The 72089-nt window shown below is 39.6% G+C and overlaps 1 protein-coding gene across 1 annotated transcript; it reads right to left on the bottom strand.

The window, feature by feature from the left end:
* Positions 1–23312: 23312 nt before the first annotated feature.
* On the bottom strand, positions 23313–56156 carry LOC148042145 (mitochondrial pyruvate carrier 4-like). Its single transcript, XM_087685658.1, has 5 exons — positions 55979–56156; positions 24399–24497; positions 24187–24239; positions 23711–23784; positions 23313–23584 (listed from the first exon to the last, which is right to left on the bottom strand). Exons 1-5 carry the CDS (start codon positions 56031–56033, stop codon positions 23548–23550), a joined length of 318 nt encoding a protein of 105 aa, XP_087541784.1. The 5' UTR covers positions 56034–56156; the 3' UTR covers positions 23313–23547.
* Positions 56157–72089: the final 15933 nt, after the last annotated feature.

Raw genomic sequence — 72089 nt, 5'->3', positions numbered from 1 at the left:
TGTGTCCATATCTGTCGCAGTGATGGCAGCCCTTATCTCTGTTTAACCAATCATTTGACTACCATGAACTAGATCCACCACCTCTGCCATGGGGTGATCTCTCCCTGCCTCTAAAGCCGCCAGATCCACGTTGGCCCTATGTATTTGTGCCATGCCAAGCATTCTACCGATGTTGCCCACCATAAGTGTTTCGAGTGTCTCCTCAACCTCGAAAAGAGCAACTGTCTCTACCGCCTCTACCACATTGGCTAGAGTAAAGAATAGTGTCTCTGCTTTGAGACATACTAGAACTTGTATTCAGCCCAAGCTTAACTTGCTCGTGCAACAGTAAAGCAATTAGCTCATCCCAATCAGGGAATTCAGCTCTCGCAGAAATAGATGTATCAAATGCTTTATACTATTTTCCAAGTCCATTCAATGTCACTGCAATCATATCATCCTCAGACACACTGAAGATCCAATGGTGGCAAGCTGATCCACTATGTTCTTGATCTCTGTAGTGTAGGCCTGAATGCTTCTGTCATTCCTAGACACGTTATTGAATTGTTGTTTTAGTTTAATCTTTCTTGCATGTGTTACATTTCCATAATTCTTCATTAGTATGTCCCATGCATCCTTTGGGAAACTGCATCCAATAATCTGTATAACCATAGCATCTCATATACATAAGGAAAACCAATGTAACACCTTGCATGCTCTCTCAATCCATAGCTTATGAGCCCTTTTCTGGATTCCTTTCATGATTTCAGGTTCAGCCTCATCACCTGTGCATAAGTCTCAATAACCTCTACCAACCAAAAAATTCTTCATATGGAACTTCCATAAAGCAAAATTTTTGTTGTCCAGCTTTTCTCCCACAATTTGAGTGATATTGTCAGTGCCTTGAGCATTTGCTATAGTTGCAACTTAGGTATTCAGTAATGTATACAACATGTAAGTATCTGACTCCTTTTCCTATAGTTCAAGACCAATTTCCTGCAATTCAGGACAGTTTTCCTAACAACCTACTTGCTGTAAACCATATTCCAACAATGAAAAAACACATTCAACTGAGCATAAACCAAGCTCAAATCAATTCAAAACATTCTATGGTAGTGGCAAAACATCCCAGCAACAAACTATATCCATACAAGTATCAATGTTTGTATTGTATGCAAGTAGCAGTACCAAATATAGCCAGCCCACTGCTATAACTAGCAGTATTTTCTATGTTAAAACAAGAGTATTCAGACCTCAAAACAGCCCCGAAACATCTCATTTAGTTGCCACTCTATGCAAGAGTTCATACATGTCTAACCGGTCAGAGTATATTGCATGTATGTCAAATGAAGATGATAGGTATCCTTCTAGCAGACAGTAACCAATCAATACCGTGGTATAACCAATAACAAATCAGTCCAAAATTTGGACTTTCAACACTCACAATATCCCAAAAAGCATCTACCACTCAAGTGATATGATCCAAGCATTTGTTAGTAGCAAATAAGCATCACAGATACTTCAACCCTGTAGGTATATTGTTTCCAAATTCAGGACATCAACCAGTTCACTGTTTCTAGCCTGCAAATAAGCTCTAAAAATGAGCATTTAAGACTCCAATATCATGCTCAAATGTATGATAATAAGGGCATATACATTGTTAGGATGAAAGCCATCAATGCCGCGGAATCACACGTTGTTTACTACAGTAAACAGCTAGTCTGCACAAGTCTATGCTGAATATCTCAAAATCTGTGAGGAATTTGAAAAAACTTTCTTTTGCAAAGTTGTAGACCTCGTCAAAATGGTCAAGAGTCATGGGCCTTTTCTCAAAAACCATTTTTGTAGCAAGATATAGCTTCTGCAAAAAAAATGGGTTGCATGCACAGTCTCCTTTGATGGTGTTTTCTTCAAATCTGATGTCTTGATGTCAAATGGCCACTGCCAAGCCTTCAGGCTTCATGCGTTCATGCTTTGATACCATGTCGGAAGAGAGGGAGAGAGACAGAGTGGAGCAGAAGATGAGCCTCAGCTCATTGTTGTTCTTCCATTATTCTTCCATAATACTAAAAACTGAAAGAGACTTACACACATAGGTATGGCTAACCAAGACTAACTGTGGTTAAGTCACTGACTACATCGACTTATTGAATGTCACACACGTGTACAGCTGTATCCAGCTAATTTTGGTCACACACATAAAGATAGACTAACTGAAGAGTAACAGGAGCTTGATATTCTAACAATTGGCACACATGTGGAGGATGAAGACATGGTTGCAGTGACATTAAATGGCTTGGGATCTAAATATAATTCATTTGATACTTCCATATCTGTGCAGGCATAAATGCCAGATTTCAATGAGCTGGTTGCATTGCTTATTCATGACGAAGTTAAACTTGGCTTAGCTACATGCTCTAGCAACTCCTAAAGCAAGGATCTTGTCTTTTATTTGCATCAATGTGGATGTGGCAACTGTGGTAGAGGTTATGGTTCTGACAAAGGAAGCCAACAAAATGTATCTTATGGAAATAATAACTAGTAGGGTTCAAATGTAAGAGGATGTGGAAATTTCAAAGGCAGGGGGAGATCTAGCCCTAGAGATAGAGGCTCATGGCAACAACAATGTCCATCTGAATGGAAAGTACGGTCATATTGCCAAGGACTACTAGAAGAAGTAGGGCAATCAAAAGGGCAAGCAGCATGGACATTATGCATCGTCCAGTCAGGCAGATGATGCTTATGGGGATAGGCTATTTGCCATGACATATGTGAAAGACAGTGCTGCTAAGAAGTCTACTTAGGATGATGTTTGGTATATTGATTCGAGGGCATCGAATCATGGCCCCTCATGGTGACTAGTTTATTAACATGATTCCTGAGAGGAATGGCTATGTATGCACAAGGCATGACACGCAGCATAGCATTGAACATAAAGGAAAAGTGCCTCCGGTAATCCATGATGGCAAGAAGAAGAACTTACATGATGTATTGCATGTCCCATCAATTACTAAAAATATGTTGTATGTGGCCAGATGCCTAAACAGAATTTGTAGGTTAGGTTTAATAAGCATGGTTGCTTCATTGAGGAGTTTGGTAATGGCTGCAAATTGATTGCTCGTGGTCATAGGAATGGCAGGATGTTTCCTCTTTGATGCCACTTTGCCACAGTTGAAATCAGTCATGTTTGCCCATGGCTCTAGCACAGTTAGAGATTTAGAAATATGGCATAAGAGATTAGGACATGTTAATCTTTAGCGGCTACAAATGATGCAAAAGAAACAGCTTATTACAAGTCTACCCAAGTTTTCCTACACATATATTGGTCATGTCTACAATGCTCATCAATTTGGTAAATAGTCAAGGTTACCATTTGTCTAGCATATAAGAAATAGTAAGCAACCATTGCAATTGGTTCACTCTGATGTGTGGGGGCCATCCCATAATGGATCTATGGGAGGCTCTAAGTATTATGTGACATTCATTGATGACTTCAGTCCTATACTTGGGTTTATATACTGAAAACAAAGGATGATGTGTTTGTTATTTTTCAGCAATTTAAGCAGCAGGTTGAAAAAGAATTTGATTGCTACATCTCTTGTTTGAGATCTAACATTGGTGGGGAGTATGTGTCAAATGAATTTGACAGTTTTTTGGCTGAAAATGGCATACGTAGGTAGACTACATGCAACTACACTCCAAAAAAAATGGGGTAGTTGAACAAAAAGTCTTAATGGAAGTTGCTCGTGCAATGATGAATGAGAAGAAAATACCACTCTATTATTAGGCTGAGGCTATTGTGATAGCCATGTATATCTTGAACAAGACTCCCACTACATGTATTCATGATATGACACCATTTGAGAAGTTGCATGGCTACAAGCCTGATATCAGTCACATGAAAGTATTTGGCTGTCTTGCTTATGTGCACATCCTTGATGAGAAGAGGAAGAAGTTGGATCCTTGATGAGAAGAGAAAGAAGTTGGATCCAAAAGCACATGAGTGTGTCTTTATTGGTTATTCGTTGGAGAAGAAGGCATATAAAATCTATGATCCCTCTACTTGGGAGAAACTAGTGAGTAGAGATGTTACCTTTGATGAGATGGCATCTTGGTATGCATCACCTACTATAGTGCCATCGGATATGCCTTCTACACATGTTTCTACATTTGATTTGCAGCAGTGTACTGCATTGATAGGCCCCAGGTTTACAATTGTATCTCCATGGACAGGGAGATTGCAAAGCTCTGGCTCACCATCCACTGGCACCACTATGTCAGTGAGGGGGAGATATGATGTGGTGGATAGCAAAGGGAAAGAGCAAGCTTCTGATGATACATCTGGTGTAATGACACCTAGCACGATGACTTCACGCTATGACTCGGTTGGCTATCTAGACAATGAGCTTGGTATTATAACTATTTATATGCATGGCACTAGGCATAATAGGTATATTCTACCTCATGAGAGAGGGGAATCGAGTAGTGCACCATAGCTTAGACACTCACAGAGATTCAGGTACCCTGTGGATAGGTTGACTTACATTGGTTACCCTGCAAAGCATTATGCTTACATGAAAAAAGTGACGGAGGTCAAAGAACCTGCTACATATGTTGAAGCAGTGATGGATAAAAATTGGTGCACATCTATGGATGAGGATATATCTGCCTTGGCTAAAAATAGAACATGGGATCTTTTACCACTGCTAGAAGGAAAGAAGACCATTGGCTACAAATGGGTCTACAAGATTAATGCAAGTTGAATGGCAATGTAGAGAGGTACAAATCCAAGCTAGTCATTGAAGGATTACTTAGCAGTATGGGTTAGACTATGAGGAAACATTCAGCCCTGTTGCCAAGATGGCAACCATACGAACAGTGATCACATTGGTTGCTAGTAAAGGCTGGAAATTGCAGCCGATGGATGTTAAGAATGTGTTTCTCAATGGTGATTTAGCAGAGGATGTTTATATGGATTAGCCTGAAGGGTATGTATACCATGATTTTCAACATTATGTATGTAAGCTGAAAAAAGCATTCTACGGGCTGAAGCAGGCTCTAAGAGCCCACAATGCAAGGATCAGTAATTTCTTGCAGAGGTTAGGATTCATTGTTGGTAGGGCTGATCATAATCTGTTTACGAAAAAGATAGACAAAGGTTTGCTAGTATTGGTTATCTATGTTGATGATTTTATAATCACATGTGATAATGACTTGGGGATACAACATGTTATGCGGATACTGAAATCTAAATTTGATATGAAAGACTTAGGTGAACTAAAGTATTTCTTGGGTATTGAGGTGATCAAGGCTAAAAATGGTTTATGGTTGATGCAGAAACACTATGCCATGGAAATGCTAAAGAAATATGGCATGGCTGAATGGAAACCACTGGATATACCTCTTGATCAGAATGTCAAGTTGGGCATTAGCATTGAAGCCAAAATTGATGATGTGACTATGTACATGCAGATGTACATGCAAATGGTTGGAAGTCTGATTTACTTGACCATCACCACGCCTGACTTGAGTTATGATGTTGGGCTCATAAGTTAGTTCATGCAAAAGCCCAAAAAGTCACATTTGGATGTTGTTAGGCACATTATGAGATGTGTAAAGTCCATCGTAGATTATGGGATATTTTATGTGAAAGCTAAGCCCTTGACACTGGTTAGATACACAGATGCAGATTGGGCAGGATGCTCATATGACCATAGATCTACAAGTGGTTATGCCTTTGGATTTGAAAGTGGAATGATCAACTAGAGCAGAAATAAGCAACCTACGCTTGCATTGTTTAACATTGAGATAGAGTACAAGGGTGCTACATTGGCAACATGTGAGATTGCATGGTTTCTCACACTTATAGCTAATTTGGACATACAAGTGGATCCTCCAGTGACCTTGTTATGCGACAATCTCAGTAGTGTACTACTAGCAACAAATCCAGTTTATCATGCCATGACTAAACACATTGAGGTACACTACCATTTTATCATAGAGATGATTATTACAGGTAAAGTAGATCTTATGCATGTGAAGATTGATGAGAACAGGTTGCAGATATATTTACTAAGTCTATGGATAAAGATAAGTTCAATGTTTTTCAATAGCTACTTGGTGTGCAAAGGTTGTCTTGAGCTTGAGGGGGAGTGTTAAGACTTCAAGCTCTTTTATATTTAGTATGTGTATAACCGACACTCTGTCACATGTCATGTGTCCACCTGTATCAGCAAACACAAGTGTGGGACATTAAATAAGTGGTGACTTTAGGCTGTGTGTGAACGGTCTGTAGGACCTTTAGTGTGTTGTATTCACTTCAGTTATGTGTTATGGAATAATGAAGAAAATGAGATGAGAGCACATTGCTCCTCTCTGTTGCTCCAACCCTTCTCTCTATCTCTCAACAAGCTCAAGTAAGCAACAAGAAGAAGAAGAAGAAGAAGAAGAAGAAGAAGAAGAAGAAGAAGAAGAAGAAGAAGAAGAAGAAGAAGAAGAAGAAGAAGAAGAAGAAGAAGAAGAGAAGAGGAGAGCTAGTTTTGGCCACACACAAGAATAAGCTTCTCTATTCACTTTTTGGCTTTTATACATGCCCTAATCCCTTTTGGACACCCATCCCCTTTTTTACATGACCGGCCATCTTGCCTAGGTCCCTTCTATTTACATAGTCCCTTTACCTATATCTGTCTACATGTTACAAACTGCACAAGAGGGAGCATGGTGCTCTTTTACAAAAATTTAGGGGTGCTTTTGCATTTTAAAATGCACCTTTCCCATTTTGCATTTGCCTTGAAATTTAAAGGTTTCCCTTGTGCCCTTGTCCTTTTCTCCTCTTATTCCTTTCATTGGGCCATCTTTTTTTGTATTTTTGAATTTTTTTTAAATTTCTTTTGCTTCCTTTTTCTGTGTCTTGCATTGGGGTTAACAATTGTCCTTGGATGCAAAAGGTAAAGTGCATTGAGGAACAAAAAGGACAATGTTTGAGTCAAAAAGAAAAGCTAGAATACCATACCAATAGAGTTAGATGCAATCTACAACATGTTACAAGGAGATTTTGATTTTCCTATTGTATTAAAAACCACTTAATAAATACATTTCTTGTCCCAAAGATAAGTAAGACTGGATGTATATCGTTGCAATGCTAGACCTTCCATTCACAGAATCACGAGAGCATTGAGTGGCTCGTGAGACAATGACTCAAAAGGGAATAGAAGAGCCCATTATGCACATGCTTAAACCTCGCATAGAAACATTATATGTACTATGCTCATGATGAATCTTGAACCATTAAGGTAGCCCATGATAAAGGGATTTCATGACTTTTCTAACAAACTAGAGCATGTGCTCCAAACCTCACATAGAAATATTCTCATCATAGTGCTCATGATGTGTGTTGAACCATTAAGGCAACCTATGATAAAGGGATTTCATGACTTTTCTGACAAACTAGAACTTTGAAAGATACTTACATAATGTTGTTGGTGCCTCAAGGACAAACCCAAAGCTAACTTAATAATCTTTGAAGAGCTATTAGAGAACCCTAGTTGGTAATGAACTAAGCTACATCAAACATTTTTTGATAACCATAATGACTCATATGAATCTCTAATATGGACTAAGGAATTTGATGAGGAAGATGACAAAAAATCAAAAGACAAACCATCAAAGTACAAGAGTACCAAGGACTTTGATGCCAAATACATTGACTATGGCACAAGTGGAAGGACAATAGAACAATCTTCGCCCACCCAACCCTCAAAAGTTGAAGGTTTGCTTATTGATATTGGCATAGTCAGAGTAAAATCAAAGTTACAATGGCTAGAACAATTAGAGCTCCTAGATCACGAACATTTGGGATACCAATCCACAGGCCTAATCCTCGCTCTTGAATTCCTTGTTGCAACTAAGAGAGAAAAACACTTGAGACTTTGCGTCACCAAGGGAGTTAGAAGAGGCAATCTTAGAGTCAAAATAGAGTACATATAATTATCTTGAAATTCAATAGTCTACCAACACATGAAGGATGAAGAGAGATGTGTCTATCCATTTGCAAAGAAGGTAGCTCAAGAATGCTTAGAGAGATTCAAACTCTCATGATAGATGTCAAACAAAACCACAAGAACTCTTTGAGAACTTCACAAAATTCAAAAAAGGAAATTACATCATTTGTGATGCTTGCTTTAAAGAGACAAGGTGAATCTAGCAAATCCATTGAGAGACATGCAAAAGTAAAATAATTAAACCTCAAAGAAAATAGATAATGTTATAATAATTAACTTAGTTTTACTATGATTAAAAACAAGTAGATTTAATTACTAGTTTTATTGTGGAATTTTATCCTATTAATTTGCCACATAATAGTGACCTAATGTGCATATAAACATGTAGTATCAATCACATTATGCCAAGCGAATGGCTAAGAATTTAGTATGTTTTGTCTCTTCGATAATCATATCATTATTGGTCATAGATGTGATTTCATGACTTTTATATTTTTCAAGGAAGTGCATTGGTGCATGCAAATAATATTTTTGGATAGTCTTATTGTGTGATGTTATTATATATTAGTATACTTATGTGCAATACCATGTGATATTTTTATAACTCTCATCTGATAGCCTTGTGGCTAGGCATTTGTTTTATTAAGTCAACACATTAGTTAGAATTTAGGATTTAATCTAGATATTAGAAAATTTAAGTTTTTTCAAACAAGGAGTATCAAGTGGATGCAATATCCAGTTTTTAGTACAAAAGTTCTTAAAATACACTAACTACATGCATGAGGGAGCTACTCACTCATGCATGGAGGGAGATTGTTACCAAGGTAATGTTGTGGTCTCTTATCTCTCTTTCTATATCAATGTCTCTTGCATTCACTTATGTGCTATTCAATTTTGATTAAGTTATTGTTAGTGTACGGTGAAAGAATCAATAGACAAACACCAAAGCCAATATTTATTGCAGAGGATCTCATTATTGAGAACAAAATCTAGCTCAATAACTTGTTCAAGGAGTTTAGATGTGTGTTTGCTTGGAACTACACGGATCTAAAAGGAATTTATCCTATGTTCTAACTATTATTCTAACAAACCCTTTGCTTGAACCACTTGAACCATATAGCCTTTGCCACAAAATGGGGAGTATTTGCTTACATAGTTATGCTCTTTGGCTTGAACCATGCACTGGCAACATTATAATGCTTGATACATGAAATCTTCAAAGACATGCTACAAAAATGACTCGAGATGTTTATGAAAACCTTTGTCCTCATCCCAATTGGAATGAACAACTTGAAAACTTGTGATTAGTCTTTCAATGGTGTTAATGGTACCAACTTTCTCTCAATCGTTGAAGTATCGATTCTAGGTAAGAATGGACTCAACTTGGGCCATGTTGTATCCAAAAACACAAAAAAGTGGGTAATAATGAATCTCCTATCTCCCACTAACCACAAAGGAATCTAATGCTTCTTAAGGGATTATAGGTACTTTGTGCTTAATAATGCTTTGATAGCAAGGCCTATCAACAAGCTCCTTACTATTTGGGGTTTGGAGGAATAAGTGTCAAACTACCTATGAAGCATTAAAAAGGGCTCTCACAACAATTCCTACCGTATGAGCCCTAGGTTGGATGACAATGTTTCATATGAATGTTGATACCTCCAAAGTTTCCATTGAAGAAATATCATGCCAACCTCGTAAATGCAACATGGGTTTTCTAGTGAATTTTTGCAACTCATTAATACTAAAATGAATTATTTGAATACTAAAAGGGAAGGATCAAGAATGGTACATGCAATCAAGATGTTTTGTCACTATTTACTTACCATCCCATTCATTTTCTTTGTAGAATATCAAGCATGATTGTATTTATTTAAAAGCCCATGTGCGACTAGATGAATCGCTTGATGGCTTACACTTCTGTCAAAGTTTAAATCACATATCTAGAGTAACAAGTAGCAAAAAGGTAATTGGTGTCAACAAAAATCTCCTTACCATTCACTTGTTTCAAATCTAACAAGAACCCATATCTTTAAAGCTAACCTAAGATCTTAATGGGCAAACAATATTATGCATAACTTAGAGAAAATTTTATCTAAATTCCCAATGGAGAAAGCATGATTCATCTATCTTTTGATTAATACCAACCCTACCAAATGATTATTCATCAACTATATTGGTTAGGGTAGGATGGTATACTCTTGAGATATGTGAGCACAAGAATGGGGATATTCTATAGAAATTACACAAAGGGATATCAAGTGTCCATTTCAATGCATCCATCAGGGCTAAAAAAGTGTTACACCCACAACTATGGTGGCCAACCTTGTTTAAAGATGAGGCAATTTTTTTGGAACATTGTGATGAGTGACAAAAAACTAAGGTACTAATCAAGAAAGATAAGATGAAACTCCCTCTAGTGATCAATCGCCAACCCTTGCAAAGATGGGGCATTGATTTATTAGGACCCATTAGCCCAGCAACTCAATATGCTCAAGCACGAACATCAGTGTAGCTATTGATAATATGAAAAAATGGACTGAAGTTAGGATAACTCACAAGAATACTATTGGGATAATAATTAAGTTCTTATAGGAGGAATTTATCTCTTGATTTGGCTACCCTATTGAGATTGACACTAACCAAGGAATTCGCTTTATGAATGAGGTTATTGAACATATATTATCTATCTTCCTCAACATTATATATAAGAAATTGTCTCCATAGTATCCTCAAACCACGGCCGAGTGAAATCAACAAATAGAGGATTGATCAACGTCCTTACTAAAATGATCTCCACCTCTAGAATAGACTAGAACAATAAAATCATCTACTTTATGGGCTTCATAGAACATCATACAGCATAAATCCCATTTAGCTTGACATGCAACATCGACGTCATCATGCTTGTGGAATTATTTACCCTAGTTTTTATATAGTAATACATGAGTAATGGAAAGGAAACAAAGCTTGGACCAATCCTAAATCAACTTAAACACTTAGCTATGCTTTTTAGACATGTATGCGTTAATTTCTAAAAAGGCTAGATAGACACATTCAATAGAGATACTTTAAAAGAGGTGATCTTGTGCTCCTATTCTCGATAAAAGGCCATAAGTAAAAAATGAGGTTCAAAGGCCTAGGACCTTATCGTATTTGTATCATTGCCAAAATTGTAATGTGGAGATAGAAACCCTAAAAGGGAAAAATATGTGCCACACCAATGGCAACATGAGTAAGATGTATGGTCTAGGGTATTTCATGCATCAAACCTCCATGCATGATCCCACCGATGTCCTTGTTGGAGCCATTGTAGTAGCAAAGCAAACTTGACATGAGCAACTCAACCATTTATCTCAACCAAGTTACTACATGAAAGTGTGACTTGGATTGTTTTGCCATCATCATTATCAAAATTGTCATTGTGAGCCTCTATATTGGAACTAGAATGCTCAAAAGAATGGCCATGCTCTCCATGGTTGTGCTCCCTTTCTTGCATATCTACACCAGTAGTCTCCATTTTACGCTTGCCCTTAACATCCTCTTAAGAAACAACCTTCATGCCACATGTCTTGGGAATCTCTTGAACATTATGAGACATCTATTAGTATGATGGTGTTACTTCAACATTGCATTGGGTTAGAAACATATTTAGGCACTTATGAAAGGCTCTACAGGAGGGAACATTGCCTAAAAAGCTAGATAGCCATGGTGTGTCATGAACTCTACCTCTGTAGTAGTAAGAGTGGATGGATGGCTATGGTCTTTCATACGTTTACATACAAAATACTAATTTAACAAGACCACATACTTTATGAAATAAAACATATAAACATATACTTATGTACTCATAAAAGTGGTAATAAATTATTTCCTCCCATCCATCCTAACTAGGATGATGTCATTGTGCTCGTATCACATCTAAAACATCAAGCATACATTTTTCTAATGAAATGTTGTCCATAAATTCTTCTCGTGGTGAAAGTGGCTCTAAGACCTCAAGCAACATCGATTATCTCTTGTTCTCCTTGATCATCACATATTTTCTAGTAATAGTAAACAAGAAGTATGCAATGATCAAGTAGAATAAAAGAGTGCATTTATCTTTATTCATAATGTAATCTATCATAATTCATGATCCTATACAGTGTAAAAGGAGAGTCAACATAGCATCAATATGCATCATGGTCCATCACAAAGCATATTATTAGCTTGAATTATGGAAGAAGCTTTCATGCATGTTAGCCAATCTTCTTCTTATGGAGTGCCTATCATTACCCTCTTACCATTATCATTACATTATTGAACAAGGTTCGAGGCATGCATTAAGAAAAATGTGTTGAGACATGTATATTTAAATTTCAAAAAAGAAGTAAATTCAACATTTTTCCTTACACCAAATATTAGGGTTTATTGACATTATGTTTAGAAGTTTAAATTACTTCTATTTGATAGTGAATTGAAGGTGCATCGGTTAGGAAAAAGTTGTAAGATGGTTGGACAATTGGGGCTAAGGGTTCATTCAATGAATGGGATTAGTCTCAGACTATGATTCATGCAATATCCTCATTGACTACATTGTGGCAATAGTGAGAGAGCATGGATTCATTTGCCTCATTTGACAAGTCAATTTGGTTAGTCCTTCATGGCCTACAAAAATTGGTCCAATATGGAGTCTATGGATATGTTTGACCACTTTGTGGCCATTTTCCAACAAAGTGCACTCAATTTTTGTCAATTTCAGTAACCTATTGATTCAGGTTTACACCAGGAAAATTAACAACAATATCATGCTAAATAATAGGCTTTTTTTAAGCCTATTGATCAAGTTACTACTAATGATGACATGGTTACTATTCGGGTAGTGTTGATGATGAAGTGGACAATGAGAGGGCTACTATTTGGGAGGCTAAAACAATCCCTAGATGGCTATTGGATACATTATGAGACAACAAACATTTCGTTCCACTTTTTGGGACAAGAAACAATCCATTCTAGCAAAAACTCTCTTCTCTCTTTCCATTCACTTATTTACTATGGGTGTGTGGGTGCTATTGAATCCTAACCTAGCATGGATATCAAAACCTAACCTAATAGTGAATCCTAATCAAACAATGGCATTAACACAATGTTAAAGCAAGTAGAGACACATGGGATAGGAAGATTTATTTATGTTTTTGTGCAATTTTTGCTTGTGATGAGGCCATTGATTGTCCAATGGCCAATGGTCCCTCCAAATAGTCTCTAATAGAGAAAGTAGAGTTGGCAAGGGTGCAAAGACTAAGTATTGAGCGATGTTCTACTAGTTGTGAGATTGTAATTTTCCCATTTTAGGTGATCTAGTTGTGATATGCTAACGTGTATGAAATAAATCTATGGTGGCATTCCACACTGCTAGTTCAAAAGAAATTGTTAGAGATATTTTTCTTACTAACAATGAGAAGATCCACTAGTCTTTAAATAGATAGGTTCATCACCACTCAGCCCATCCATTTTTTCATATTGTTGATACCTATTCTCTGTTCTCCACACCCCATTCCAATGGATATCTCAGTTTGAATTTGTTGTCAAATTAACTAGCACCTAGCCCTTCTCCATCAACTCGCAACAATTTGTAGCCCTTGATTTTTGTGTTTGTTAATCGAAATCACACTCTAATTATTGGGGACTAATTCTCAACCTTCATACATTGCCAAACACCCTTCCTAGGTTGTGTTTGCTATCAACAGGTCATCTACAACCTGAAAAGATTGCATTCGATGGGTTGAACTAGTTAACCCTTCAAGGACTATGACAAATAGCCCAATGTGGGGGTATGTGTGACAATCTACTACATTTTGGGATTCGTAAGAGTATTCCATACTCTTCCACTCACATACTTGTATATGGGTAGAGAGTATAAGGGTCAAATATTAACATCAAACTCCGATGTCTCTAGGACAAGGATAGAGACTATGAGCTAAAGAGTATGTCATACACTAATGGATCTTCAAACGCATCAAAACATCTTTGAAAATGTATGGCAACATCAAATGCAGATGTGGAGAGTCCAGATCACAATATTGGATAGCTTAGAGAAATAGGTAGTAGGTTAAAAATAGTTAAGATGGTGCATGCAATTGTTATTGCAGCAAAACACAACAATTTTGATGATGTGGCAAGCTATACATAATAGTTCATTACTAAATGTAGCAATAAATGATGGCATTAACAATAGGCGAGAGTAACAACTATAATGTATATGCAAACTAGAGCATGTTGATAGTAGCAAAGATAACCTAGGAATAATGACAATAGGCTAAAAATCAGTCTCACCAACAATGAAAGGGGGACCGAATGCAAGCCCCAACTTATGGATAACAGTCTCAAACAAATATATACATGGAAAGGGGTGTGGATAGCAATCTCAAACTAAGATATCCACCAAAAGGGGTGTCAATAGGTTGCTAGTGGATTGGTAGTACTACCTTCTTGCTTATGTAAATATCCATGTGACAACTTCAATGCTCTCCCTATGGATAGGTTTAGACTTTCAGAAGGCTATAGAGGGCTTGGAAATAGTGGTTTCTGTACCATTTTGTTGTTCTTGACAAACAAATTCAATTATTGGTAATAGAAGTGTGTAGGTAATAGGATATTAGACATGTTTGGGGAATGATACTTGAATGGATACCCAAGAGTATATCTCTCCCCACAAACCTTTCATTTATACACCATGGTAAGCCTTGTGGGTTTAGACTTTCAAAAGGCTAGAGAGGGCTTGGAAATAGTGGTTTTGGTCACCATACCATTTTGTTGTTCTTGGCAAACAAATTCAATTATTGGTAATAGAAGTGTGTGGGTAGTAGGATATTAGACATGTTTGGGGAATGATACTTGAATGGATATCCAAGAGTATATCTCTCCCCACAAACCTTTCATTTATACACCATGGTAAGCTTTGTGGGTTTAGACTTTCAAAAGGCTACAGAGGGCTTGGAAATAGTGGTTTTTGTCACCATACCATTTTGTTATTCTTGACAAACAAATTCAATTATTGGTAATAGAAGTGTGTGGGTAGTAGGATATTAGACATGTTTGGGGAATGATACTTGAATGGATATCCAAGAGTATATGTCTCCTCACATCTTGATGATTTGGCAAAACATAGTAGAATAGAGGGATGCTCTCATTTTCCCACCGTGACCATTAGCTTGTATTTCCCTAGTAGGGTTTATGCACAACACAAGGGTTGAGTTTTGTATCAATGGGCATTAATTGTGGTCCGACTGAATTTTTTGCAAAAGTAGTATGGTAATGTGTTGAAGTTTAACCCTTCATTGCTAAAGGCATCAATATTGATATCTTGTGTTGTGGTCAATTGGAATCAAAGGTGGTGAGAGGAATGATAGGTTCCTCTTTGAAGTCCAAATTAGTGAGTACAATGGCCCTAACATCGTAGTGTAAGCTTGTACTTTAGAGCTCATGATTGAGATGGTGTTGGCCTATGAGCTTAATAAAGCATCCGATATATGTTCAAGTTATACAATTGGAATTGGGCACATGGACAAATCCTTCTAGAGTTAGTTTGTAAGGGATAGATTTAGGTTCATGAGAAAACTAGTTCCTAGGGGTCTCAAGTAGTTAAAGAATTGCTCATGCCATGCTTTTGGGATTCGAACACACTAACTTGCTCAAGAGCCTTCTTGATAGGACCTCTGATTTATGAGCAATAGCTCATGTAGAACTTGACATATCAACAGTTCCCCTTGATCTCAGCATGAGCTCATGAATTCCAAGCATAATCTTGAAGTAGTGATGGTTCTCAACTTCCAAGGCCTTAGTGAAAATATCTACATGATGATCCTCTATATTAGCATAGATCAAGTCAATATCACTTGCTAGAACCCACTCTCCAATGAGATAGTAATGGATCTCTATGTGCTTGGTCTCCAATGGGATAGTAATGAATATCTTATGTGTTTGGCTCGCCAAGAAAGTAGCATTGCTCTCCCAAATCCTTTATTTCAAAAGTTGCCTTAAAAAGAGCTACTCATCCAAAGATCCTTAGGAGTTGGCTAATATAGATACCTCATAATCAAGCTAATGAATGCAATCCAAAAAGATAATGAGGCTATCAAAGATCATATGAGTACTATTTGTTGTCTCTATAAAAAGAATTTCTATTCCGAAAAGACCTACACCCAAGAAATTTACTACTTTCTTTATAAATAGAATTTAAGATAGATTTTGTATAAGGCATTCTTGAAAATCTAAGTCTAGATTAAACTAATCTAAATTGAGTATTAGAATAAGACATCAAAGAAGATAGCTTACTAAAGGAGAGAAACAAACATTAGAGATCATCACTCTTCATAGTGAAGAGAATAAGGATCCCATCCTAATTCATGATTAGAAGGCTTATGGAAAGAACTATTGCAAAGAGTGTCTTTGCAACTACTAAATGCTCTCCTATTTGGTGGAAAAAGGGGAGATGCACTCAACCCATGGATAGGCTGATGATGATATAACAGCTCCTCTATTTTCTTGTATCCTAGAGAAGAAAGTCATATGCTTTTATTTTTTTGTTTTGTAATCATATATGATGGAGACAACTATCTAGATATTTTGTCTCATTTTCAAATCATGGAATATGATGCAATAGTGAAACTCCATTTTTCCATATGTTTTGTCATGGATGGTAGAGAGAACATGAAACTCTACACATTCCAAATATTTCACTTTGGAGTGAGTGCAACCTGTCTATCTTTATTTTTTATGTCATTAGCTGGATTTGAGCCAAGGAGGGCTTGTTGGAAAGAGTGCCTCTGCAAGTAGGCATCCTCTCCATTTGTATCTACACTAAAAGACAAAGCTACATGAATCCTTACATCACTCTGATGAAGGGCAAAATGCAATCCTATTAGATTATTCAAGTGATGGTGTTCTGTGAGGATGAGGCCACACGTTAAACCAACCAAAAGGATATACTTGTTGTTGGCATTGTGATCATCCAAGGCATGTAACACCTCATTTCCTACAAAGGTAGGATTAGAAAAAGGAAAATAAAGTAGACCAACTATGCCATGAATGTGGTTTCATATGCATTCCTGTTGATTGCTCAAAAAGAAAAGCATTCTCTAGTAAGGAAATCATGTCCTCGAGATCAACTATCTCCATTAGACCACTAAAATGCCAAACACATAGACACGAAAAATGAAGAGCTAGTATCACAGGCTTATCTTAGGGTCTAATTGACTGTAAAAAAAAAGCACACACTTCACACTCTCATCAACAAAGGATTCCATTTCAACCTATTGACATATGATGCATGGATCAAAATTAAACAACCTTAACTAATGCACACCATTTCTCTCCATCATTTCACATGGGGGACACTCTATCATTGCTATGAAAGTGTGAGATCTTGATCAATATCAAGACTCAAAGCATACAACTTATGTTTCTCATACTCCCTAGTAAAGATTTTTTTTTTTTAACTTTTGGTAGAACATTTGAATGGCTATGTGTAATATCAAATTTTATGGATAAGAATCCACCTCAACCTACCCAATGTCAAAATTACTATGGATTATACTAAAGAAGACGTGGTCCATAACCAAAAGAAGAAAGGAATACTACCTTAGAACTTACCACAACCTTTAGCAACGGGGGTAAGTGTTAAATGAACATATCAAAGTCCAATTGAAGAAACAAAAACCTAATAGAAAATGTTTTTCCTTAAAAAATGAAAAGCACTAATAAGTTGGTGCCTAAGGCTTAACTCCAATAACCTCCAATGCCTCAAAAAAACAACAATAAGCATTCCCACGGCTTCACCATTAGTATCACAAGAAAAGCGTGGAGCCGTGATGGGTGCCTAAAGCCCTCTTGCATGCTCAAAACTATTATGCAAGAAGAGAAATGGATCTAGCTACCAAGTCCTCAAAAACTCTCTTATAGCATCACCACTTCCAATTTCCACCCTAATGAAAATGACCACAATGAGAAAAAGAGAACCACCGAAGGCATGAGAAGCACCACAACTTCAGCCACCAAAGAAAAACACGCATGGAAAGAAAAGCAACCAATGGCTAAGATACCAATGGTTGTTTATGGGAAGAGGACATTGATTCCAACCAATGAATACTTGCACCTATCCTTTGTCATTGTCAATAAAATGGAAAAATCATATGTGTGTAAAGGCCAACCCTCATGCATCTAGGAAACTTAACAACAACATATCCCTTTTATTTATCTAACAATAACCTTAGATCCAAAAGAGAAAGCAACCCAAGAATATGAAGTCCAACAATAGTAGCCTCATGTTGTTATCAATGACATCTTTGAGACTCCACAATCATCAACTTCTTGTAATCCATCCAAGGATTTGAGACAACAGTTATCATTGGCTACTACTACATAAACCAATGAATAGAAGGCTACCACTTTCAATGTTGATGTAGAATCCATACTATTGTCGCCCTTGACTACTCCTTCGCCCTCAACCAAAAGAGAAGCTAATGAAGCAAAGAATGTGGACATGATTAATCAGTCAAAGAATAATCCAAAGATAAATGGTGTCAATCTACACCAAGTGTGCTCTACTAAATCCAAGCCTCCTACTAAAGTGAAACCAAAATTATAGAATAAAACTATCATAGAAATGGTAAAAGAACTAGCAAAAAATTTGGTTAGCCAATGACCTCATGTTTGACACAAATTAATGCCATGATCTATGTACTAGCATGCAATCATGACATAGCTAATATAGGAGCCTCATGAAAAGACCAAACTCTAGCAATAACTACATCTCCATGGCGTAGGAAGAATAAGGGCACATCTTTAGTTTTCACCATATATTGATCATTGAGATGAGACAAAACTTATTAGAAACTTCATCTCAACTTGCTAGGCTCATCTCATCATATTACACTAGTTTCTATCAAATTAGCATGGAGGAGATTAAGGACTTAAAGTAGAAGGCCTTGACTAAGATCCCCTTCTTGAGTGAATGATATGCCATGAGAGCATCCATTCAACAAGGAAAATATTTCGATCCATCACAATAATTTCAAGTTCAATAACACTTAGATGGCTCCCACATCCATGAAAGTGATGGCTATTATGCATAACTTTCCCTAAGTGACCAACTGAAGCATCATCCTTTTCTAGATAAAATCCTAACCAAAGAGGAATTACATGTAGCTAGTAGGCTAGGAACGTGAGACACAATATATGATTTCAATATGCTACATCATATACCTAGTTGTAAAGCCATATGATTCACATGAGTATGCTACTCTTCATCAATACAAGCCACACTTTAAAGAATAGCTCATTCCTAGGCCAAGTAGCCTTGTGATATAGTTAACAACTAACCCTCAATTTTTATTTATAAATAAAAAGCCATTCTCACCTTGTTAATAAATAGATCTAAGTTTCTAAACGATCATGAATACCAATAAGAAAATGTGTTATATACATAAGGCACCCCACAATGCTATTGCACATTTGCTAACTAGGGGGTGGTGCCGACAACGTCATTAGGATAACATCATTTTTTAAAATTTACATTTGCTTTGTGCAAGAAAATTCCTTAAGGAAAAATTTTGGCATGTGTGTACATGGTTGGACAAGGAGAAGGAACTAAGGAGTCTAGATCATGAGGCTATCAAAGCCCCTCTCAGTACACCCTTTGAGCTTGCTATTGCCTTTTTGCATTCCTGGGATAGAGTGGAGAAAGCTAGTTGGTTAAAACCTAGAGTAGAGTTGGGTATGGGATAGGTAGCTTGAGCCATGAGAGAGTGGAAGCTATTGAAAGAGTAAGAGTTTTGCATAATCCCAACATTTTGTTGACCTCTTACGAGCACCAACATAAAGCCACTTATGAGTCAATATTTTGAAGCTTTTCCCAAAGCTTTAAAGTTACTTCCTCTTCAAAGGTGATCATTGTATGTTGGAATTAGGGAGGCTTAACCTTATGTCTACAACTAGAAGTTTAGATGCAAATGAAGTCTCATACACATGCACCTTTTACGTGGCTAGACAAGGGTTTTCTCCTCATCCAAGCTCACATTTGTGTGTTAGGATTTTAGTTTTGGGACACTGCAATACTTTGGTACTCTTACTATTGTACTCTCAGATCTTGTCATTTGGAGTACACTATTAGCATTCTTTGGTTGTCTATATGAGAGAACTTTAGTCCTTTCTAATCCAATAAAGTCAATGGGGGTAAGGTAGCATATTGCATATATATATATATATATATGCCATGTGGGCTCTGTGTATCCAAATCCATCTCGTCTCTCCTCATGATCTACAAAACATTTTGTAGCTCCTCCATGTACAAAACACCCACTCCTCTTGACCCTCTTGTCCCACGTTGTGGCCATGCCCAAATATTGCAACTTGCATTTCATTTGTAATGTTTCATCTCTAGTAGGAAGGTGATTGAGATTTGGTGTGCCTTTGTGTATAATATGATGTCTCTATCTTTGAAGATCTCCTCAAACATGCCCATAGTTGTCCTCATTCCTTGATTAGAATTCACAAATGAGATTTCAAACATGACTCATAAGTTGTGTCTCGTCATAGGTACCTCTCTATGATGATGCCATGAGTATGCTTGTAAATTGCCCACCTTCCTACCTTGCAAACCTCCAAATTCTGTGGCATGCACCCTCACCAACGGGCTTCTTGGGCCAATGTAAGACTATCCTCAAGCTAGATCTTCTCCAGTGAGTTGTGCCCACCTCTGCATGCGCTTGGAGAGAGAGCCTCTCTATGTATCCAAATTGATAAAGTCGATCATCAAAATCTGCTCCTTTGTGGAGTCCATGGCAACCAACCAAGCTCCCACTATAATGGGTATTTTGGTCACCCCTACACACACTTTATTGGATTCTTGGTTTCTTTCCACCCCACCACCTACACCTATAGAATGTCACACACATGTACGCATGTGTGCACACACTACACAGCAGGGTATTGTGTTAACTGGTTTTTTACATAAGGCCATGTACAATGACATCATCGTGTTTGAGGTTTATTATACAAATCTTTCATATGTGTGTAGACATGTTTAGGAAAAAAGAGTAAAGATATGGTGGAAGGAGTCATACTGTGCCAAATTAGTGCTATCATATATGTGTAATTCCTCTATGCTTAAAAAGAGAGGAACAAGATTTTCCAACAAGAAAACTACATTTAACTATGTTAAATTATCAAGATGATGTGTGATATCTTGAAGAGATGGCAAAACTCTTGCCTTGCAAATAGCTAGATATGAACCACCTTATACATCACCCACTTGAGTACTATTGGTGCTTTCTTTATATAGTGTTGAGACCATCATCTACACGAATTGTGATGCTTGGTGTGCTTGGAGTTTATCATGAATCAATATTGTGATTGCCTTAGTTTTGATCCATAAATTTCAATTTGATTGAAAATTAAAGCATGTAGTAGTTTGTTGTGTGAATCTCAAAGAGTTGAACTGCAAAACCTAGGGGATTTATTCATATATCGTGATGTCTTTTGGGTTATTTGATGCGCATTCCACTATTTAAAAGGTTGAGCTAGCTTTTTTCCAAACTCACTTCATATATGATGGTCTTTTGGGTTATTTGATGTGCATGCCACTTTTTAGAAGGTTAAGCAAGCTTTTTTTCAAAACAATTTCATGATTTCATTGAGATTCATCTAGATGCCTTGTATTTCTAATTCTCCAAATCAACATTGGAAGCATGTGCAAAAAGCTTCAACAAGCAATACAAGTAGAGAATTGTCTCAACCTTGATAACTACATATTCCAAGATTCTTTAGTGCTACCTAGACACCATTTTTAGGAAATACAATTAACTCAATACTTGTTGAGATCATTTTCTTCTATCGACGTCCACTATAAGGAATGGTTGCGTGGATTCCTGGACCACCCTAGTTATTGTAGAAGGTTCTTTGGCCATTTTCTTAATTGGCAATGACAAATTTAGTATGGCTACATATTTGGTCATTCAATGTCCTATAAACCCAATATTTGGTCATTCAATGTCTATACACCCAATATTTCAATTTTTCTTGAATATGTTTTGAAATGGCTAATACTCTTACTAAAGTCCATTAATGAGAGGTTGCCATCCATGTTGGGTTGTTACCCAATATTTGGTCATTCAATGTCCTATACACCCAATATTTCAATTTTTCTTGAATATGTTTTGAAATGGCTAATACTCTTATTGAAATCCATTTATGAGAGGTTGCCATTCATGTTGGGTTGTTATTATCTATTATAGGTTTTGTATGGCATGTGTTGTTGCTAGCTTTACTAGCTAGGTTTTAGCACTACTTTTTCTCATTAAAGCAAGGGTGACCTTAACTCATGAGATGCTTTAAATTCATACTAGTGAAGACAACTTTGCACCTTAATACACTTCAAAATTATAAGTTTAGAATATGACATTTTAGTGTCTGAAGCACCAATCATAAGTAATAAAATAAGTGTATGACAATCCAACAGATTGGATCAATCAAGTTCTTGATTAATCACAAATAAAAATGACCACGAAAATTGGAACCATCATTCATCAAGCTGGTAACAACATAAGGAGATCACAAAGCAAAGCCTATCACAACTGTATATAGACTATGTCATCTTTTATGAGTGAATTTCTTTTTTGTGATGCAATATATATGTAAGATGCGAAGACCCCCCTTAAATGAACACTTAGCTCGATACATCTTTGCAGTGAGGGCTCAGCTCAATCTTCTGAATAAATATATTAGGGGAGGATTGCTTCTGAAAATCTGTTTTCTTCACCCAACCTTAAAAAGGACACACTCATGTAATGAAGGGTGTAACATCCCTTTTTTGGTTAATTGACTAAGCCACAACTTGTTTGAGTGCACAGAATAGTAAGGCAACCCAACTTCAGGGTAAACAGAGCTAGAGTCAAGATAACCCTTCTTTTTCAGCCAAGGCTCACACTCCCATAGACCACAACCTTGATCCTCCACTAGGATCCATCTCACCCCACAACAAATGGAATATGGCCAAGATGATTGACTCTGATTAAATAACAGAAGATAAATAGCTGCCATGGAGAATTGGCAGTGGTTGACACTCCTTTGTAGAGAAAAATACTTTCATCTTACAGGATTACGGTCTTCTAACAGTAATCATCATCATCATCATCATCATCATCATGGAAAGGATATAACATTTTCTCCTGGTACCCACTATACAGCGGATTGATACAACAGATGATTACCCCAATCTAACAAAAGCATCTCTTTGTAGAGAAGTTGAAAGAATCTTGAAGGAATATGATCTTCTCACTATAATAATCGTCACCATTATGGAAAGGATTTACATTTCTCCTGGTAGCAATTATACACTGGATTCATGCAAAAGACGTTTATCACTGCATCATTAACTCAGAATGGGCGAGGGAAAATACTGTGTATTCATTTCCAAGGAGAACAAAAGATTAAAGAAAGAGAATACAAATAACTATGATGATAAATTCAAAGTTCAAAAATCCTCTTGAGATTTCGTCATTGTCAAATGAATTCTGGTTTCACAGCCTTCTTACCCTTCAAGGGCCTTGTCAGGACTATAGTCAGCCCTGCATTCATTAAAGCACAGAAACAAATCATAAGAGGCTTGCATGCAAACTTCGGATACCATAGATAACTCTGGCTTCAAGCAGGAAGTATAAAATGGCCTTTTAAATAGTCAAAAGTGAACCTACATGATTTTCCGTGAAAGTTGGTAAATTCCTGTAGCCGCCATCGCAACATTCACACTAAACAAGTTCCAGTTTTTCTGCCAAAGATAACACTCATCAACTCAAAAAGTGTCTCATATTTTGATACACCTAAACTTGAACTAACCAAAGAAAAAAGATGCTAGATGTGTTTGACCATCATTCAGTTTGCTTTGCTTTTGGTTGTAATCAGCCAAATTTCCAATCACTCTTAACTAGTCAATAAATGAGGAATGCTAAAGACAAAACAGAAAAGGAGAAATCTAGGATTTTGGGGGAGAAGGGATGGGGGGAGCTAAGTAGCTGCAGATCAAAAACTCAGATGAACTGACTCTATGCTAGACATGGTTTGCATAATAGCCATTAATGTTTTGCCAGTAGATAAAACCACAACACCCAGTTCTTAACAATGCTACTACAAGAGGATAAAAGCACCAAGGCCTGTGTAAGAAAATGCTTACCGGTGTGATGACTGTGCTGTAACGAGACCAAATCACCCCAGTGGCAGTAACAGCTGCTCAAAAAATTTAAACCAAAGCAGTCAGAAAGCAGTGCAGGAAATAGTATGACAGCATACATCAAAAAACACTTTTTAGCAAAATAAAAGACCAGAAACCTCAGCGCCTGTATTTTCAACTTACATAACAGATATTGAGTTGCAGTCTCTCCTTACCTACTTGCTGAGGATAAGAAATCTTTTCTGGTGGCTTGGCGAAGTCTGCAACATTTGCTATGCTTATACCCCATTTGAATGTAGGTGCCCAAAAATGAACTGTTATTGATGACACAATTAGTGTATCAGTGGAAAGTATAGTACAAAATTCAGCACAGTTATTCACAGGGTAAAGAGCTAATCACTAATCCCTGATTCACATTATCCAAACTACAAATGATCCTTAGTGGCTTTGAAACACCATTAATTTATACATTTTGGTTCACATCAGCATATTATTACTGAATCACGCATACTCAAAAATAATCCATTGCATAAAAGCAATTGCATAAAGTTGGTGGTGGCCCTAAAAGTTCAAAGGTGATTATTCCCAGTTTTGGGCAGCCCAAATACAGCTAAGGTGCCTTTTTGCTCAGCCCAGAGGCAGTGCCAAGACAAGTGGTCAAAACTTCATGTACCCACAAAGGCAGCTGAAAATTTCGGCCCAAGGTAACCCAAGATGGGGTAAATGGACCACTGACTTGGACAAATATGTCACCTTTTCCCAAAAACAGTTTGTCCAGCCTTGGGACAGCAAGATCCAACCTTGGCTAGTCAAATCGAAAAGGAGGATGTGTTTATGTTCCTAGAGGAGATGTGGAGATGGCAGAATGTTACAGGCTAGTGGGAACAAAAGACTCCATCATTAAGAATCAACAACCTAAGCATCCTGTTCTTCTGCAATATTATCACTGTACATACAGTGTTTGAACTCAAATTGATCCCTTCTTTCATCTTTAACCAATTCTCTGATTGAGATTTGAAAATCAACTATTTGAACTCAATCGATTCCTCATTTCATCTTTGACCGATTCTTTGATTGGGACTGACAATCAACTGTTCAAGACATACTGGCAAGTATTGCAATTCTGCAACCAGACTATGAGGGGAGCAATAGTTACTGCTCAACAGAAAGAAAGTATGTTTGCGCATGGATTTTTTCATGGTGTGTACACACACATGAATTCTATCACCATATGCCCATGTAACCATGAAATGTGTTTCACTAACCTAAAATGTGAAACACTTCAAACACTTCAAACATTTTGCTGAAATGAGGCAAAGATGCCCCACCACCACCACCACCCTCTCACACTCCCTCTTTGGCACTGGAGAGTCATGAGGGATGCTAGCACACTAGGGCTAGAAGGCAAAAGAGAAGGCCTTAATGGCCTTCACCTTCACCTTCATCGTAGAAGAGGACACCTTCATAGCCTGACTTTGCCTTTGCCAAAGTGCCAAAGTCAGAGTGAATCTAAAGATGATGCCACCTCGTTGGAGTAGTCCCTACCCTCCTTATTCTTCTCCTTCTACATCCATTGTGCTGCTAGTTCGTTGCAATCCTTTTGGAGATGCTCCTTCTTGCCACGATGATAACACTATGCTTTCTTCTTGTATTGCTTGTCACCCCTCTCTGAAGCTATAAATTCATCTTGCTTGCCACCACTCGTGCGCAAGCAGCATAGAGGTCATATTCTCAAAAGCAAGTGTTGCCAACGTTTGAGCTCGTAAGGTGTTAGCCACACCATCAAACTCTAGAGAGAGCTTATGGAGAACAGTCCCCACGGGATGTACTTCTAAAAGGGCACATACTACATGTGTCAAAGCTAATCATGTATGCACTTGATCCTGAAGATTACTACCTCTAATGCTCCCTTTGTTGTTGGTGAATCCATTTGGGGCCTATTAAACTGGGTCAACATCTCAATTTCACCAAATTCTTGCGACAAATCTCTGAATTTTCTCTCTACAAAAGATTCTCTCTATTTCTCTAGCCATTTTTCAACTTTGCTCCAAATTTTACAACAATCCAGCCATTGGAGGCGGAGATTTTGGTGAATCAATGCTGTAAACCCTAATTTACAGCCGAAATTAGGGTTTGACAATCACCTCAAGAAGTATGCCTGGATTTGAAAACTTTAGACTTGAATTTTCACAGCTGAAATCAATGTATTTCAAGAGAATTCAAGAGACCAACCAGCTAGCATTGAATTCAAGGCTCATTTATTTCCCAAGGAGCACAGGTGAAGGCCAATCCCCTAGCAAATCAAGGGGCAATTTGATTTGAAGGCTTGCTGGTCATTTATGACAGCAAGAGGCACTTAGATTAGTGGAGGAGATTGAAGAGTCTCAGTTGTATTCCATCCATTTGCAATACAAGTTAAAGAAATACCACAAGGGATGCCAAGTTTTGGGGCCAACGGGCGGTCCAACGTCCAAGATTAAGTGGTGACATTTGCATTTTCAGTTTATGTGAATTTTATAATTCTTGTTATTGTTGGTTAATCAGGCCATTACCACCCTCTCCGAGAAGGAAGGCTGGTTTTAATGGCCAACCTGTCGCATTCAGAGCCGTAAGCTCATCAACACCCACATATATTATACCATCCAAGAGAAGAAATTATTGCCCGTCATCCATGCGCTTCAAAAATGGCATCATTATTTCTATGACTCCTGGTCTATTATTTGGCTGAACCACCATTTATTGAAATACCCATGTGATCAGCCCAATCTCCGTGGCTGCAAGGTGAGATGAGTGGAGCTTATGCAAGAGTTTAACTTTGAAATTCACTATAGGAAGGGCGCAACTAATATGGTTGTCGATGCTCTTAGTCAAATTCTTAAAGTTAATAATGTATCATTCTCCGAAATTTTGATTGATTTCTTTCTCTCTCTCAAAGGGTATCACTAAAACAATCTTCACTTTGGTAAGATATGGCAATTGGTTCAAGAGGGACCTAGTAGCCCAAGAAGCTTTGGTGGTCCAGATACTTGAAAGCTAAATATTGAGAGAAAGAATGCAAAAAATTATTCCATTCATAATGGATTACTTTTTAACAAGACAAAGTGTATATGTCAAATGTCATGAGGACATGTATTTTTGAAACCTCACTTAACATGTGGATTAATTTTTAATCACATGATTAAGTAAATGTTGCACATGTGAGGTGCAACTGGGGTTAAAGTAAATTTACAAGCCCGGAACTCCAGGAAATCACGAGATGTCAAAGGCAAAAGTTGCTATAAGTTATGCCGCACACGTACTTCGTAAAATCTGGTGCCAGTTTGGCCTAGGTCATTTATTTGGCCATAAGTGTCAGTTGATGACACTAGAGAAGTGGTGTTTAATGATACCTAACGCCAACTAATGATCAAAGATGCCGCAGAGACACTCAAGAATGAAAGTCGCCTAGCCTAGCCAATTTAATTATTGGCCAATCAAATTATTTTTCAGGACACCCAAATCATTATTAGATTAACTTTCAATATTTAAAGACTGAAAATTAATATTTAATAATGGATAAGGTTGGAAAAACCATTTGGGAAGGCTGCCACTTGTCAAAAATGCCCATGCAAGACTGAAAAACGTCTTTAAAGGTTGGAGAGAGGCATTTTAGTATATTCAGTCTGCAAAAGAGAGGGAGGAGATACTGATGGTCTGATTTGCAGCCATTGGAGGACCTTCTGAGGCAGACGGGGACAAGAGAAGACCAATCAACAACAGGTGATAGCATCTACAGGCTGTTGAGACAGAGCAGCAATAGTAAATGATTGATTTTCTTCAGTTCTTTACGTTTACATGCTATTGTGGCAGGGCAACAACTGCATTTGACTGATTTTCAGTCATTCTTCGCAACAAAACTCTGAATTTTCTCACTCTACAGCTTTCTCTCTCATCTACCAGTCATTTCACAGCCTTGCTCCGAAGATCTCAACATTTAGACCCTTGGAGACTGAGAAATTGCAAATTTCTCTATTATAAACCCTAATTTACAGCAGAAATTAGGGCTTAACAGCAACCTCGAGAAACATGCCAGAAATTGGAAGCTCCAAGACTTGGATTCAACAAGGCTGAAGCTGTTTTTAGCCTATTCAAGTGGAGAGACCAGTAAATAATTGGATTTGGAGCATTTTCCATCTCCATCAAAGCGGGTGAAGACCAATTGATTGCCCGAATCAAGGGGCAAAATAGATTGAAGACTTGCTGGTCACTTTGGATAGCAAGGGGAGTTTGGATTGCAAAAGGGAACGGGAAAATCCCATTGTTAATCAACTTTTTCTTCAATAAAGCTAAAGAAATACCAAAAGAGGTATCAATTTTGGGGCCAATCGAGTGTGTATTGTCCAAGATCATTAGGTAATTTGTATTTTCAGATTTTCTTTAATTGTTTGCTACTGTAATTAAGTTGTAATCAAGGATTTACCACCCATCCACGGAAGGAAGGCTGGCTACATGGTTTCATTGTGCCGGGATGCCATCAAATCCTTTGAATTGGCAGGCCCGTGGTACTTGATTGCAACTCGGGACTATTGCATTACTACTGAAATTGCTCTCAACAGTGAATTACAGCAAGCATGTCTTTACATGGAGATACGGAATCAAGTGGAGAGGATGCATCGCTCCTTGGTCAATCACGTGGTGAAAGGGGAAATGAAATGACTGATGTTGGGCATGGTTCTCAGCATGGACAGCATGCTGAAAATGTGGAAAATGGCCCAAATGTTGACACTTCAATGCATAAAGAGGTTGATGACCAGCAAGAGACTGAAGAATTTGATGATACCTTCAAAGATCAAATGCGCACAGCAGCAAATATTTTTGCTGAATTAGCAAAGGATCCTAAGTTTACTCGATTCTTGAACGCCCCAAAGAAGGACACCAAAGGCAAAGAGAAGAAGACACCTTCTACAGCTTCAAGACAGCCACAAGAACTGAAGGAAATGCCTATGTCTTCTTTAGAAGAGCCCAAAATACCTGATGAGCACAAACAGTTGGTGTTCGTGGGGTAGCAAGTGCAAATGCATGGCCAACTTGGTAGTGCCAATCCATGGGAACATGGGCAGCAAGGCAATTATATACATGCAAGCATGCGACAACAAGGATACTTTGGTGGTGGTACCATTTTTCATGCTATGGTTGGACAAGCACCACATACGGGAGTGTATGGCACAAATCCCTATGGTATGCAATAGCCAATGCATGGCTCACAATACCCAATGTATCCGGATAATGCAAATGGAATGCCTAATCCTATGTATGGCAGCATAGGCATGATGCCTGGGGTACAAAACGAGCCATATGGATATGTATCGGCACCCCCAAAGACTGTTGAAGCACAAGGATTTGGTGTTGGCCATGTAGGTGCTTCAAATAGTGCTGGTTTTTATGCAAATACAACCAATGCACCCTTTTTGCAGCAGCCCATTTATGATAACTTGACTCCCATAGGTTTGCCAAAGGATTATGATGAAGGTAGCAAAAGTGTGAAGTTTGAGCCTTTCAGCAGTGCACAAGATAGGTTGAAAGCACTTGTTTTTTATTCAGCAGTTTGACACAGCCTATTCTAGAGACAACTTCACAAAGGCATCTAAGATACGCAAGGCAACCACATTTTTGAAGGGAAATGCATTGCAGTGGTGGACTACACTTCTTATTCGAGGGAAGTCACCTACCACTTGGGTCCAGTTTAAGCAAATGTTTGCTTCAAATTGGTTGACGAGTACCTTTGAAGTAGACATTATGACAGCTTGGAACTAGTCGAATTCCAAGGATTGCAAGAACTTGGATTAGTACAATAAGAAGTTTTGGGATGCATTGTTGCCAATTACTTCTTATTGCACAGTACCCCTCCATGAGTAGGTGGAGAAGTATATTTGTGGTTTGCCAAAGGGTATTCGGGATTTTTGCATTAAGTCCACTATTTCCAACATGTCTCAGCTTATAGAAACTGCTACTACAACTGACACATTGCTGTGTGGAAAGGATGTAGGATTCCACGATGATGATGCCAGTCACATGTCAAAGAGGCAAAGGTTGAGAAAAAGGGTAAATCTGAAAATAAAGCAGAAAATCAGGGCAGATCTGAAAATAGGGTTGGAAGGAGGAATAGATCGCTGAGAAAAAGTGGGAAAAGTGATGCACGACGTAAGGAGCTGATGGCTGCAAATAAATGCTATATTTGTGAACAGGAAGGGCATATGGCACGCAGCTGTCCTAATAAACAGCAAGCTGAAAAGGAGGATAATAAGGGAAAGAAAGGCAAAACCATTGTTGGTTTAGTGCTTGATGTAGTGGTAGATCAACCTAATCAAGATAGTACTGAACTTTGCAGGACATGGGGCAAAATCAGAGATCAGCATGCATTGATTTTTCTTGATCCAAGGGCACCGTCAAATTTCATCTCTTGATATGGCAGCCCGTTTAGGCACCAGAGAGGATGAGATAGGGCCCATGGGTAAGATTGGTATGGCATGCAAGGGACATGCAGAGTTGGTCACTCCTGTCATTGGAAAGCTTCGTTTGCACATTTAAAGTTATGTGGACAACGAAGAGTTCTTTATTGCTCCATTGGAAGGATGTGATGTCTTGCTTGGTATGCCTTGGTATCATCATGTGCATGCAGTGATTGATACTCATGATAAGATTGTGACCCTCTTCCACAAAGGCAAAGTTCATACTTTGGATGTAAAATTGAAAGGAAAATCTATCCCTGTTGTAAGTGTTGGAGAGGATCAGTGATACATGCTATAGCCTGAAATTGCCTCCACACTAGCGAATACACAATGCCTATCAAGTGAGCTTGCTTAGAACTTTTTATGGAGATATGCCAGACGATATGTTTGCTGAAATTCAGCCTGAGGTTGAGGAGCTAGATGAGATTTTGGTACCTGAGTAAATTTTGGCACATAAGAAAAGAAAGGTCAAAGGTAAAGTTTCTAGGAGATACTTGGTGAAATTTTAGAATTATTCACCAATGGATACCAAATGGATGGAAGAGGATGACTTGCCAGACCATCCTCAGTTGTTGTAGCTTTACCTTGATGCTTTCTAGTTAGAGCCCGAGCTCAATCAGGTTCAGCAGAGCAGAGGTCCAGAGTATTACCTGATGCTTGTGAGGGAGCTAGCACCTCCGCTCCTCAGTAATAGACAGCTCTAGAAGTAGTGGATCTCAAATGTATTCAGCATACATTCAGGGTACTGTAGATGAACAATATGTTTGCCAAGAGATCACTATTCAGGTACTAGTCACTATGTTTGGTATGCAGATCGGTATGGTTTTCACTGCAGCTTTGAAACTATACATTTGCATCCGTTATGCTCGGTGTGTAATCAATTATGTTTGGTATGGTGAAACCGGTCTATGACTCACATAAAGCGGTAGTTCCTTCAATTAACACCTGGTCTTTACACACACACACATAAGCAAAGACCTCACTCCCTCGCTCAACACCAGATTGACCCCGAAGACCAGCGCCCCTCTCGATATTTCTTTATCAATTACAAGATGGAAAATTACAAAAATAAATGATAATGTTCCAACAAAATACATAACCTGTGAACAGTTGGTTTTCATCTCTTCTGAGTAAATCCCAGCTGCATAAGAACAGTACAACGTGTCCAGATCAACATCCCTTTTTGGAAAGCATTTTCTATGACCAAAAATCAATGATTCCTGTGCAAACTTGCAATCTGCATATCTCTGAATTCACTATTCTTACTGTCCAGCATGTGCACAATTCATTGTTCTTACTGTTCAGCATGTGACCAAAACTCAATGATTCGTGTACAGAATTACAGTCTGCAGATCTCTGAATTCATTGTTCTTACTGTCCAGCATGTCCTGCATTTTATGTGACCAATGCTCAATGATTCATGTGCAAAATTTCAGAGAAAACACAGAATTGTACCTTCGATGAAGTCAGGCCATCATGCGAAGCATTTCCTCTGAGAATAGAGAGAGAGTTGATCAGAGGGAGCAAGCTCTACCTCCATACTTGAGTCAGAGACGTAGAAGTACTCTCCATGGCTGATTTTCTTACAGCAATCTGCCCTCAACTCCTCAAAACTTCATTCTCCCATCTGTCCCTTATGCCTATTACGTTTTTTTTTAATGCTCTCTCTCTCTCTTTTGGGAATTTGTGCCACATGGCATACATGTAACAATTTTCCCGTTTAAACCTTCTGGTCTAAAATTCTCCATGATCGGTGCAAAATTTAACCTTGGCACAGACCAGAGAATTAATCCTCGTGCAAAAACGAAGATAATGACGAGAACAGATTCTAGGATCCAAAAATAGTAACTCCCTAAATTTTAGTGATGGTGACCCTGCATTCCTCAAGTTATTCTGAGCAACTTTTATCATTGTGACCACATCAAAAAGTGTAATGTGGCTCAGTTATGGTGACTTTTATTCCGTGAGCATTCTCACATGTGCATCTTCTATCTTGGCCAAGCTCATTGTCCTGCACCATCTCCAGTGGCTAAGCACACAGTCCCAAACCACTGGCATTCTATTCTTCAATGCCCATTCAATATGGAACCGATCCTAAAGCTCAAACAAACCATTAGTCCAATTCGTCCCAATGGCTGCATCTTTTGGCCATGCAAAGATCCCAACTTATTCCAAGAGAACTCTGGGGGTAAAAAGCAATGGCAACAAAAGAAAAGAAAAATAAAATATTTATATAAGTAAATAAGAAAAGCAACTATAAAAAGTATCACCACCTGGTGACATACCCCTCTCTTGAAAGAAGCAAGCGACCTCGATTGCATGTTATTAGTGCCATCGCATGTATCACTTGCTAACAGATGACATGGAACGATGGTAGGAGTTTTCCCATTGCCATTTGTCTCATTGCAAGTTCAAGTCTCACATAGGTGGAGGATTACATCATGTATCCAACTATGATTACTAGAAGCCTCTCTAATATACATGCTTCCAGATGCAACACAGGGCGATAGCACGTATGCGCGAACTATTAGTGTCACAACATGCATATTCATTCAACTGAAGTGTAACAAATAAAACTTCAAAGCACTGAGATTTCATTCAATGATACACATGATAATGCTAAATGTAAACCACATTGTGCATTATTCAATGAGATGCAGTATTCAATTGTACAATAGAGAATGTACATTGCTTCAAAAAGCATTCTACGTTACTATAGATTCCAGTAAGAAAGCTTATCGGTAAAGTTGCAATAACTGAGGCGAATCTGCCAATTCAACCTCTTCCATCCATTTAGCATCCATTGGTAAATAGTTCTTGAACTTCACCAAAAATCTTCTTATAACTCTACCTTTCACTTTCCTATCCTTATGTGTCAGGATCTACTCACAAACTAGAATCTCATCTAATTCATCTACTTCAGGTTGTTCCTCTTGAACCATATCTTCTGGCACTTCACCAATAAAAGGCCTCAATAGGCTCACATGGAATGCATTATGAATTTTCTAATTCTCTGGTAATTTCAGTCTATATGCTACGTCATTGATCTTCTCTGAGACTTGAAAAGGGCCATAGTAACGCATACTCAACTTTGGAAACAAACGTTCCTAGCCCTTCTGTTTTCTCAAACGTGCCTTTTCAAAACGCAATAAGACCCAATCATCCTTTTTGAACAAGAGCTCCTAACGATGACTATCAACAACTCTTTTCAGTTTAGCTTGTGACTTTTCTAGGGCATACTTGACATTTTTATATGCTTCTTCCCAATCTTTTACATAACGATCTGCTTCAAAGATGTTATCTTTTGTCTCCATGTTTTCAAACAATGCTTTCCAAAACAAGCTAGTCATTCTTGGGTCTCTATCACTCACAATTGACCGTGGCATTCCATTGTACTTGAAAATATTTTACATAAATATCTTTACCATGTGTTCTAACTTAATCTTTTTCCTTACAACAATGAAATGTGCATGTTTGCTGAATCTGCAAATGATAGTCCAGATTCCATCATTCCCTGAAGATAATCTTGGAAGATCAAAAATGAAATCCATGGCAATACTTTCCCATGGCCTTTCTGGAATAGGCAATGGTTGTAATAACCCTGGTGCCTTCTGTCTATCAAATTTGACATTTTGGCATACAAGGCAAGATCTGACATATGCATCAACATTAGATCTCAAGGCTGGCCAATAGAAGAAAGTATCTACCGCTTAGATACTTTCTCACATAGGCTAAATTGTCAGAGAAATACATGAGTTGGGCAAATTTCCTATCTATGTTTCATTTTCAGATAGTGCATGTGGAAGGCAAGAAGAATGTAGTTGCAGATGCTTTATCTCGCAAACCACAGGTGTCAGTTGTTTCAATTCCTTATCACTATGAATTGGATGATATGAAAGAGCAGTATGCTGATGACAAAGATTTCTCTGAAATCTATGAACAATTGATCAATGGCCAACATCATGATAATTATGTGTTCAAAGAAGGCTTTATCATGATGCACGGAAGACTATGCGTTACAAAACAATTAAGGCCAAAAGTTTTATTGGAAAGTCATGCTCCACCGTATATAGGACATCGTGGTATTGATACTACAGTCATACACCACCAATGTTGTTTCCACATGCATCACACTGCACAACAAATGGCTTAGACAAATCTGGTAAAATAAGTATTGGATCTGTAGTCATTTTCCCCTTCAAACATCTAAATGTTGATTTCTCTTTGTTAGTCCATTGCCATTTGACATCCTTCTTTTCAAGCGCATGTAAACTCTGAAAAGTGTCTTACAAATCTTCTGTAGTAAGAGCATAGGCCAAGAAAATTGCGGACATCATGAACGGTTTTCAAGTTTGGCCAAGAGACAATTGCTTCTATCTTTACAGGATCCATCTTCACACCATCTTTAGAAACTATGTGCCCAAGGAAGTGAATCTCTTCCAAAAAGAATTCACTCTTCTTACAATTAATGAGTAATCTGTTGCGCTTAAGCTCATTAGAGACTGCAACTAGGTATTCTCTATGCTCCTCTTCATTCTTTGAAAAGATAATCATATCATCAAAGAATGTGCCAATGAAACTTCGATAAGGGCAGAAAATTATATCCATCATCCTGTTAAACGTAGCAAGAGCATCGGTCAATCCAAACCGCATGACTAAAAATTCATAGAGACCAAATGTCGTTCTAAAAGCAGTCTTATGGATAGCTTGATTTTGATTTGATGGTACCCATATTTCAAATCTATCCTGCTAAACATTCCTACTCCCTGTAATCGATCAAGAATGTCATCTATCCTCGAAATCGAAAACCTATTCTTGATCGTGTTCTTGTTCAAGGCTCTGTAGTCAATACACATTCGCCAAGAGCCATCCTTTTTCTAAAATAACAACACACGTGAACAAAACGGAAAACTACTGGGCTGAATTAGTCCCTTCTCTAAAAGCTCATTAACTTGTATCATAATCTCTTTCTATTGTGCCGCACTGACCCTGTACGAAGGCCTATTGGGCAGACTAGTCCCTCGAATAAGATCTATGATATGATCTTCAGGCCTCTCAAGGGGTAACTCTCCTGGTAACGAATTTGAGAAACAGTCACTGAATTTATCCAAGACAACCCTTCTACTTTCATCTAGTACAGACATATTACTGTCAACTTCATTAACTTGCTTTGCAAAAACCAAGTACGCAGAAATATGATTTTTCATTACAAAAGTAATTGCAGAAGCAGAAACAGCTGAGATAGACTCTCCTTTAAACTTCACATCTAGCACATGAGTCTTTCCCCTATGTACAAGAGTAATCGTTCTATTATAAGTATCCAAGATAGCGTGCTTCCTATGGTACCATGGGATACCCAACAGAACATCACAGCCCTCTAAAGGCATAATATGGAACTCCTCTATGTCCACATAGCTCTAAATATGCATACGAAGTTTGCCAAGAATGGGGGTGACAGGTTCAGTATGTCCTGGGCATACCAAATCAGCCTGTCCAACTGGTCCCATTTCCTCGGGATGTATACCCAGCTTAGCTGCCAATGCCGGTGAGATAAAGTTTGGATGAGCTCCAGGATCAAAGAAAATAAGCACTATGGAATCTCAAATCTTTCTCCAAGCTCTGCAAAGTTCTATAGCATCATCAACTCATTGATCTCCCACCATATCAGGCACTAAGCCAATGTTGGGCTTCTTTTTACTTGGCGCATCTTTATCCTCCGCATCTTTAGAAGATTGATGTGGACACTTAGAAGCAATATGGCCTTTCTGTTCACATATAAAGCATTTACCAGCCATCATTAAAGCCTTTCTTTCTTCAAATGATTTGCTAAAAAGTGGCCTCTTCTGTCCTTTACCCTGTTTAAAAAAAGTCTGAGGTTGCTGCTGAAATCTTTTCTTCCAACAAGACTTCTTTGTAAAGCTGGTCTTTTCTGGAAAGTGCTTCTTCTTCTTGCCAGGATCCTGCTTAAACTGAGAATCGTTCTTTGCAATGCCTTTAAAGCTATCGTCTTTTCCTTTCAACAATGCATTTGCCACACCATCATTTTCAATTAACTGTACCATATTTGTAACCCTAGTCTTGGTACAACAATCCCTAATGGCTTCGGGCAAGCCGCAACAATACTTTTCAATTTGTCCTAACAAGGATACTGTCCTGTAAGAACTCACGGGCAAAAGAGCTTCCCAAATTTCTTATTTTACTCTTCTAGATCCGTACAATCTTCCGCGTCCAATTTATGCCATGCAGTCATGACATCTACTTCAAACGTGTTAGTTAACCATGGGGCTGCAAACAACTGTTTAAAATGGACCCAAGTGGCAGGTGCATATCCTTGCATCAACAATATGTTCCACCACTACAAAGCATTACCTTTCAAAAAAGTTGCAGCCTTTCACACCTTAGAAGTCTCAATAAAATTCCCTCATGTGTAAGCTGCATCAAACTGTTGTATAAATGTCAAAGCTTTCAGCTTATCTTGCATACCACTGAAGGTTTCAAACTTTATTGCCTGACCACCCTCTTTATAGTCTTTAGGCTTTGCACTTTTTTGTGTCAGGTTGTCATAGACAGGTGGCTGTAAAAAGGGGAGTCCCTTACGCACATTATCAGCATTCACTTCACCTGTCTTAGCTGCCATATGTCCACTGGTCTGAAAAAAACCAGCGGCTGCATTTTGTACTCCAGGCATCAAATAAGGACTCTGCAAAGTCTAATAACCGGGCTGCAGACCAATATTAGCATAAAGTAGATTCACTACCTCAATAGGCATCATTCTTGGTGGCCCTCCAGGCAAGTATCCCTAATAACCCATGGGTAATCCAGCCACTGCTTGAAAAACTAACCCACCACCAAAGTAACTAGGATAGGTAGCGAACTGAGGACGAATAGTCTGTTGTGCCACTTGTGCATTACTGCCTTGACCATTCACTCCCTGGTCTTGTGCTCGTGCTTCTTGTTGCACTAGACCTGTCTCCATTTTTGGTGTCTTTTCCACATGCTCACGCACATTAGAAGTTTGCATTTTTGAGCGCTCCATGGTATGATGTGATGACTCAGCCTAAGAATCCTCATTATGTGACTTCAAAAATTTTTGCATCCGAGGATACAAGTTGTTCGAAAGAGCCAACCATACTGAGGAGTTGTGCCATAAACAAGTCCTCCTATTCTTACTCCTCATCCTATGGTTCAATGTCGGTTCTAAAAGGTGCTGACACTTGTGCACCAATACTCTCTCTTCGGTGTCTACGAGCAGAAGAAGAACTCTCTTCTTCATGAGGGAGTTTTCCTTTGCCTTTATCCATGTCTGCCATCTCTCTAGTCCAATAATCTCTGTAAAACCTATGTGTATGGCCTTTTCACCCAAAATTGTCCGAGCTTAAATTCTCACAGAAAAGAATTCAAATCCCGGCAACAGAACCATGAAACCGGTCTATGACTCACATAAAGTGGTAGTTCCTTCAATTAACACCTGGTCTTTACACACACACACATAAGCAAAGACCTCACTCCCTCGCTCAACACTAGATTGGCCCTGAAGACCAACGCCCCTCTCGATATTTCTTTATCAATTACAAGATGGAAAATTACAAAAAAAAAAAAAGATGATGTTCCAAAATACATAACCTGTGAACAATTGATTTTCATCTCTTCTGAGTAAATCCCAATTGCATAAAAACAATACAGCATGTCCAGATCAACATCCCTTTTAGGAAAGCATTTTCTGTAACCAAAACTCAATGATTCCTATGCAGAATTGCAGTTCGTAGATCTCTGCTTCACTGTTCTTACTGTTCAACATGTCCAGAATTCACTGTTCTTACTATCAAACACACTGTTCTTACTGTCCAGCATGTGCAGAATTCATTGTTCTTACTATTCAACATGTGACCAAAACTCAATGATTCGTGTGCAGAATTACAGTCTGCAGATCTCTGAATTCACTATTCTTACTATCCAGCATGTCCTGCATTTTTTGTGACCAATACTCAATGATTCATGCACAGAATTTCAGAGAAAACACAGAATTGTACCTTTGATGGAGTCAGGCCATCATGCAAAGCGTTTCCTCTAAGACTAGAGAGAGAGTTAATCAGAGGGAGCAAGCTCTACCTCCATACATGAGTCAGAGACTTAGAAGTACTCTCCATGGCTGATTTTCTTGCAGTAATTTACCCTTAGCTCCTCAAAACTTCATTCTCCCATCTGCCCCTTATGCCTATTACGTTTTTTTTTTATGCTCTCTCTCTCTCTTTTGGGAATTTATGCCACATGGCATACATGTAACAATTTTCCCATTTAAACCGTCTGGTTTGAAATTCTCCATGATCGGTGCAAAATTTAACCTTGGCACAGACCAGAGAATTAATCCTCGTGCAAAAACGAAGATAATGACGAGAACAGATTCTAGGATCCAAAAATAGTAACTCCCTAAATTTTAGGGATGGTGACCCCTGCATTCCTCAAGTTGTTCTAAGCAACTTTTATCATTGTGACCACATCAAAAAGTGTAATGTGGCTCAGTTACAGTGACTTTTATTCCGTGAGCATTCTCACATGTGCATCTTCTGTCTTGGCCAAGCTCATTGTCCTGCACCATCTCCAGTGGCTAAGCACACAATCCCAAACCACTGGCATTCTATTCTTCAGTGCCCATTCAATATGGAACCGGTCCTAAGGCTCAAACAAACCATTAGTCCAATTTGTCCCAATGGCTACCTCTTCTGGCTATGCAAAGATCCCGGCTTATTCCAAGAGAACTCTGGAGGTAAGAAGCAATAGCAACAAAAGAAAAATATATATATTTATTTATATAAGTAAATAAGAAAAGCAATTGTAAAAAGTATCACCACCTAGTGACATATGGCATTGGTTATACTTGGTGTAGCATCAGTTAATGATCATCAGGGGCTGATTATCGAATGTTGGTTTTCAGCATATGGTCATTAATATTCAGTGGAATTCAGCTCAGTTTTTTATCAACTTGAGAACCGTTTAGGGTAACTTTTTGGATCACATTTACATCAGTTTTTGCAATGAGTTTGTGATCAGTTTGGGGTCACATTTACAGCAGTTTGTGATCAATTCTCGGATCAGCAAGTGATCAGTTTATGATCACATTATGCTTAGTTTTCAATGGTTTATATCTAATTCCATGGACAATAGCATATATTATGATGCCATTGATGTTTTAACCATGGTTTGTGCTTGCTTTTCGCTATACTATGGTTTGGTTTTGCCAAATGAGTTGAGCTCATGAGAAATAGACATGTCACATGATAATCTGGCAATGTTTTTGAGATTCTTTGCGAGTCTTATGTTATGTTATGTTGGCTGGTAATTTTCAGCATATGTTGGGCATATGGAATGGTTGCATAGTAGTGCGCAATATTGTGTTGACTATGATGCCCTGTGGAAAACTCCAATGTACTACTTTGCTTTTGATGCATTTGGTAGTGTAATCGAGGACGATTGCAAGGATTTCAAGGGGGAGGGCTATCATGAGGACATGTATTTTTGAAACCTCACTTAACATGTGGATTAATTTTTAATCACATGATTAAGTAAATGTTGCACATGTGAGGTGCAACTGGGGTTAAAGTAAATTTACGAGCCCAAAACTCGAGGAAATCACGAGATGTCAAAGGCAAAAGTTGCTATAAGTTATACCGCACATGTCCTTGGTGGTATCTGGTGCGAGTTGTTGGCCTAGGTTACTACTCATTTGGCCATGAATGTCAATTGGTGACACTAGAGAAGTGGCGTTTAATGATACATAACACCAATCTAATAGTCAAAGATGGCGCAGAGACACTCAAGAACGTAAGTTGCCTAGCCAATTTAATTATTGACCAGTCAGATTATTTTTCAAGACACCCAAATAATTATTAAATTGACTTTCAATATTTAAAGACTGAAAATTAATATTTAATTATGAATAAGGCTAGAAAAACCATTTGGGAAGGCTGCCACTTGTCAAAAATGCCCATGCAAGATTGAAAAACGTCTTTAGATGCTGAAAAGAGGCATTTTTAGTGTATTTAGCCTGTAAGAGAGAGGGAGGAGATGCTACTGGTCTGATTTGCAGCCATGGGAGAACCTTCTGAGGCAGCCAGGGGCAAGAGAAGACCAATCAACAACAGGAGATAGCATCTACAAGCTGTTGAGACAGGGCAACAGCAGTAAATGACTGCTTTTTTTCAGTTCTTTGCATCTACATGCTGTTGTGGCAGGGAAGCAGATGCATTTGACTAATTTTCTTCAATTCTTTGCATCTACATATTGTTGTGGCAGGGCAGTAGATGCATTTGACTGATTTTCAATCATTCTTCGCGACAAAACTCTGAATTTTCTCATTCTACAACTTTCTCTCTCATCTCGCAACCATTTCGCAGCCTTGCTCTAAATATCTCAGTATTTGGATCCTTGGAGGCTCAGAAATTGCAAATTTCTCCACTGTAAACTATTGGATGAAGAAGAGCATAGCTAAGAGAGATGGAAGTCGAGCAGCAGTGAGAGAGTGTGTGGCGGCTGGAGAGAGAGTGAGTAGAGTGAAAGTACTATTCGATTAGAGTGTACCAACAATGTATTGGTACACAAAGAATAAAATGTATTTATACTTAGGGCACGTAAAGGGTGCATTTACATGTACAATGTGTGTATACTATGTTTGAATGCGGGATCTAGAGCATGACATAACCGGAAGCTATGGAGGATGGAAGGAGAAGTGTAGACTCATGATGGAATGACACTGTTTGTTACACAAGTGAATTAGGTTCCAAGATTGAGACTTGGACTCATAAACACAATCTTGTGTATGTGGACAATGACATTGACACTTTACTTAAATGAAAAGAGTACTATCATTGCATTAAGAAAGGAAGCAAGTACAATGCTTTATAGGAAAGTAGGAAACTGCAGTAGGCACCATTGTGCATATGGGATAATGTACCCTGCATGTCCTTGACCCTGAGACTCCATACAAAGAGGCTGTTTGAGTGTGATTGCTGATTCTCAACACCCCTCCTCAATCACAACTAGGAAAGGCACAAAGTGTGTAGAGGCTGTAATGAGAACCACCTGCAAAGTGTGGGTATACCACAGACATGGCAAAACACCAGAGGCTGTCGCAGAAAAAGCTAAGTGCGGGTACCATAAACATGGTGGACATCCAGAGGCTGTAACAGGGGCCTCACAAAGTGTACAGGGACTGTAATGCCAAGTTACATAAGGAGTTTACAAAGCTTATGGCAGGAAACATTAGGGCAAGGAAAATACAAGGCTATTAAAACAGTCTATCAGAATTATGAGAGTACAAGGACTGATGAGTCTTGTCCTTCCGATCCTGGTGGTCTTCATCTTCATCTTCCTTTGCTTCATTTTCTTCTTCTTCTTTGACTGCGACTAGATAGGCCTTTTGGGATCTCTTTCTTGCGTGGCAGAACTTCTCGGTGTGTCCGGTCCTTTTGCAGAAGTCACAAAAGAGCTGATCTTTCTTGCCTTTGTACCTGTTGCCAACATATAATGCATGCTCATCTCTAGAGGTACTTGGTTCTTCTTTAGTTTTTAGCTTCTTTTCTTCTTCTAACAGTGATGCCTGGATATCAACAAGTTCAGGATTTGGCATGTTGATTAAAGTTGTTGATACGTTATTATATTCAGGAGGCAAGCTCTTAAGTAGAACACCGATGCAAACATCTTCATCCATTTTAATGTTGATTCCTGCAAGTTGGGTTAGGAGTCCTTCCATGTAATTAAGATGTGTGGCAAGTGATGTGCTGGACTTCATTTCAAGCCTGAAGAATTCAATTAGGAGACCATACTTTGATGATTTAGATTGTGCACCGAACAGGGTGTCAAGTCTTTTCCATGTATCCTGTGAGGTCTCACAGTTATCCACATGATGGATATAACTGTCGTCTAGCTCCAGTTTGATAATGGCCTGGGCTCTGTCATCATTCTTTTGCCAAGTAGTTGCAAGATCCGCGTCCCGAGGTTTCTTCTCTTTGCCATTTGTGATGGCCCAGAGACCCTTTTTCATCAAGATGAGCTTGATGCGGGTTTGCCAAGTGTGGAATCCGACTCCTTTGAATCGAGCATTTGGCGAGTCTTTGCCCATGTTAGATTTACGGAAACAGTAGCAAATCAACTTCAGACTTTATTAGATTTGAGCAACAGAAGAATTGATTGAGAGACACAAGTGCTAAAAAGCACTAACTGAGTGTCAATGAATACCAAATCTGCAAAAGTCTTTTACTCCAAGTGATCTTCCCCTTCTTGATTTGATGCTGATGTCTTCAGATCTGAGTGAAATCAGTAAGAGTGTTGTACTCAAGTGTATCAAAGGATACAAGAAAAATAGTGTCAAATAACACTTGATAAGTATCAATAGATACTGTTCTTGACGAGCCTGATGTTGATGCTGGATCTTCTTGGACCTTCTTCTTGTTGATTTTGATGTTTTGATTTCTAGCTGAAGACTGAATTTTGGAGTAGATAAGTGTAGCAAAACCTTCAGTTGAGTGAGAAGTAAGAGTTGGAAGAGGAGCTTGATGTGGTTGTTGCTTGAGCTACTTGATTTCTTCAACTCTTTCAAATCTTCCAAGCACAAATCTCCCTTCCTTGATGATTTGATGGGAAAGTTGATCAGACAAAGCGTACGACCAGGCAGAGGCGCAGATCTGACAGAGATCTCGAATTCACACAATGCTGCTTTCTGATGCGCACGATGTTGAGCTGCGATGTGATAGGAAGCTGCGCCACGAGTAGAGGAACATTTTTGTAGAAGGAATCGTGGGATGAAACGGCTTGTAGTGTGAGATCCAGGGGCTCAATCAGAGCTATGTGCTGTTTGGCTATGGCTGCCACAAGTTTGGCTGAAGATGAAGTTGAGAAAAAAAAGTCATACACTGAGCTGAACTGGATAGAGATTATGAGAGACTGAGGGAGCAGAGAGAGGACCTGAAACATGCTAAGCCATGCTCAGCTGAGCTCTGATACCATGTTTGAATGCGGGATCTAGAGCATGACATAACCGGAAGCTATGGAGGATGGAAGGAGAAGTGTAGACTCATGATGGAATGACACTGTTTGTTACACAAGTGAATTAGGTTCCAAGATTGAGACTTGGACTCATAAACACAATCTTGTGTATGTGGACAATGACATTGACACTTTACTTAAATGAAAAGAGTACTATCATTGCATTAAGAAAGGAAGCAAGTACAATGCTTTATAGGAAAGTAGGAAACTGCAGTAGGCACCATTGTGCATATGGGATAATGTACCCTGCATGTCCTTGACCCTGAGACTCCATACAAAGAGGCTGTTTGAGTGTGATTGCTGATTCTCAACATACTATACACAGGGGGTTTAAATCAGGCCTTTATCCCAACAACCTCCCACTTAAAGGTCCGATGTGAACCTCTAGCTAACCAACTCCCACTAGTCGTATGCAATGCTCGAACTAAGCTTTGCTTCGACTTTTAGTGAGAACATCTGCACGGTTGTTTTTTGTTTTAATCTTGGTCAATGTGAGTTGACCATCTTCCAGAACCTGTCTAATGAAATGATATCGCACATCTATATGCTTTGTACATGAATGATACATGACATTCTTAGCCAAATACATAACACTCTGGCTATCACGTCCCAAAACTGCAGTATCCATAGACATGCCGAGATCTTCCACAAGTCTACTCAACCTAATAGCTTCCTTAGAAGCTTCAATAGTAGGCTGATATGTATTCAGCTTCAGTGGTACTCGATGCAACGATGTTCTACAATTTGGAACACCAAGAAACAGCTCCACCAGCAACTGTGAAGACATATCCGCTGGTGGACCTATGAGTGTCCAAGTCACCTACCATGTCTGCATCACAATACCTCTACAAACCAAGTGCACCCTACCCATAGCAAATACTTTTTCTTTATGTACCCTAAAGGTATCGAAGAATATACTTGACAGACTCCCAATGTGCTTTGCCAGGATTTGACATAAACCTGCTAGCAACTCCCACTGCATGAGCAATGTTTGGACAAGTAGCAACCATAGCATACATAAGAGAGCCACAAGCTGATGCATAAGGAACTCCCTTCATAGCATTTGCTTCCACGTCATCTTTCGGGCTGTTGGCTTTGCTAAGCTTGAGATAATGAGATAAGGGTACCCCAAAAGGCTTAGCTTCAGCCATGTTAAAGCTGTCCAGTACCTTTTCAATGTACTTTTCTTGAGATAAAAACAGCAATTTCTACATTCTATCTCTATAAATCCTCATGCCTAAAATATGCTCTGCATTCCCCAAATCTTTCATGGAGAAGGCTGATTTCAGCTGATTTTTTAGAGCATCCAAGCTAGTCTTCCTTTTCCCAGCTAGTAACATATCATCCACATACAAAACAAGTATGATGGGGCTGCCATCTATATCCTTTTTCATGTATAAGCAATGATCTACATGGCTGCGTGTTAACTCATGAGATAGCATAAAGGTGTCAAAATTTTTGTACCACTGCCGTGGTGCTTGCTTCAGCCCATACAAGTTGCGTTTTAATTTACACACCATTTGCTCTTTTCCAGAAACTACAAAGGCCTCGGGTTGTTTCATGTAAATTTCCTCATCAATGTCACCATGCAAGAAAGCTGTTTTTACATCCATTCGATACAACTCAAAATCTAAAACAGCAATGAGAGCAAAAAGCACACGTAGAGTGTGTTAGCAGTCATGTTTGTCATGCCTTGTCATCTCCTGCCTGTGAGCCTCAATCTGAGTCAGACGAGGACATTAGGAGCTCTGACATGCCTGTCATGTGTTATAATGGGGGAGGCTAGTCACTCTTGACTGGCTGTCTTAGGATGTGTATTTCTTTTTTGCCTCTTTTAGTGGGCAGCCACTGGCTGCCCGGCCACTTTTTGGTCACTATTGTGGGGCACCCATTTTAGGGCATTTTTAGGGTTTGCGCCCATTTTAGGGTTAGGGTTAGGGTTTGTCCTTTTGCCTATTTATAGGCAGCCCCCCTCCCTACTTGATCACTTGTCTTCTTGCAGATTCCGACACTCCTCCCCCGTGGTGGTGCTGCCATCATCATCAGTCTGATCTGGTGCCCTCACTGACGCTGTGGGCTGCGTGCAGGGACTGATCAGTCTCCTTCCGCCTTCCCATTTGTATTCAGCATTCATTTCAGTCAGTGCAGATTTCTCTTCCTTATTTTTTGCTTTCTCTCTCTCTCTCCCTCCGTGTTCGTATTCCCTCTTCCGCAACGCACTCTCACAAAGTGGTCATCTTCACAATAGGTGAAAAGACCTCTTGGAAGTCAATCCCTTCCTTTTGTGCATACCCTTTGGCAACTAATCTTGCCTTGTACTTGGGTTTGCCATCAACTGTCTTTACTTTGTACACCCATTTGTTAGGAAGTGGCTTTCTTCCCTTCGGCAATGACACAAGATCCCAAGTATCATTTGCATATAGAGATTTAATCTCTTCCTACATAGCAAGCTCCCACTTACTGCTAAACTCACATGACTTGGCCTCTTTGTATGTAAGAGGCTCACCCTCATCTGTAAGCATCACATAATGCAAGGAGGGGTCAAACCTATGTGGTTGCCTTCTTACGCGTGTAGACCTGCGTACCCAATGATCAACATTTTCAAGAATTGGGTCTACATCCGGAGGTATATTATTTTCAGCATTTATTGGCTGCTGTAAGCCATTTTCAGCATGTTGTTCATGCTGTCCAACACCTTCATTTTCATTTCCAGCACCTGTATTTTCATAATCAGCAAGCCTATCTTGCTATCCATGACCTCCTTGTGCTTCTATTTGCTGTCCATCATCATCTGGCTCAAAAGTAATTGGCTGATCATCAGTTTCAGCCTGTGGTACAGCACCATGAGGCTCATTTTCTGAAGTAATAGATGGCTACAAACTCTGAAACTTCACCTTTTTCATATCTTCATTAGAGGCTAAAGTACCTTTCAGCAATTTTGCCTCATTAAACACAACATTACGGCTGCGAATAATTTTCTTGGATTGAGGTAACCACACTTTGTAGCCAAATTCGCCCTCATCACCATAGCCCATGAAAATGCCTTTGGTGGATTTTGGGTCAAGTTTATTCCTCAACTCATCCCTAACATGCGCAAAAGCATCACAGCCAAATATGCGTAAATGGTCATATGAGGCCGATTTGCCAAACCAAACCTCCTCAAGGATGCCATTATCTAAGGACCTGTTTGGAGAGTGGTTGCAAATGTGAACCACGGTTTGAGTACCTCTCCCCAAAATGCATGAGGGAAATTAGCAGTGGACAGCATGCACCGTACTCTTTCACATAAAGTCCTATTATATCTTTCAATCACCCCATTTGAAGAAGGGTTGTAAGAGGCTGTACGCTCCCTCTTAATACCATGCAAGTCACAAAAGGACTTGAATTCAGTCAATGTGAACTCACCCCCATTATCAGTTCTCAAGCATTTCATCTTTCTACCTGTCTAAGTGGTCACAAATGCATGAAAAGTTTTAAAAATAGCAAACACTTCACTTTTCTTTTTCAACAAGTATACCCAAATCTTCTTGGAACAGTCATCAATAAAGAAGATAAAATATGCAACACCACCCAAAGATTTCACAGGCATACTACATACATCAGAATGCACTAAGTCCAAGACATTGGACTTACAAGAGACACCAAAGTAAAAGGAATTTTTTATTTGCTTTCCAAACTGACACTCATTACAAAAGTCAAGTTTAGAGCCTTTACCATCAGCCCTCTTCAAAGAGGTAAGGACATCAAGTCATTTTTGGCTCATATGGCTTAATCTCTAATGCCATAACTCCAAATGGCTGCAAATTTCAGCAACTGCAAGAAATTTGCCGTTCAAGGCTTTACAGTGCAAACAATACAAAGTGCCCAGTTCAGTTGCAGCCATTTTATCACGAACACAAGAGTAAATGCACTAAACTGCAGAAGCACAAGCTGAACCAGCAAAATACACAGTTGTTCTTCTCAACCATAAGTAAATGTCTGCTGTTTGTACATGAACCAACCACCACACGGGTAAAAAATACAGAAATTTACCAAATTTTGCACAAATCCCCAAATTTTCAAGTCCAAAATTGCATAAATGTCAGCCAATCTGACCCGGCTGAGCAAAACTTTGCCAATACATGAAAAGCCCCAAATTTCTCGGATCCAATGTCAAGAAATTTTACTCAAAAGAGCAAAATTCTGGCTAATGTGACAAAATCCCCAAATTAATTGAGGTCATTGCTCGCAATGTTTGCAATTTTTGACTCGAAAATCATTGACAAGAATGAATGATATCAAATCTAGGAAAAGCCCCAAATTTTTTGGCTCAAATTTACACAAATTCGTGGCCCGTGCTCCAACGCGTGAACCCCCGTCAAAGGCATCTCCATCAAAGCAGGTGAAGGCCAATTGATTGCCCGAATCAAGGGGCAAAATAGATTGAAGACTTGCTCGTTACTTTCGATAGCAAGGGGAGTTTGGATTGCGAAGGGGATGGGTAGAATCCCATTGTAAATCAACTACTTCTTCAATAAAGCTAAAGAAATACCAAAAGGGGCGCCAATTTTGGGGCCAATCAAGTGTATATTGTCCAAGATCAATAGGTAATCACTCTATTCGAGGAGGAAGGCTAGTTTCACCAAATGATCAGGATATCCACAAGAAAATTTTATACAAGTCTCATGATGCACCAAGCATTGGATACCCTCGCATACAGCAGACTTTAGCCTTGGTCACTCGTTATTTTTATTGGTCGCATATTAAGACTACGGTTGAGTCTTATATACAGGAGCACCTACAGTGTCAACTTAATAAAGCTCGACAACACAAACATACGAAAACATTGCATCCTTTACAATGTCGCGATAGAAAATAGAGTAGCATTTTGTCATTAGAATGAGAAATAAACTTAATAATTTAATAAAACTTCACAAAGATTTTTAATTAAAATGAACTTTAATTTTGGTACCCCCAACTCTTGGTATGGTAACCATTGCAACACAGTGAAGGAGTTGACACTGAGGCATGTGGTGGACAAGTGTATGGGCCATGTGGATGTGAAACTTCCATTAAATTGAAAGTTTGCACCTTAAAATTGAGTTACATTGAAAGTTTCACCCAATAAGCAACTCACTTATGACACTTGAGTTATAAAGCAAGCCCTAAGCTAAAGTTTCGCCCAATGAGCAACTCACTTATAAGATTAAGGAGCAACTGGTTACTCATTTGAAAAACTTAACTTGGCTATTTGGGGGATCTTCTCTCTCATTTTTTAAGAAACCCAAGTGAAGAGAGGGTCACTTTTCTCTTTCTTGTTGCACAAAATTACAAATTTCAACCATGGAATGAGCTTACACAATAGATGGAGTGTGAACAACCAATTTTTCTCCTCTTAGTATGGGGACGTTGAGCTAAAAATGCATTAGCCTCACTTAAACAGCCCCAAAATACGTTTAATTAATGAAAAAAACCTCTTATTTTTTTAAAAATGCGATCCTAGAGAGTTGCTATGTCCCAAGTGAAAAACCCTAATTTGGGTACCCCAAACTTTCCATAAATAGGCATGCAGCCCACCACTCTCCCTTAATCTCGTTTTTTCACGGTTCAGGAGCCATATCTCTGCTGCCCACACCCCGTTCGTGGAGGACATCGCGGTCAGAGCTTCCACCAATCACCTGCTACCATCTAGCACTTGATTCCATCTTTCCTCACATGTTTGTAGTTGTCATTCTAGGAGCTATTGCCATCAACTAACAACAATTGTCGCCGTCTTCTCTCTCCTCTAAAAGCTACGTTTTGGTTTTCTAGCTACCGCCCTGACATTCTCTAACCACTATCTGTTCTGTTTGCACCTAACAGCTTTATGCAGATTTTCTCTCTCCTTAGGTACATGCATTATTAGTCTTTCTCTCTCTTACACTACCATTTGCATTAGATCTAGCCTTCCTTGATTATGTTTGTTGGTCGTTGACACCTAGAGACTGCTTTTGCAGCCATTCGAGATCCATTCGGAGTACAGCACACTCTACAACTCATAACCTTTACCTTGATCCTAGAGATACGAGAGTTCGAGGTTCAACATTTACTGCATAGTGTGTTTGTTGTATAAGCACTATATATTCATTATTCATTCACTTTATTACTCATTGTGTTCACTATCTCTAAGTTACCCTAATTGTGTTCTGAGTTTATCTCGATTCAATCCTACGAAGATGATTGTGAAAAGCTATGAGTTGTCTAGTCTCTTTATCAAATGCCTTTATAGACTTTATAATTTGCACGATAAAATAGTTAAGGATCGAGGTCCTAAGTTTACTAGCCATTTCTAGCAAACAATCTTCCAAAAACTGAAAATTTGATTGTCCATGTCATCCTTGGAACATCCTAAAATCGATGGCAAACCAAATGGACCAATCAAACCATGGAGGATATGTTGTGTGCATATGTCTCCCGTAGGCAATCTGATTGGGAGTGTTATCTTCCTCAGATTGAGTTTACTTATAGCAGTGAGCATTCAACTATTGATTATAGCATGTTTATGCTTATGTATCATTATGAGCCGAAACCATCAATTGCCATAGAGCTCAAGGGAGTGATAATACTGTCTATGGTCAAATTTCTGCACAATGTGCAAAAGATGCTGACAATTGCTAGGAAAAGCATTAAAACGGTCCAAGATTGTGCCATGTTTTATGCTAACCAACACACTCCTAGAGAGCTCCAAGAAGGCATGTGGATTTACCTTAAAAGTCCCAAAGGACTCCGATTCCATGACTACCAACAAGTGCTATAAATGGCCTTCAAGGTATTGTGGACCTTCCCAAATTATCAAAAAGATCAATAGCGTGTCCAATGAGTTGAATTTACCTTCAGAAATCCGAGTTCACTTTGTGTTCCACGTGAGTTATTTGAAAGAACGATTAGGACAAGGTGAGCAAATTGTCCCAATTGGAAAAGTCCCACAGCTGAGGATATTGCTTATTATGTTTCACTAAAACCTAATGAAACTAGCCTTCCTCCTCATAAAGAGTGGAAAATAACATGATTAAGCACTACTTACAGCAAGCATAAAATTCACATAAACTAAAAATGCACACTTTACCACTATAATCTTGAACATTAGATGCCTTTTTGGCCCCAAAACTAGCACCCCTTGCGGTATTTATTTATCTTACATTGCAAATGAAAGGAGTACAACTAAGATCCTCTGATCTCCTCCACTAATCCAAGTGCCTCTTGCTGTCAAAATTGACCAGCAAGCCTCCAAACCGACTTGCCCCTTGGTTTGCTTGGGGATTGGACTTCACCCCGCTCCTTGAAAAACAAATTCAGCCCCAAATTCGATATTGGCTAGCTAGCCTCTTGAATCTCCTTGAAATTTCTCAATTTCGCCTCTCCTGCTAGATTTCAAGTCCTAGGCCCTTAATTTTGAGCACGCATCTTGAGGCAGCTGTCAAGACCCTAATTTCTGCTGCAAATTAGGATTTACAGTAGAGAGAGATTGAAATCTCTTCTTCTGAAGGCTCAAACTACTAGAAAATGCTGAGATAACTTGAGAGATTGCTAGGGGATAAGAGAGAATACTGTAGAGAGAGAAATTTCAGAGTTTCATCAAGAGAAATGCTGAAAAAGTAATATTGCCCTGCTCAAATAGCCATGGAAGCTGTCACCTACAGCTTAGGACCACCAAAAAGACTGTTGCCCCCCTCCTGTATGCTATCATCTACACTAGAAGGACCTTGGGTTGTTGTCACCTGCTACCCCCTTTTATGCTATCATCTACACTAAAAGAACCTTGGATTGCTATCACCTACTCCTGGAGGGCTCCAAACTGCAGTCACTTGCAACGTGGTTGATCTTTGATGACTGCAAATCACATCAGTAGCCTGTCCTTGCTCTCTAACAATCTCCTTCTCTCTCATAATGGCTAGAATAAACTCCACCAGCTCCTAAAAACGTTTTTCCCACTTGCATGGACAAGTTTTGCTAAGGGACAACCTTCTAATCTCACTTTTAGCATTATCCAACTTATTAAATTAATTTTTAGAATATCAATTTTGAAAATTAATTTAATAATTACTCTAGTGCTCATAGAATTAATTCCATCAGCCAATATTTAAATTGGCTAGGTCAATTTGTCTTCCAAGTATCCTTGAGCAGTTATTGACCCTTAGACTAGCACTAATTGATTAATTAATTAATACCTAGTCTCTAATGTTACCATTGACATTAATGGCCAATAAATTTTTCTAGGCCCACATCTGGCACAGAGTACCACCTAGTACCTATCAAGCATAACTTATTACAACTTTTGCCTTTGACACCCATTACATTCTCGAGGTCCTTGGCCTGTTCCCATAAAATAACTACCATGTGCATCACATATGCTAAACAACCTTGCAAATTTTATTAATAACTTAATCAAATGTTCTCTGCAAGATTAAAGCATCTTAAAATTTCACGTCCCTGTGATACCTAAATTAGTTCTTGACTTTGGGACTGTTTATCCTGAGTTTTCGTCCAATGGAAAAAACGCCCCCAGGCTGAGGCTGCTTAGGAGTGAGTATGTTCATTGAAGAGTCCTTTTACTCACTTTGTCCTTGAGAATATTACTAAGGACAACAAGCATCCATAAGGGAAAAAGTGTTATGTCTCTAGACATCCGAATGGACATTAGTCGCAATAGTCACGATGTTTACGGAGTGACTTAGCACGAATGCACTAAGGACACTTCGTGCTTAGGGCAACCGAATCCGCTTTATAAGACTCAAAGCCTCTATTGTGCTTATCATTGTGTGATCACCACTCTTGGTCCGCTGATGCATCCATATATAAGGACGGTGTGGGTTGGTGGTATGGGATGCCACCCCGTTTAGCTTTATGGCTGGCACGTGAGTTTGATGACCAGTTCCTTTTATTGTGGGTTTGGATTACATCGTGTCTCTTGCATAGGTTGGATCCTTGGGAAACGTTTCATGCCCTGTCTTCATCACCCTCAAGCTTGCATTTATGGTGGGAGACCTCTCTCCTGCTGGCGACCTCACTCAATAGTTAGCATCAGCCTTTGTAGCTCCATACATCTCCATTTGGGGTTTTCTATCCGCCACAGCCTACATTTATCCCTCTAGTGACTACTCCTCCATCAAGCATTAGCTCTTCTTTATCTAGCGTCGTCTTTCTAACTGTGTTTCGTAGTCCCTCCACCTAGCATTAACACTCCTTTCATTTGGCATCATCTTCATATTTGTGTTTTGCAAACTAGAGGCTCTTGCTTCATCTGGCAACCTTCATCATCATCAAGTGTCAATTGTTTCATGGCGGCTTTGCTATCCAAACCCCTTTCCGGCATCGACATCGGTTCCAACAAGCACTTTTCATCGAACAGACTATCCTGTTGATCCTCAAAAGAACAACCTACATCTATAGTTGGCAAAACTTGTTCACACCCTCCCATGTGGAAGTAGACTCAGTTGGATTCAAAGTCCATATCTGTGCCTCCAATGAGACCCTCTTCATAACAATCATCTTGTTATTAAGCTAATCTAGTTTGAGCCATATCTCTCAAATATTAAAAAGATGCTCGATGGGCTATCACGGTTCAAATACATGAAAGAAATAAGAAAGTCTGGATGCAGACATTCGACTTGTCCCAGTGGACATGTACTTTTGGCAACTCTTTCTCCAAAGAAGAAAGTTCGGAAAGATTGTGGGCCAATGGACAGTCAATGGCCTCCATGATGAGCTCTATCAAATCATAAGACTCCAAGATGACAAGTATCATCACCCGCCCAATGTGATAGTTCTTTAAATCATAAGATTCCAAGATAACAAGCATCATCTCCCACCCAATGCAGTAGTTCTTCCCATCTAGCTTTTGAGTGTGTACAAGTGCCAATATAACAAGGACCTTTCAGTTCATAATCACCTAGAACTCCACATCGATTTCAAATAACATGGCTCTTGAATAACTTATACTCAGATCTAGCTGCATTAAAAGCAATAATGATCATGGTAAGAGAATCTCGAAATTACCATGTCTGCATCCTTCTTTTTCTTGGCATCCACATGTGAATCAAGAGTGGTTTGCCTAACCTATATTTCTATAGGTGCTATAGATGTTGTAGAGCCAGACATCCCAAAATCACTACCACCAATATTGCTGGCGATGGAAGCTGCAATGGATGATGGCCTAGCTAAACCCTGCCTGCTAGATGTAGCAGCAGTGCTAGTGACAAGTGAATGTGGATCTAGTGCCACTAGCCGTGAGCTCCTCCTCTAAGCTGAAATTGCATCCTACGCTGCAGCATTTTGGCTAAAGAAATTGCTTCTTCTCCTAGCTAAGATTCTCACAAAAGAACACTTGATGGCCTCACTCTCTCAAGAAACGGGCTCCTACTTTGTTTGCCCCACTTGTTCTTTCATAGCCACAAATGTTGTCCTTTTGGCCTCAACCTCGCATCACCATAACCAATCATCAAACCACCTACCCTTGCCACCAATACAAGGGGTAAGAGCTCGAGAAGATGTTGCCAAGGGGACTCGAGAAGATAATGCCATGGCAAATAAGTCTCAAAAAAGTTTGAACATGTCTGAAAGTCTGAAGATTCAAGAAAAGATCCGAATATTTGAAAAATAGTCTGCATGCTGCACTGGGTACTCGTGTCTCAGCACTGCAGGTCTGTGGTTTGATGGTGTAGACTACAATGAACAGTCTCCAGAAATAGACGTAGTCTCCAGGTGGTAGGAATAGGCAGACCGTGGCAATGGATAGTTCTGGACTGCAAGTACAAGGCCATGGGCACAGGCTATGCAGGACCCAAGTGGCTGTTGCAGTTGTGACAGTCTGCAAGTGGCAGCTGCAATTGTGGCAGGAGGTGGCACAAACGTGGCTGTTGGCGACTGCAGTTGTGGCAGGAGGTGGCACAAACATGGCTGTTGACAACTGCAGTCCCATGGTGTCATGCAGGCAAGTAATGGTCACATCAATCATGTAGCAGTCACTATCACAGGCACAAGAATGTATGAACCAAGAATGAGGTGCAGCGCCTTGTTTAGGCACCCCAATGTTATCTAGTGTCCCCTTTGCACATCCCATGCATCCTCTCCCATCCCGCCCATTTCAAGTCACGTCCCTTGGTGATGGGACTCAACACGTGCCCTTCCAGGGACACTTTGGGAATGGGTCCCACATTTCAGGACGGTGTCCCTACATTCCAAGTATGCATCTCCTATGACTATGGTTGCCAATTGCAAAGGGCAGCAAGTTGTTCTAGAATTGTATGGGATTGTGCCTTGGTTTGCTGGAATTGAAAAAGTTTTCGGTCAATAGTACATGGAGGGATTTTGAGTTCCCAATCTAGTCTCCTAGGGAAGATTTTAGTTGAAGGAACTTAGAGGGTTTCAAGTTCTTGCCCCTATCTTCCCAAATTCAAAGCTTTGGCCTGTCCAAATTATAATAAAATGCTAGAATTCATGTGAAAAGAAATACCACAAGGGGCACCAATGTTTTTGGGGCCAATGAGCGTCAATTTATCTCTTTCTTGAGGGCAAGCTAGTCCAAAGTGCGCCTTTATATTCATTGCATGTATTAAGTGCTTGTCATACTCACTTGTTCATCAGAGTTCCACCACATATGGATGTTTGTACTGCTTACTATCTGTTGGAATGTGAAAGATGTGACAGAGGAGCCAAGAGTAGTAAATGCCAGATGGTAGTAAGGGGTGGAGCTGAGATATGCACTACTGAAGATCCTATCCTGAATGAAGATGAATTTTTGACAGAATCCATGAATTGATCACTCTTCCACTAGAAGTGGCAGAGCGCTGTATGTTAGCTAAGCTGTGACCTGATCGACAAAAATTGTACAGAAAATCCAATGAAGAGGTCCGGGCCAGGCAAGAGCATCCGACATGACTCTCAACGGATTATTCCTTGCAATATCATCTGCAGTATTTTCATACATCCTGCAAGAGTGCTCGGGCTGATTATTCTTTGAGTTTCTCTGGCCTTGATTAGCACTGGAAGCTGCAGCAGGATAGCCAGCAGAAAATCGGTGCACTAATCGATATCGAGACATTGCCACATGATGTTCTGAGTTTTGTACGATGATACAGACATCATCATTGACCAAATATGCTTACATTATTTGTGCATATCTGGGACCCCTGCTTCCGTGCCAATTAAGCAAATCCCCAATCACACCGCAATTTTGTGTATCAACATGTCTTATCAACCACACGAAATGTGTTGTGTGATGCAGATCTGGTGTATTGAAAGGAAGGACTTACTCGTTTTGGGTCCAGCGGGATGATTCCACAGAGCCATCAGACGTGCGCTCACCATGGCTGGAACCAAAATCTCTCTCGCTCTCCCTCTCCCTCTCTCGTCACGAGAATGATCGTTTGACGAGACACGGATTTGTTCTTCGCACAGGTTTATTTCTTCCCGAGACTATATTTTACTAATCGTTCGCATTTTCTGCTGCTGAGTCACACCCAAAGAGAGCTACCGTAGCATTTCTAACTTTACTATTTCTACTCACTTTATTACTATTTGCTTGGCCTATGCTCTACAAAATACAAAATTTAAACTTATTTTTATACTAATTATTTCAAAATTTTGTCAATAGCATGATGAATCATTTCTTGTTTTCGTAGGCCAAAAAGTTATGTGATAGTGCCTACAACAATTGTCAAAGGTCCATAGGCAAGTAGATACTCAGAGTAGGGTTAGGCAAGCAATACGGGGGGAAGCATCATGGGAAAATTAGACAACAAGCGACCTATCAAGCAAGTCTGACACATCACCCAATAGCAACAATAAACCAACATTTATGGCCAACATGCTCCCATTATTTGCACCCCTACTGCTTATTTCTAGGTGCTTGCTTGCATGTGGTTTCATCATGGATTACACCTGGAGAGAGTGAGGTTATAGGTTAAGTGTATACTAACAGAACAACCTCTTATACATATCTATCCAAATTATTCATGCTAAGTATTGGCGACTTATCACACAAAGTTCTCTACCACAGGGGCTCATAGTCCTAACTCATACCTATTTATGTAGTTGAAGTTACATGCCTTCTCAAACTTTCAAGATTGGCTACTCTTCTACGAAATAAATATGGGAGCAAACTAACAACAACCAAAGCTGATAAAGGTAGGGAATTCATCTTCAATAAGTATAGCTCGCTTCTATGCAAAGTGAGGGATTCATAAGGAATTTGCAAGAAACAACACTTCAAAAGATAATGAAGTCTTGGAGCAAAAGAACATGACCGTGATTGAGATGGCAAGGACTATGCTAGTGCATCAAAATGTGTTTTAGGCTCTTTCAACAAAGATTGCAGCCATAGTTGTCCATATCCTTAATAGATCACACATGTTAGTTGTTCTAGGCATGACCCTATTTGATGCATACTTTGGTGTGGAGCTTGATGTGTAAATAAGTGTTTGTGGGCTATGATTTCCACTGAGTGGGATATCATAATTATGATCTAGAGTGCTAGGATGTCTATACCCAATAGAGATGTTTGGTTTATAGAGCTTCTAGCTACAAAGGGAGATAAGGAGCACCCCATGCTTGGAGATTGAAGCAACATGTGGTCACCGCAGTCAGTTTAGGCAGAGCCGTCAAAGCCTAAGGATCCCAAGGAGGAGATTACACCACTATCAGATACCCAATGGCCAATCTAGAGATAGAGTTTGAGACCAATAAGTGGAGGGAATATTAGGCTCTCCTTGATGGGTTTGTCAAACCCTTTATGATGCAAGCATTAAGGATACCCCAAGGAGTGGAAGTGCCACAACTTTCTTATCATAATTAGGCACATGTAAGAGAGTTCTTACACACCAATTACGAGTTGATGACCTATGCCATGGACGATAGGGAACCCACATGTGTTAGAGAGGCATTAAAACATGATCATTGGCATAGGGCCATGGAATAGGAATTGGAGGTTATTAAATAAAATGGCACATGGGAGTTGGTGCCTAGACTCCTTAAATGCAAGGTGATTGGATTGAAATGGATCTTTAAGACCAAATATCATAGCAACAATACTTTGGACAAACACAAGACCCCCTTGGTGGCCAATGGATTTGCTTAAAATCTTAGAGTTAACTTTCATGACACTTTTGCTACTACTACATAAATGGCCACAATTTAGAAAATGTGAGATGGTCAATCTACTAGTTGGATGTAAAGTCTATGTACTTGAATTGGGACTTGAAGGAGAAAATCAAGGCAACCTTTTGCATTTTCCGGATTAGATGAATAGGTGTACATGTTGAACTAGGCACTATATGGCCTTCATCAAAATCCTTGGGCTTGGAATGAAAAAATCGACATCTTTCTTTAGGAGAAGTTGGGTATTGGGGTTAGACTCTGATATGAATCTATATGTCCACACCTTAGCTAGTAAGCACATGAAGTTTATGCTTTACATGGATAACCTCATTCTTACAAGGGACCACAAACAAATGGCACATTAGACTAAGGATGCCTTGAAACAAAAGTTTGAGATAATTGACATGGGTCTTCCACATTTCTTTCTAGGCAAAAGATATGGTAGACTGAGGGTGGGAATTTATCTCTCTCAACAGTATTGTGTGCAAGAGATCTTCACCACCTTTGAGACGATGGGATATAATCCCATCTCTACTCCTATGGATTCTAATTGAATATATCATATTGCATAGACTCATTAACTATCGATAAATTCTGCTATCGGTAGCTTATTGGCTTGTTGATTGGGTTTCTCAATGTTTAGATTGATATTTATTCTTTGGTAGGTCTACTTGCACAGTTTATGAGTGAACCCAAGAAAAGTCATCAGTAGACTATTATAAGGATTCTTGTATTCCTCAAGAGTACCCCCACAACCTTGGCATATTGCATCTTGCAAGTCCATGAGACACCTATATGGCATTGTTTGGATAGTGAAGGGAGAAGCCCAAGTGGAAGCATGAGTAAGCAAAAGCAAGAGAGGTGTGAACTATGGCAGATGGAGCAAGAGACCAAGAGAGAGAGACTCAATACGTGGGAGCTCCAACAATCACAATGTGTGATTGACCTTCCCTTGATTCAAATGTCATTGAAATAATAAAGAATGAAGTGACAATGATGGGTGCCCACCACCTACAGTGTGCAGGTACGTGTACTATCATAATATAGTAATACATGGGCAGCTAGGCACAAGCGCCTTTACCCCCAACAAGCTCCCACTCAAAGATGAATGTGCCTCGAGTGAAGAGGGAATAAGAAAAAAGTGACAAAGTACAATGTGTACATAGAGTACAACAAGATGAGGAATAGAGGTAATCTCATCCAATGCCCATCAACTTCCTAAGAAGGCAAAATGCTCTGTTGAGAGACTTTTTGTGAAGAGTAGATCTATAGGATTTAGGTCAGTTTGAGAGATCTTGACAAGGTCAATAGACTTGTCCTCAAGGACCTCTTTGTCCTCAAGGACCTCTTTGATAAAGTGGTACCACACCTCAATGTGCTTTGTCTTCGCATGGAAGACCGGATTCTTGGCTAATTGGATTGCACTCATTGAATCCGAATGTAGTGTAGGGACCATGTTAGTCATACCAAGGTCTGCCACCAAACGGCCTAACCAAAGAGCCTCCTTGCAAGCCTCAATGGCTGCAACATACTCGGCCTCTCTAGTAGAGAGGGCCATGCATTTATGCACTTTGGACATCTAAGAAACATCACCCCCAACAAAGGTAAACACATAACTAGAGGTGGATTTCATAATGTCTACATGTCTTGTATAATTAGAGTCAATGTATCCCACAACTCTTGTATCCTGGCCACCATAGATATTCCCTTTAGGTACCTCATGATGCTCTTGACAACACCCCAATGCCGCTTGCTAGGTGTAACTATATATCATGCCATATCTTGTACTACAAAGACTATGTCAAGATGAGTGGCTATCATGGCATATATCAAACTACCCATTGTGGATGCATAAGGGATCTTGGCCATCTTGGGCTTCTGCTCATCAGATTGCAAACCATTAACTTGGCTCACCTTCACATGAGAAGGCAAAGGACATCCAATATGCTCAACACTTTGCATATGAAACCACTCAAGGACCTTCTGGATATATTACTAGGACAAGTAAAGGAGCCCTTGAGAGTGGTCACGCGTAATGCACATCCCAAGAATATGTGAGGCATGTCCCATGTCTTTCATCTCAAAGCTCTTCTTGAGCCGACTTTTCGGAGCATCTAGCTCATTAGGAGCTCTCCCAGCAATCAACATGTCATCCACATAGAGTGCCAAAATCAAAAGGTTGCCATCACGAGCCTTCTTTGTATATAAACATAGATCCATATCATTGTAAGAGGCTCACATGCATCTATCACCATCACATAATCAACGAAGGGCTCAAACCACTCAAGAGGACGTTGACTCTAGTAGAGCATCTCAAGAGGCTGAGGAGCCTACAAATTTTGTCTAGCATCACGGTCATGGGCCACTAGAGCTTCAGTTGCTACTACAAGCTGTCTACTTGGCTGTACGGGAGCAGGCTCCTGAAATATAACCCTATGTATCTTGACTATTTTCTCAGGTTCCTTATACATCTTTTCCTCATAGAAAACTACATCATGGGTGGATGACTTTTCGAGCTTGTGGATCCCATAGGCGATAGCCCATACACCTACATCCCCATAACCAATAAAGATGCATTTCATAGATTTAGAATCTAGCTTTGTGCACTTGTCCTTGGGTATATGGTAGAAAACCTCACAACAAAGACACACAAATAAGCATAGGAGGGAGGTTTTATAGACCACACCTCCTCTGCAACCTAAAAGTTAATAGTACCGCAAGGAGATCGGATTGATCAAGTATACGGCAATAGTTACTACCTTAGCCCAAAACTGTTGTGGTAAGCCCACCTGGCTAAGCATACTACTTTTCTGTATTGTCATGTTCATGCACTTAGCCATACCATTTTGGGGTGGGGTGTATGGGATAGTCAATTGACACTTAATAACCCTCGCATCGCAAAACTGCCTAAAGGCTTTAGAGACATACTCACCTCCATTATCTGACTACAGGCATTTGAGCCTATACCTAGACTGGTTCTTAACCAATGCAAGCCAATGCTAAAAGGTTGCCAAAACATCATATTTCAGCTTTATGGGATATGCACAAACCTTATGTGAGTAATAATCAATGAATGTGACAAAGTACTTCGCACCTCCTAATGACTGACAGGGCATAGGTCCACAGACATCCGAATAAAAAAGAGCCAATGACTCACCCATGCACAAAGTGCCAGACTTTTTATGCATACTACGTGTCTACTTGCCATACAAATAATGATCACATGACCCAAAACACTTATAGTCAAGGATGGAAGATAGTGCAAACGAGTAAGCATTTTCATTCCCTTAAAGGACACATGCCCAAGGCGACGATGCCAAAGAGATACATGTGGAGTTGCAACCATAGACAAAATGTGATCTACAGAGCTAGATACAATCAAGGGATATAAAGTGCCAGACTTGGCACCACGTGCCAAAACAAGGTTCCCACGGGTGATCTTCCAAGAAGAATCCCCAAAGGAAACAAAGAAACCCTCATCATCCAATGTGCCAGTAGAGATAAGACTCTTCATGGTGTTGGGGGTAAAGGTGCCTCCGCCTAGCCACCGTGTATTACTACACTAACAGTACCTACCACTGCACACTGTAGGTGGCGGGCACCCGTCATGTCACTTATTCTTTATTCTTTTAGTGACAGTTTGAATAAAGGGAGGCATGGCCACACATTGTGGTTGTTGGAGTTCCCATTTTGCTCTCTCTCTCTTCTTTCTCTTGCTCTCCGCCATAGCTCACTTCCAAGCAAGCTTCGATCCTTCTCACCTTTCAATTGGTATCAGAGCGAGGCTTCCCAACTTCCTAAGCTTGGTTCCTGGCATTCTTAGCTTCCATTCAAATACCTACAGCATTGGGTCTCCTTCTTGGCAGCCATAGCTGACCTTCTTGAGCTCCCGTCACTCCTTAGCTTCTCGAGCACCTTCCCGGCCTATTGAGGCACCCTCAGTGCATTGCTACAAAGGTATTGAAGTGTTCTTTTAGTGTTTTTTCTTCAGTTCTCAGGTTGCAGTCAAGCAGGGCAGCCATAGCTCAAACCCTTGGAGCTTGGATCTTGCTCCCTCTTGCATTTAGGCACTTGAGGCTTGTCGTGGGCCTCCCTGGGCACCCCCTGAAGCCTCCAACCACTACCATTGAGGCCACGTGGATGCACAGGAGCAGAAGAAGGGATCAACAAATTTGTGCCATTTTTTTGGTTGTTCTGGACAACACACTACAGCAGCTCACCTATCCTCATTGATGGTGGCTATGTCATGCTTCTTCGGGCTTGGCAATGCACTTGGCAATGGTCTCTAACTTCGGTTGAAGCCTCCTGGATCATTGGCATCAGCTTTGGGTATGATCTGTACATTCCCAAGATTGTTTACAACAGTCTCACAGTCATGTTATGCAGAAGTAACATTGGCATCTAATGCTATGCTTGTTTGGGCACTTCTACTTAACCGGTTTGGTACCTATTGATGCCCGATTGTTTGGGGGATGCAAGGCACATGTTATGCCATCATTTTGGACTGATTTTCTTGCTGAAAATACTCAATTTTGAACAGTAAATCACTGTTGTACCATAGTGGGCTGAAGCCTCTTATCGCATGTTTGTTTATGCCTATTGGTTTTGGGCTATGTCTTTGGGATATGCAATGAAGTATTGACCTTCGGGGTACGACATCGAGCTTGTCTTTGGTTTCAAAATGCTTTTGAGCTTGTATTAAGCTCCGACTTGGTTGTTCTTCACTGGTGTTTGGCTTCAGTTGGCATGCTTTGGACCGGTCTATGCTTATTGTCACTGCTTGACATTTAGGCCTCTTGCATTTATGCTTTGGTCAAATATGGATGCCACTTGGTTTGCCCATGCTTGACAATTACTTGGAGCCTTATCTTCAGATATATTTGAGCATTTTGGATCTACTGGGCATTACATTTGGTTGTCAGTTACATGCTCTTTGAATACTTTCAGGCTTATGCTTTACGGGTCTGAGATAGCTTGGGATTTATGCTCCAGATGTACCCTACTGGGATTTGGCATGTCTGATGCTATGTATTTGATGTATTAGAACGTTGCTTGCTCTCTTTGCATCTAACTTCACTTCCAGTGGGAGCCTCTTGGTATATTCAAATGTACACAAAGTCTTATTTACAGATGAGCTTGAGCTTGTGGAACAGTTACATGCATTTGCTCTCTTGAGAGCTTTATGTCTACAATTTGTCTATAGGGGGCTGATTTGATATGCCTATTGGGGCAGGCACCTATCTTTATCACAGGTTTGTCAGTTTTGTATGCATCTTGGATGGCTATGTATTGAGCTTCTTGCTCTATTAGCTATGCTTGTGCTTGGTCTCTTCTCTTACCCCGAGACCCATTGCATGCATGCCTTTTGGACCTATGAGATGTCTCTTGCCTGACAGGTTATTGGTTTGATAGTTCTTGGTACCTTCTTGTCCCTAGAAACTCACCGTTGGATGTATCTTGTTACTTGGTGGTTGCATCGACATATGTATCAATGATTGCTTCATTTTGGGACAGTTTTACATACTATTGTCATTTATTACAGCAAGCTAAAATCTGTAGATTTTGAGCACTTCTATGAGGGTAATGCTTACTATTTGATGTTATCTTGGTCATATTTGGTGGACAGGTGCTTCTCTTGGTGAAATCCACCCTTTCAGCCAGTTTTAGCAGTGGTTTTAGTGCATTTTCTGCTAATTACAGCAACCTACAATTTTACTTTTTTGCTTTGATTTGGGACAGTATGGTTGGTCATTTGAAAGACACAGCTCTCTTTAACATTGCAAGTTGGATGGTACCAACTATGGGTATTGGAAGTCCCAAATATGGCAGGTTTTGGTGCATAAGTTGCAGATTAAACCCTTGTGTTTCAAGGGTGTCAAACCTGAGGATATGGATGATGATGTTTGGATGGAAGTTGATGAGCTACTTAAGTCTACTCAGAAGAGAATGTTATTGAAGATGAGAATCATAGTGCATGGGATTTATGGGAGAAGATTCAAGAGCTTTATGTGCATCAGAGTCCTGCGTCACAGATGTATTGGCTGAAGCAGTTAATGGACCTTCGCATGAAGAAGGGGACCTCCCTTTCATCTCAATTCAGTCAGTTTCATGCTATCATGAAGAGTCTGTTGTCATAGGGTATTGAGTTCAAAGACAACTTGCACCCATTGTTTCTGCTTGGCATCTTGCTTGAATCATGGGATGTCTTCCATACTGCCATATGCATGAACAAGCTTGATGGGCTGAAAATCAAAGATGTTGAGTGCTTTATTGACTAAGGAAATCAACAAGAGAAACAATGATGCTTCCTGCTCTTCACATGCATTGACCATTAGAGGTGGCAGACAAGGCAGGCATGATAATGATCATAAGGGCAGGGACTCTCAGAAGTCCAAGTCCAAGTCACATGGTTGCAGTAAGTCCCGTGGAGGGAAGTCTGATCTTACCTGTCATTATTGTGGAAAAGCAGGACATATTAGGCCACAGTGCCATAAAATGCGTGATGATACGCGCAAGGAAAATGGAAAATAAAAAGTGCATGAAAAGTCTTCTGAGCGCAATATTATACCTGCAAAGTCTAGTGCAAAGATAGAAGAGATTAATGTCATGGATGCCACTGATTCAGATGATGATTACATACTTACAGCTTCTTCATGCGATGCCTTCCAAGCTTCTGAGATACATTCTATGTATGCATAGTACTAGCTCTTGGATTTGGGTGCGTCCTTTCATGTGACACCTTGTCGAGATTGGTTTCATACCTATCGTACCATGTCTGGTTCTGTGTGTCTTGGTGATGATAGGTCTCTTGACATTGTGGGCATTGGAGATGTTAGGCTGCAGTTTCCTTCTGGCAATTCTTTTGTTTTGTATGATGTATGCCATGTACCTGCATTGACTTGTAGCCTTATGTCAACTAGACATCTTGATGATGTAGGGTATTTTGTGTCTTTTGGAGACTCTGCATGGAAGATTACTTGTGGCATGCTTGTACTTGCAAGAGGTGCCAAGTCTGGCAGCCTCTATCCCTTGCTTGTATTAGGAGCTACATTGGATCATGTTTTGTCTGTGGGTTCTATTCCCCATGTGTCCCTTTGGCATGCTCGTTTGGGGCATATGTCTCTTAAATGAATGAAAATGCTCCATGCTTTGCAGTATCTTCCGCCTTTTGACTCTTCGCATTTTGATTCTTGTGATCATTGTTTGTATGGAAGGAAAACTAGAAATACGCATACAAAGTCTAGTAAGAAACTCAGGGTGAGCCCTTGGCTCTTGTGCACTCAGATATATGTGGGCCCATGCCCTCTTAGTCACTTGGTGGGGCAAAGTACTTTGTTACTTTCATAGATGATTACTCATGTAAGGTTTGGGCTTATCCCATGAAGAGAAAATCCGATGCCTTAGACACATTTCAACGTTGGCTTGCATTGGCAGAGAACCAGTCAGGGAAAAGGCTCAAATGCCTAAGGTCAGATAATGGGGGTAAGTATGTATCGTGTTCTTTTGAGCAGTTTTGTGATGAGCGGGGTATTAAGAGTCAATTGACCACCCCTTACACCCCACCCCAGAATGGTAAGGCTAAACGCATGAATATGACCATTTAAGAAAGGGTCCGTAGCATGCTTAGCCAGGCTGGCTTACCGCATCACTTTTGGGCTGAGGCAATTACTACTGCAGTGCATCTCATTAACAGGTCACCTAGCAGTGGCATTGACTTTTAGATTACAGAGGAGGTACAGGCAGGCAAGTCCCCCCCTCTTATGATCATTTGCGTGTCTTTGGATGTGAGGCATTCTGCCATGTGCCCAATGACAAATGCAATAAGCTGGATCCTAGAAGTGTCAAATGCATTTTCATTGGCTATGGAGATGTAGGAGAGATGGGTTACCGTCTATGGGATCCGCAGGCACGGAAAGTGATCTGCAGCCATGATGTCATCTTTCATGAGGACAAAATGCATATGCAGCCTGAAAAAGTGGTTGAGGTATGCAAAGTTATCTTTCAGGAGGAGCCACCTGCTCCAGTTCAGCCTGCTCCATGGCCAGCTAGACAGCATGCAGCATCACCTAATGCTCATGACCCAGATGTTAGACATGCTGATGTTAGACAGGATGTTGGTTAGGCAGGAGAGCCTCGATTGAGGCATTCTACTAGAGATAGACGACCTCCTGACCATTTTGTGCCCTCTATGGATTATATATTGGTTATAGATGCAAGAGAGCCTCTCACTTATGATGAGGCTATACGCAGGGGTAATTGTCACTCTTGGGAGAGGGCTATGCAGTCTGAGCTTGACTCATTATATAAGAATCAGACTTGGGATTCAGTTTCCTTGCCTCAGGGTAAGAAGGCTTTGCCATGCAAGTGGGTGTACAAGCTGAAAAGTACCCCTGGACACCCTAAGCCGGCATACAAGGCTCGATTGGTTGCTAAGGGGTTTAAGCAGGAGCATGGTGTTGAATTTGATGAAGTTTTTTCTCCTATGGTCAAGATGACCACCCTACGCTTAGTCTTCGCCTTGGTTGCATAGCTTGACCTGGACTTATACCAGATGGATGTCAATATGGCTTTTTTACATGGGGACTTGCATGATAATATTTACATGGAGCAGCCTAAGGGCTTTGCAGACCCTAGTAGGGAACACCTAGTGTGCAAACTAAAGAAGAGTCTATATGGCTTGAAGCAAACACCTAGGGAATGGTACCATAAGTTTGATGCATTCATGCAGTCACAGGGCTACAGGCGCAGTGCTATGGATTCGTGCTTGTACACAAAGAAAGCCCGTGACAGTTCTTTACTCATTTTGGTACTCTATGTGGATGACATGCTTTTAGCAGGGACAACTCAGGAGGAGCTAGATGCTCTTAAGGCTTAGCTCAAGCGCATTATACGTGATAGATCTCAGGGACTACTCTATCTGTCCAGAGGGAGTACATTCATAAAGTCCTCCAGCGCTTCCGCATGTAGGATGTTAAGCCTATTAGTTGTCCATTACCTTCTCATGTGAAGGTTTCATAGGCCGATTGTCCATAGACAAATGAGCAGAGGGCTGAGATGGCCAGGATTCCCTATGCATTAGCCGTGGGCAGTCTTATGTATGCCATGATAGCCATCCATCCAGATATGGCTTTTGTAGTTGGGGTTGTGGCACGTTATATGGCCACACCTAGCAAGAAACATTAGGATGCCATGAAGAGTATCATGAGGTACTTGAAGGGCACAATAGATATGTGTCTTTGTTATGGCAGCCAGGATACAGGAGTCCTGGGGTACACTGACTCTGATTATGTAGGACACACAGATAGTAGGAAGTCCACTTCTGGCTAGGTCTTCACTTATGCTAGAGGGGCTATCTCTTGGATGTCCATGGCACACAGAAGTGTAAACTCTTTCCACTACAGAGGCCGAGTATATTGCAACCACTGAGGCTTGCAAGGAGGCTATCTGGTTAGGCCATTTGATTGCAGACATTGGTATGACAGATGCTATGCTACACTGCATTCAAATTCTATGAGTGCCATTTAGTTGGCCATGAATCCGATCTTCCATGTGAAGACAAAACATATTGAGGTGAGGTATCACTTCATTCACGAGGTTGTTGAGGACAGGTCTATTGACCTTGTCAAGATTCTGACTGAATAGAATCCCGCAGACTTGCTCACGAAAAGCCTCACTACCAAGCGCTTTGCCTTCCTCAGGAGATTGACGGGCATTGGATGAGATGACGTCTTTTTCCTCATCCTGTTGTGCATGTGTATATGTTATACTATCTTTTCTTTTTCTCTCTCATTGAGGTAGATTCACCTTTAAGTGGGAGGTTGTTGGGGATAAAGGCGCCTCTGCCTAGCTGCCCGTGTATTATTACACTGACAGTACCCGCCACTGCACATTGCAGGTGGCATGCACCCATCATAGTCACTTATTCTTTATTCTTTTAGTGACATTTTGAATAAAGGAAGGCCCGGCCACACATTGTGGTTGTTGGAGTTCCCATTTGTGTCTCTCTCTCTTCTTGCTCTTGCTCTCCGCCATAGCTCACTTCCAAGCAAGCTTCGATCCTTCTCACCTTTCACATGAGAGCCGGTACATGTCAAACATTATGCAAAGTAAATATACTGCCTGAACCAAACTATAGCCATATATTACCAATACTAGATATCTACAATGCCAAGTCATTCCCCAAATGGAGAGATCCAGTCATATTGTGATAGGAGTGGAAACACTCTCTATGAGGGGTCACATGAAAGGATAAATAACACTGAGTAAAACCAAGCAAGAAATCAGTTAGCTATGACTCGTCCGAAAAAGAAGCTGCAAGTATGTAATCATCATCAGAGTTAGGTTGGTGTACTACATTGATTCTCTTTGATCTTAACACTAGACTTAGCAAGGACAATGTTGCAATCATTAGACTTGTCATGTGCCTTCCCTTTGCCCTTTTTATTGTGCTTGTTACATCACGCATTTTATGGCACTGCAGCCTGATATGTCCTGCTTTCCCACAATAACGGCATGTCAAATGAGACATGTCCATGGGACTTATTGCGAGACTATCCATGGACTTAGAATGAGACTTTTGTGAATCTCTACCATGGCAGGTATTCCTGCTCTTGCCATCATGGTGACCCCAAACAATCAAAGCATGAGAAGTATGAGAAGCATCCACATTCTTCCTATTTATCTCCTGTATTAGGAGTGCACCCTCTACATTAGACAATTTCACCCCATTCTCAGGCATATTTGCACACATAGCAATATGGAATGTGTCCCAAGTCTCAGACAATGTGACTAACAAGAAAAAAGGTGGAAGATTATCCTTAAAGTCAATACCCTACGATGACAGCTGGCTAATGATAGCATGAAACTCTCTCAAGTGCTAAGAAACACTGGTACCTTCCTTCATACGAAGGTCCATAAGCTACTTTAGCCAATACATTTGAGAGGCAGGGCTCTGCTTATCATAGAGATTATAGATTTTCTCCCAAAGATCCCATGCAGATGCTCCATTTGTGACAACATTATAATAAACATGTTTATTGAGGGATAGGATAATCGTGGACCTGTAAATCTCATCTAAGTCATCCCATACATCTTGATCTTGACCTTTAGGCATAATTCTCTTGCATTTGATTGACCTAATCTGAGATTTTTGCACCAAAACCTACCAAATTTGGGTTTTCCAATAGCCATAATTTCCATCATCAAACTTTTTAATGTTGAAGATGACACTATCATTTGAATGACCACTCATATTATAGGAAACAGAGGCACAGTCATCAGCAGACCAAACAAGTTGTCATAATACTCGCAAATAGCCCCAAAACCACTACCAAAACAAGTTGAAAACAAGATTATGGACCAAATAATGGGTTGTCCACAAAATATGACCAAAATAGCATCAAATGGAGGGGATTGCTCTCATAAATAATACAACAATATGCAATTACAACATGTTGAAAATGAGGTACATCAGTAATAAATCAATGCCGAATAGGGGCAATCACTGATACAAAACAACCTATAGCACATGAGCAAAAGTTGAAGTAGCTTAAGCTCAACTGCAAATAAAATCCAAAGCTCAATGTAACATCCAAGTGTCAAGTAAGCGGCTCCCATTGGAACAAAAGTCAGATGCCCAAATGAGCAAATAAAGCTCAAATCCTCATGTCAGTAGCATCCAAACATCCAACATACATCAAGTACATAGCCGGGAGCATAAGACCCAATAAAAGCTTTAAGCCGAGGTGATAGACCTCTAAAGCACCCAATGAAGCAACTAAGAACCAATGTCAAAATTCTTAAGCTCAAATCAAAGCTCAAATGCATTCAATAGCATAACTAGGCATAGAGCTTCAATGTCATGCACCGATACATTTGATATAATGCCCAGATAGCAAGAAAGAGCATTAAGCATAGACTGTCACAGTTAAAAGCTTGCTATCCACTGTATGTACAACAGTAAAATGACAATCAAGACTGAGCAAAAGTGAGCTCAATCGAAGCCCAAAAGCATTCCAGGAGCATGACCAAGCATGTGGCATCAATCGTAGACATCAATGTATCATCCCAAGCAATTGGGAAGCATCATAAGCAATAGGCATATGCTTTCACTAATAAAATAGCCATTAGCCCTACTTATTATAGCAATAAAAATAATAGTAAAATTGAGCCAAATATAGACTCAAATCAGTCCAACAGCATTGCAATACATTAGCCAAACATTTCCAAGTATCCAGCGTCAAATGAGCATCCCAGGAACATCACATAAGCCAAGAGCATGACATTTCCCAAACAAATAGCATTCAACAATGTTATGGTAGCAATGATATCTATGAGAAATCAAGCTAAAAGAGTGCTCAAATCAGTCCAATAGCATCTCAAACCAATGACATATGATCCCCAAGGTATTCAGCAACAAAACATAGGTATACTTGCATCTTGGGAAGCATATACAAGCTCCAAACATTGAAGGTATGGATGTCCCTATTTTATGACATCATGCTGTCCTATTTGCACAATTAATAGTTAAAGGTCAATGACTCAAAACCAATGCTCAATGTTAATGGTCAATGCCGGGAGGAGTGGTAGACAATCCCAAAGCCTTTGTCTAATGATGGGGTGTGGTTGAGCAAGGACAAGTGCTTGAAAATGGCCACAGTTAAAAAAACGTTTTTGTATTTCCAACCTTGAATACTCAGCCAGATTCTCCCTAAAATAAGCTCAATGCAGGCTCAAGAATGCCTTCAAATAGCCCCAATAGGTCCTAAGAACTCCTAGAGCAATGAGAGCTCAATCTGAACCTCAAGAGATGGAGCTATGGTTGCAAATGGTGAAACCCTGGGGAGGTCAGTCATAAATATATGTATGTATCACGTGGGTTCAACATAAAGAATTTTTTTAATATAATTTTTGCACATTTTTTACATGCAAAAGGGTCCTATATAAAGGGGCTACTTACAGATTGAATAGAAAAGGGTTATGCTTTATTAAGGAAAAAATCACAGATAAGAAAATTTATAAATAAGCCTTCACCACATGTGATATAGAGGGTATACGTATAGTGAATTCGCCAAGGGTGAAACCCTATTATAGGTGACTTGAATGAGAGTTAAAGTAATGCCGGATTGAGCTTAAGCTCACGGAGAAGAAGGCTTTGATACCAGTTGAAGGGAGAAGCCCAAGTGGAAGCACAAGCAAGTGGAAGCAAGAGAGCTGTAAGCTATGGTGGATGGAGCAAGAGAATAAGAGAGCAAGAGAGCAAGAGAGAGAGACTCAAGATGTGGGAACTCTAATAGTCACAATGTGTGACCAGCTTCCCTTTATTCAAATGTCACTGAAAGAATAAAGAATGAAATGACAGTGATGGACACCCATAGCCTACAGTGTGCAACTGCACGTACTATTAGTGTAGTAATACACATGCAACTAGTCATAGATGCCTTTACCCCCAACAGATGGATAGAATTTGACTAGGCCAGTGATGTCAATCTTTGGAGATCAACTATTGATTATTACTTCTTACTTATAGTGTAGGTGCCATATCTTGGAGTAGTAAGACACGATTGTGTGTAGACCAAAGAACAGGACACTGAGACTTAAGGGTTTCTTGTCCATCTAGAAGATGAAGTTGCATACTTTTGAGTGGGCTATGATCATGCTTTAAATATGGAAGAAGAGTAGAAGCAACTATATCCATTCTTTCTTAAACATGACCTCTATTTCAAGATTAAAAATAAGTTCCTCTTATAGTGTTGTTAAAGATGGTTTCTCAATGTGCCTTTAACCACATAATAAATATCTCAAAAAGAAATATGCACATTTATTAAGGAGTAATTACTACATCTCACTCATGCAAGAATGACTAAAACTATCATGCCTAGGGTGAGACCTTCTAAAAGGTTAGGCCATGTGACATTGCACTCTCTTAAACAATAATAAGGGGATTTATTTTCTTAGAGCCTTGCCTAAGATCTCTTGGCACCTCTAAAGCTACCGCTCAGTTGTCCTGCATTATAAGAATACAACCATTTAATCATTTTTGCTACACGGTATTTGAGTGGTGACCTATTTCATTGCACCCCTAGAGAATGAATATCTCATTTCATAAGATGAGCATTTGACATCCCATGATATGTTCATGATTCATTGGTTTAGGGATTCCAACAATCCCTTGAACTATATCATTTTCCTTGTCCAGAAATCACAAGCACAATTCTAGGGAGTAATTTCATCGTCCCAAAAAAAGAATAGGCATCCCAAATCCATTTT

Source organism: Lygodium microphyllum, chromosome 1, assembly GCF_053477565.2.
Source record: "Lygodium microphyllum isolate KBCC chromosome 1, Lygodium_microphyllum_v1.1.10, whole genome shotgun sequence".
NCBI lineage: Eukaryota > Viridiplantae > Streptophyta > Polypodiopsida > Schizaeales > Lygodiaceae > Lygodium > Lygodium microphyllum.
The sequence above is the reverse complement of the archived record's forward strand: the minus strand, read 5'-3'. Positions and strand labels throughout refer to the sequence as shown.

Bases quoted from the DNA above. Each gene is read 5' to 3' on its own strand.
- LOC148042145 (XM_087685658.1), bottom strand. From the start codon at position 56,033: ATGGTGAGCGCACGTCTGATGGCTCTGTGGAATCATCCCGCTGGACCC. The intron at 23,785-24,186 runs GTAAGCATTTTC...TATCTTTGGCAG, and splicing joins ACAGCACAGTCATCACACCG to AAAAACTGGAACTTGTTTAG. The intron at 23,585-23,710 runs GTAGGTTCACTT...TAATGAATGCAG, and splicing joins CAACTTTCACGGAAAATCAT to GGCTGACTATAGTCCTGACA.